Source organism: Cavia porcellus, unplaced genomic scaffold (assembly GCF_034190915.1).
Source record: "Cavia porcellus strain 051 isolate PalLab524CR breed Dunkin Hartley unplaced genomic scaffold, mCavPor4.1 scaffold_1, whole genome shotgun sequence".
NCBI lineage: Eukaryota > Metazoa > Chordata > Mammalia > Rodentia > Caviidae > Cavia > Cavia porcellus.
In genome coordinates this window covers 130,662,266-130,723,213 of record NW_026947484.1, presented here as the reverse complement: position 1 = coordinate 130,723,213, position 60,948 = coordinate 130,662,266, and the positions used below count along the sequence as shown (strand labels likewise).

Sequence of the window (60,948 nt, the reverse complement as noted above, 5' to 3'; positions counted from 1 at the left end):
TGTGCTCCACCCATGCAGCACCCAGCTCTTTTCTCTCTCCTGGTGCTTCTCCTGCTCTGTGGTAAATGGTTGTTCGTAAACCTGTCTAACTTCAGGTGCATTGAGAACTAGCACAGGGTCTTACCTGCTAGTCAACAATTTTCAGTGCATGAATTATGAATGAATGAATCAGTAAGTGAGTGAATGAATCGTGTTTTTCCAGTAAGTTTCAGAAGGCTCTGGACTTCTAATAATACAAAAAAATCCAATTTCTGTGGGGCTTTTGACTTTTACAATCTCCTCCTTCTTGTCCTATTAACCAGAGTCTCAAGGCTAAAGGTATCGAGGTTGTTCTCAAGGTGGTCAATGTATTCATTCCTACATATCACTTATAACACTTTCTTTCTTTCTTCAGCCCAACAGTGACTACGAAGGGCTTGATGAACATGAGGCACAAGGAAGGGAGTTAAGAAGACTTGTTTTTCATACAAAAGATCCATTGCCACCTTTCTTTGCTGAGGTGATGGGAAATCCCTTAAGCTTGCTGATAAAGCATCATTAAACTAGGTCTCCTAAAATCTAAAACTCAGCAAGTACTTACCAAGAAAGAAAGTGCTGAGAGGTGTAAAGAGTAAGCCATCATCCAGTACCAGGCCACAAACCACTTGCAGAAGACTTTTCTGCTGAGTTTTTAGGGAAGTAAGGGGAAAGACATGTTAATAAATAAGAGCATTGGATGTGTGGATATATGTGAGCAGAGCAGGAGGTAAATTGCAGGCTGTTGTTGGGGAATAATAAGAAAAAGAAAGCTGGGGATTTAGCTCAGTGACTTAAATGCCTGCCTTGCAAGCGCGAGGTCATGAGTTTGATCCCTGGTACTGATAAAAAGAAAAGAAGAAAAAAAAGAAAAAGAAAGTGAGCTTAAAGGTCAAAGAGTTCTGAGCCTTCACAAAAAAGTAATATTGGATCTGTAAGAGATGTAGGTGAATGGAAGATGTTCCAGGGAAAGGACCCTATATGCATTGAGGGGCTATCTGGGGGTTGGAATTGGAAAAGAAGGGACTGAATCTCAAAGCATAAATGCAATTCTCAAACACCATAACAAAGCTAGAGGGCCAGGGCCTTTCCCCTACCTTGTCTGTGCTTCAGAGACCCTGCATATAAGGCTTTGATCCTAGCCAGGCTTAGGCAGGACAATCAGAGGGCTTAATATTGCCATCTGGTGGTGGAAGACCAATCTTAGCAGTTCAATGTGACCAACTACAGTAATATTATGAGTGGATAATGAGTTTGCTAGAGCTCTTGAAGGTGGGGTGGGGTGTATTAAATAGGAGAAGGGTATCAGTGAGATCCCTAAGCCCTTACTCCTTCCAAAACATGTGATTTATTTGCACTTTCAAGTGCAAAATTTGTGCCTTTTTGCCCAGCACCTAATACAGAGCCTGGTACAGAGTAGCCACAATCACAACAATGCAATAAAAACTGTTGAGAGCTGGAGTGATGGCACACAAGACTGATACAGGAGACTTGCTGTGAATTTGAGGCCAGCCTGAGCTACACAGTGAGTTCAAGACTAGCTTGGACTACATAGTGGACCTTGTTTCAAAACACTTTTAAAAAGGAAGAAAAAAAGAAAAAGTTGGTAAATGCCTGCCATGAATTTCCTCATAACAATCTTGAAATAAAGATGATAGTTTTATAAGAATAGGGAACTGAAACCATGATAAATCCACTGAGTCACTTGGTAGATATTTACTGAGCACCCATGAGATGTGATGCTCTGTGAGGCGCTGCCACACATAGATAAATGCCAGGCATAGGATGTGCCCTCTGGAAGCCAATATTTTGAAAGGGGAATGGGACCTTATGAAAATAATATGATAGCAACTGGTTTTAATGGGGGAAACACCCAGAAAGGAAAAAAGAATACAATAGTAAAAGTTATTAATTAACTTTTCAATCCATTGGATTAAAAAAGGAAAGAAAAACACATGGTTCTTCTGGATTAACTCACCCACCACCACATTATGTGAATGTAAATGAATCTTTTTCTCTTTTTTTTCTTCTTCCTCCGATTTGACTGCCCTGATTTTAATTTTATCTCCTCATGGAATCTATTTTCCCCTTTCTTAACTCCTCTTTTCTATCAATGCTATACTTTGCTATCACAACCATAACTTGCTGAATGAATGAGTGAACTTATGGACATATCTGGCTCATTCACTGTGGCTCAGACTCAGTGAGATTATAGAAATATAGTTTCTGCCCTGTGGCTGCTCATAATCAAAGGGAAAAGAATGTGACAATAAATAATTAAAATACTGCATAGAAATGAAAACAATGATGGTGCTGAGGATGAGGTACCCATCTGAGTTTATATCTAATGGAGCATACATAAAGATTGGATCATCAACAAGCTCCAGGTCTTTTACTCTTGACAAATGTTCTGGGGGTGTACCTTCATTTGAAAGTGTCACATAGATGACCCCAAAGACTCCATTAAAAGACTACAAGGTTTAATAAACAAATTCAGTTGCATAGCTGGATACAAAGTCAACATCAAAAATCAATAGTATTCCTGTAGATGAATAACAAATTCACTATGAGAGAAATTAAGGAAACCACACCTTTCACAATAGCATTTGAGAAAATGAAATATGTAGGAGTCAATCTGATGAAGGGAGTAAAAGACCTCTACATTGAAAACTACAATACTTTGAAAAAGAAATTGAAGAGGATATCAGAAAATGGAAAGATATGCCTTGCTCTTGGGATAGGAAGAACCAGTATATTGAAAATGGTCATACTTCTAAAACTATTATACAGATTTAATGAAATTCTGATCAAAACTCCAACAGTTTAATTCTCTCACAGAATTAAAGAAAACAATCCTAAAATTCACTTGGAACTGGAAGCAAAGGCAATTTTGAGCAACAAAGTCAAGGCAGAGAGCATCACAATCCCCAACTTGAAATTATGCCATAAAGCTACTATGATAACATGACACTGGCAAAAAAAAAAAACAGACAGACCTAAAGATCAGTGGAACAGATTAAAAGATACAGAAACAGCTCTAGATATACTTAGCCACCTTACTTTGATAAAGGTGCCGAACACATTCTTTGGAATAAAGGTAGCCTCTTTAATTAATGGTGCTTGAAAAACATGCCAAAGATTACAATTGGACACATCTTTCACCACGCACTAAGCTAAAAGTTAAAATGAATCAAAGAGATGTGTTAAAACAGAAGCAATAAATCTTCTGGGAGACAGAAAAGGTAAAACTCATGAAGACCCTGGTGTAGGCAAATATTACATGAATAAACCCCAAATACAAAGGAACTATCACAAAGGATCAACAACTGGAATCTCATTTTATTAAAAAGCTTTTGTACAGCAAGAGAAACCACCAACAGAGTAAAGAGACAACCCACAGTGTGGGAAAAAGTGTTTTTCAGCTCTTCTGCAGACAAAGGATTACTCTCAAATATATAAAGTTAGGGCCAGGAATTTAGCTCAGTGGCATAAGCGCCTGCCTTGCAAGCGCATGGTTGTGTGTTCAATTCCTGGTAACAAAAAAAGAAAAAGAAAAAAATAAACAATGTGTAAAGTACTCAGAAAAATCAGGCCTCCAAACATTAAAGACCCAGTCCCAAAATGGACATCTGAGATGAATACATTCTTCTCAAATGAAGAAACATAAACAGCAAATAAACACATGGTAAAATGTTCAATATCACTGTTAATTTGAGAGATACAAATCAAAATGACACTGAGATTCCATTCCACCCCAGAAAGTTTGACTATTATCAAGAAATCAACCAATAACAAGTGCTGGAAGGGTGTGGGGGGAAATGAAGTTTTCCATCATTGGTGGTAGTGTAGAAAGGTGCAACCACTCTGAAAATCAGTATGAAAGTTTCTCAAAAAACTTGGACTAAAAGTTCCACTTGACCCAGTTCATCCATCTCCTAACTATCTTCCCAAAAGAATTAAAAGCATCATACCACCATGACATATACACACCTGTTTATAGTTGCACAGTTTGGAATAGTCAAATCTTGCAAACAACCCAAATGTCCATCAACGGGTGAATAAAAAAGAAGATATGGGGCTTTTATACAATAGAGTACTACTATCACCCCAACAGTTTCCAAGCTTGGCTATCCATTAAGGGTAAGCTTCCATGATGACCTTGGGACCACTGAGGAATTAAAAGTCACCAATTGGGGATCAACTGGAGTTTTGGAATCATTAATATCACTGGGGATCATTGGGGGTCTTTAAAATCACTGCTGTACAATTCTCACTCCCCAAAATCCTAACTTCATCAGAAATGTGATTTGGTATCAAGAATTTAAAATCTCTACTAGGAAATTATAAAGAGGAACCATTCCTGGAAGTCACTCTTGAAAATCCTACTGGACCTGGCCTGACCTGGGAATCGGATGGAATCAAATGCAAGTTTGAAGAGAGCATGTCAGGTCCCACTGTAGAGGACTTGTTCTGAGTTTGAAGAATATTCCAAAAAATATCACTTCTGCTGATCTAAAACAATGTGTGGAATTTCAGAGGGTAAATGTGGAGGAGGGTGAGATTTTATTCCCTGATCTACTTTTCTAGACACTTTTTCATTAATCCAGCTTTCTTTAAATTCATGGATCAAAACTAGAAACAAAATTTCAATCAGGTGATGTCCAGTATAATACAGAGTGAGGGACTGCTTTGGGCCCTTTGCGTGCAGTGGTCTTTTAATCTCAATTCATCTATATCTTATTGAATTCAAGGAAAACGAGAACTCAGTGTTATGCAAGTAAAGATAAATCTTTCCCTCATCACATTGCACAACTTTCAATACTGCTTCTCCACGTCCTGTCCTTGCTATTTCACTTCCTGTCTGCTTCATAGGAATAGGTGGTACCTCTCTCATTTCCTCCTCAACCCAAGTCTAGCCCTTATATTTTCTATAGGTAAATTAGCTCTTAGATTTACATTAGTATTCTTCATTTTTCTTCATCATTCCTTTTCTTCAGATTTATTTAATCTGTAAACATGTATTGAACATAGTGAGTGCCAAGTCTGAGGAGCATGCAGAGAAGCATAGGAGTTAGTCCTGGCCCTGCACAGCTTTGCGATCTAATTGGAAAAAAGATAGCAAGACTCCTTATGGTAGCTATTGTTCATTTCCTATTACCTTTTTTTGAAGTCTTGTATTGATTTCATTGTTTTGTTTTGATTCTGTTCTGTTCATTTGATTTTATTATGTCTATGGTATGGGAAGCTATTTTGAAAATAACAAGAGGCATTACGGTAGCTATTGTTGATTTTCTGTCTTCTTCTTTTGAAGTCTTGTATCATTTTCACTATTTTGTTTTGATTGATTTTATTCTGTTTTATTTTATTTGGTTTTATTCTCTTCAAAATAAAAAAATTTAAATGAATGACAGGTCAAAATGACTCCAAGGTATCTTGACTAGTAGACCTGTTGATTTTCTCACTTTCTGATAGCCCTGAAGCCTGGAAAGAACTTCCAAAATAAGAACACCTTCTCTATCAGACCTTTCTACAATCTCAACCTTCACCTCCAAGACTTAATACTCTTTAATTGTATAAATTAATCCTTAATTCACTTTATTTAAATTTTGTTTTTCATTTTAAATGTAGAAGAGATTACTGATGTAGCAAATAAAGAAAAATCTGTAATAAAAAACAATAAAGTTATTTAAAGTTTTTTATATATTATATATAAATATAATTATAAATATATATTACATATTTTCTTCATTTTTTGCTGAACATAAATAATAGTATCTTGTTATTATGTAGCTTTAACACCTTCATTAAAGTATAATTTTTAAAATATACTCATTTGCAGCCTAAAATTCAATGAGATTTTAGTATATGTGTAGAGTTACAAGCTAGCTCCTCCTAAAGTTCTCTCCTGCCTGTTTTCAATCAGTGCCCACCCCATCTAAATCCCAGTCGATCATTGTTTGGCTCTATTTCTCTACTAGTGTGCTTTCTCTGGAAATTTCATATGGATATAATCATATGCAGTTTTTGTGTCTACTTTCACTTCGTGTAATGTTTTGAGATCCATTCACCTTGTAAAATGAATCATTAGTTCGTTCCTCTTTCACTGAGTAGTACTCCATTTATGGATATACCACATTTATAGCAGTTGTTGAACATCTGGATTATTTCCAATTTGTGAGTATTATGAACCATTCTGCTACAAACATTCTCATACAAATCTGTGGACATGGGTTTTCATTTTTCTTGGATAGATACTAGAAATAATGCTATTCCAGTAAGTATATGCTTAATTTTTAAAAGAAACTATATTTATTCACCAAGTACTACATTAAATATCATTTCACATTCTAATAAAAAATGTATAAATGTTATCCTCACCTTCACCAGCAGTTTGGTATTCCCAGTTATTTTTACCACAGTTGGTAGTGAGTAGTGGTATCTGACTATACTTTTAATATGCATTTCCTGATAACTAATGATGTAAGCAACTTTCTATGTACTTATGAGTTATTTGCATATGTTCCAAGTAAGATGGCTATTCAAATATATTGTCAATTTTAAATTGTTTTTCTTCAATTTTATTGAGAAATAGAAATTCTTTAGATTTTCAATATATGGGTCCTTTGACAGACACCAGATACAGAATCTGAAGATATTCTCTTTCAGCCTAGATCTGTCTTTCCATTGTGTTAATAGTCTTTGATGAGTAAACATTGTTTTACTTTGGTAAGCTCTAATTTATCAGTTAGCTATTTTTTCATTAAGCCATTATTATCTATTGTATATTTTGGATCTTATTTAATCTTTCAGCTTTTCACACTAGGAAAACAATATGATTTTTACATATATGAGTCTGATTTATTTTACTTACCAGTATGGAATCTCACTGTTGTTTTAATTTATGCCTCTTGAACACTTTTTCATATATTTATTTATTTGCCATTTGTATATCCTTCATCTGAGAAATGTATGTTTACTTTGGATGCCCATTTTTGCACTGGGTCTTTGAATCTGGGGACTCTGATTTTTTCAATTCGTGTGTGTGTGTCAGGGATCAAACTCAGGACCTCACACTTGCCCATCAGGTGCAGTGCCCCTGAGCTATATTCCTTGACCCTTCAGTTCTTTATAGGTTTTAGATATAAGTCCTTCATCTGAGGGACAGCTGGTTATAATTTTTTCTGACTTTGTCAGTTGTCTTTTCACTCTGTTGGTGATGTCTTTCACTGTGCAAAAGCTTTTTAATAAGGTGAGATGCCATATGTTTATTCTTTGTTGTGTTTCCCATGTGGTCTGAGTTTTATTCATGAAGTGCCTGCATACACATAAGTCTTCAGGATTTCTACCTATTTTCTCCTCCAGTAAATTTAATGGGTTTTTTAATATTTAGATCATTGATCCATTTTGACTTTAGCATGGTGACAGACAGTTTTAGTCTTTGGCAGTGGAAAACCAGTTTTTCGATCACCATTTATTAAAGAGGCTATCTTTCCTCCAGTGTACATGTTTGGCCCCTTTCTCAAAAACAAAGTAGCTGAATGTGTTGAGAGTCATGTCTGCATCTTCTATTCTGATCCACTGATCCTCTCATCTGTTTTATTTGCCAATACCATGCTGATTTTATTTTAAAGACAGTAAAATACAACCAAACAAGACAGAACAAAGCCAATCAAAACAATGCAGCAAAACAGGTACAGAACTTCAAAGCAGGATGCTGGAAAACAATAATAGCTACCATAGTATAACTTGCTATCTTCACAATAGTTGTCAATTCTATCAGGTATAGCAAAATCAAACCAAAAACAAAACAGCATAACACCAATCAAAACAGAATATTGAGTAAAGCAAAACAATCAGAACAAAGCAAAACAGTGAAACAGCGAAAACAATATTGGCCTTCAAAGACAAGACAAAAGGAAATCCCTCATATTTGCTGTATTGCATACTGTCATCCTCCCAAGAGATGCTCAGACTGCTGGCCCCAGGTCTGCATAATCAACCAAACTATACAAACATTTAGTCGCTTTATGTACCTCAGGCTTTCCTTGGAACCATCTGGTCACTAACAGAGGTTGGGGGAGTTGATTCTCAACCCACATGCTTGTAGGCTCACAGGAAATGCTGACTTTTCTCTCCCTGGAACGTTGGCCACTTGTGCTGCTTACCAGGAAGACTGGATACTTAATTTCTTGGTTGGTCCCCCAAGTCCCAGCTACCATGCTGATTTTCTCAGGTAGCTTTGTAGTATAATTTCAAGTCAGGAACTATGATGCGCCCTGACTTGACTTTGTTTTCTAGAATTTCTTTTGCTATTCTAGGTCTCTTCTGGTTCCAGATGAATTTTAGGATTATTTTATCTAATTCTGTGAGATATGCTAATGGTATTTTGATTGGAATTGCATTAAATCTTTGTAACAATTTCAGGAATATGGGGATTTTCACTCTGTTGGTTCTTCCTATCCATGAGAAAGGAATATCTTTCAATTGTCTGATATTCCTTTTGATCTTTTTTTTCAAGTTACTGGAATTTTCAATATATAGATCTTCTACTGCTCTTGTCAAATTGATTCCTAAGTCTGTCTGTCTGTCTGTCTTTCTTCTTTTCTTTTTGGATGACATTGTGAAGAGTACGATTTCTCTAATTTCTCTCTGAGTTTCTTGCTTATGTAAAGGAGTGCCATTGATTTTTGAGTGTTGACTTTCTATATTTGCCTTTATTTTTAAAATATCACTTACTGAATATAAATATTTACTTGGAGCTTTTTCTCCTAGTGCTTTCTAGTCATTCCACCGCCTTGTAACTTTCATTAGTTTTCAGAAGGAAGTTATTCATCTTACCACTGTTCACCTTTATATGATGGATCATTTTTCTCTTCCTTTGGTGAAGTGGATGTCTTGGACTGCATTTTGTTTAAGTGTCTTCTCATTTTTATTTTATTTTCTTTGCTTCTCTTTTTTTAGTTTAATTCCTGGGATTATGCTTGTAAATTGCCTATGATGGGTAGCTTTATTGTTAGTATCTAGGATCCTTAGGTGGGGAATACTTCTCTGAGATATCAACCTGGTGTAGCTAGTTTTTGGGTCCTGAGTCTGTTGGAACAGCTTATCTCTTCAATTTGTTGGAGATGACAAGTTGTTTGGTTGGTCCAGTCCCTGGTTGTTTGGCATTGTGCCACAGTATTTTCTGTGACCCTTAGTCTCAGTCATAGAATACCAGGACAAAAAGCTGTTTAGAACAAATATCTTAATTTTGGCTATAGTGATAACAATAACATCAACCACAGCCTAGAAAATGACAAATTGAGCTAACACTTAATTTGCCACTTTTAACTATATGAACTAGATTTGTGGTGATATAACAAAATCTAAAACAAACCAGAAAATTATGTTCAGTATACAGTGACATGTCAATTGATATGTCAATTTTGCCCTTGGGGGTTAAATTTTAAAACAGTTTAAGGAGAAAATAGAGAATTGGAAGATGAAGAGATTAGAAGTAATGATTCCAAGGGGAATCATGCTACCTTTGGAAAACTAGTGTAGAAAACTGGAGGCAAAGAGTGAAGGAAAGGACAAAAATAACAGGACAGAACAACAGAGAAGCTAAAATCCATGTTCAAATTTATAAAATGACAAGATCAGACAATGGAGGAGAAAGAAAGAAAAGAAAAAACTAAAACTCAAAAAACAAACATGAGAGAGAGGAGGGATAAGACAGAAAAAGAAATAAAAGGAAAAAAAAGTCCACTTCCAGATTTGTCCCTGCTTTCACTGGCAGACAACCTGTGGAGACAGAGTCATCATCCATGTCAATCTATCCCGACAAGCCAGCAGTAGCTTTTCAGGAGGGTAGTGGGTAATCTCAGTAAGCCTGCACTTTCTGGTGAAGACCAGCCAGTCACATTTGGCTCACTGCCTTCCAAGAGCCTTCCGTGGATCTGAGCCCTGCTGGTAGCCACCAGATGGAGCCAGCTGCAGTTCTGAGTTCTGATCTCAGGCTGCTCTTCTCCGAGATGGTTCCAGGCCAGCTGCTGTCTCCCAAGGCAAGATTGAGACTCTTGCACTCACTACCAGTCAGTGCAGTCCTTCCTATTTGCTGCTCCACTCCGGGTCCACCGCTCCTGTCTACTGTAGCATCTCTCTGAAGAAGCTTCTGGAGTCACCAGCTGTCACCATCACTGTGACCATGTGTCCACAGGTTTGAATCACTGAGTCCCATCTCAAGGAGAAGGTGCCTTTGGCTACCACCTTCTTCACTGAAGTTTCTCTCTTCACTCTCTCCACAGACTTCACTTCACACTTCAGATTCTTCCTGGGTCCAGAGCATCTACTTTCCTCCTGCTTGTCCTCCTCACACTGCTATATTCCAGCATCTGAATGGTGACTCTGAGAGGCACTTTCTCTGCTGCTTACCACTCCACCATCTTCAATTTACATTCAAGATTGAATAACTGATAGGTTAAGGCTGAATTGCTTTAGTGATTTTAGAATTTTGAAAACCTAAAGAAAAATCACACTATTACTTGTGACAAAGCCACCAGACAAAACAGAATGTCAAGTGAACTTACTTTGGGCTGAATCCTCACACTTCTGTGAGGCACTCCAATCAAAGTGGCCAACAGCTATAAAAGTCAAGTGTCCAACAATAGATACAGTCATCATTACATAACAAAAGCAGTTTGGCTCTTCAGGCAAAATGATCCAAAAGGGCACCTAGAGGGCAAGGAAATATTTTAAAAGGAACTTTCAGAATAAGAATGAGGGAAAAGCTGAAGTTGTATGAAAGATGGAAGGATCCCCAGCACACTAACATTCACTCACCTCAGGCTTGACACACTGCTAGTTAGACCAACAGTTCACTGCAAAGGCACAATGCTGCCCCTGAGAAGGGTAAAGGGGAAAACAGGCAAGACCTTGGGAGTCAGGATTTTCTTACCGTGGGAGGGAGACAATCTCAGCAATCACAGTGGTCCAAAACACAGCATGAGGAGCTGGGAAGGGTTAGGATAGTGAGTAGTGAGTATCTGGACATGCCCCGAAATATTTGAGGTGATCTCCAATATATTGCCCAACACTGAGGGTTTGCAAGACTGCCTGCTCAGGGTTCCCAAAGGAGGAGGAAGAGGGAAGGCCTGAAGAGAGATGCAATGTGTAAGGACAGGTGTGGGAACAGAGATGTCAGGATGTCTGATTTGATCTAGAAGTTGTCTGGTAAATATACCCCAATTTAGACTTAGTGCTTAATTCATTCTCATTCTCTCTCTCTCTCTCTCTCTCTCTCTCTCTCTCTCTCTCTCTCTCTCTCTTACACACACACACACACACACACACACACACACACACACACACACACACACAAACACACATACTAAGCCACACTCTGCTCCCAAGAAGCTCACAGTCAGAGCTGGTATAGGGGATATGTATATTGATCTCTGGCTTCTACATTAGGTCTGAGTTAGCCTAGAGAGGCTAGGAATGCTGTTCCTGAAAGGACTTCAGGACGAGACATTTGTCAGGCAGATACATTACTTTGCCTCACTAAAGTGTCAGTTTCTAGATTCTGCACTTTTAGAACAGGGAAGTGGAGTATTGTTAAGAGATGTGACCTCAGGTGACTTACAGGTGCTAGAGTTTGGGACCCGACAAATAGGTGGGAAAATTCACCCAAAGTCTCAAAATCTCACAAAAGTTCCAGAGCCTGGTTCTGTTGATATGCAGGGATCCAGATGCTGTAGGCTCAGAACACCTGGCAGTGGTTTTGCAGTGATCACCATTTGTCAACTGCAAGTGTGGAGGGCTTTGGCCACCCTAGGCTGCTGCCGCTGAATCCTGAGCTGCCAGCTTCTGGGGCCAGTTGTAGCACACACATCTGGCCTCTTTCACAACCTTTGCAACTTTGAAATTCGGGACAGATTCTTTGAGACAAGAAAGTAGCGATCAGACTATTATGCCAGCCAGCTATTAAGTGTTTCTGACATTCATTCCCTTGACACGTGCCAGGCATCTCCTAGGAAAAAAATGTGTAAAGAAGAGACCTGGTAGAGGAGGGAGAGGTCATTAAGGTGAGGCCTCCTAGGGAGTGAAGACGGCCAGCACACAAGCAGTGAGTGGGTGATGCATTTGCTGGGTTTGGAGACCAGCAAGGAGGCAGCTGGCTCAAGGCTGTGGAAGGAAGGAGGGTGGTTGAAAATGAGGTCAGAAAGGTATCCAGGGACAGATGGTAGAGAGCCATCTAGGCCACAGATGGACTCTGGCTGTAGTTCTTAGGATATGAACAGCCATTTAATTTTGAACAAAGGCATGACATGATCTGATTTTGTTTGCTTGTTTTTAATTGCCCTTGGTTTCTGCAAGGGGTCTGTGTAGGGGCAAGGAGGTCTCTGAAAAGTTCAAAAAGAGGAAGGAGGTATCCTGATACCAGGCTTGTTTCACTGAAGGAAATAAGACATCCAGACAAGCAACAACAGGAGTTTGAAGTAGAGACAGCAGGAATAGCTGACTGGTTTGGTTAGTCAAAGGAGTGAGGGGCTGGGCAACAGAGTAAGGAGTGTACCCCACTGAGAGCAACGAGGGAAGCCCAGGCTTGGGGGCATGGGAAGGAAAACAGAATTTGGTTTTGAATGTGTCAGATTGCAAAGGCAGTACTGATGCTGAGTACAGATGAGCAGGGTCCTCTGCCCCCTTCACCTTGCACTGTTTCTTTCATAGCTCTTCTAGTCTTGTCTGAGATTCACACCTTCCCTATCATTCCCCAAAAGAGAAGCCCACTTAGAGCAACCATTCCAATTAGAAAGAACAGGAGGAGCCAGTAGCTATCCAAGGTCACATGCCATTTAAATGTCAAAATAGGAAGGAATTAAGATTCAAGGCTTCTCAGAGTCTTCAGGAAGAAATTAGAGTGGGGGGAACTCTTCTCACTAGCTGACAGGACACTCCCATGTGACACTGGACACAACCCCTGTGGGGTAATGTGGCCCTGGGCACTCTGTCAGCAAGCAGGCATGGCTCCATTATGCAGAGTAGAGAGTCTAGAGTCCCCCTGGCACTTGCTCCACCTCAGCTGCCCAACAAAGTGAGTCAGACTATCATAGCATGTTAACACCCATCACTTGATACCTGCCGGTCCATCTCCTCACCAGTCAGCAGCTTCTTAAGGGACAATGGCCACCTCATTTTCCTCCTCTCCCGGACTTCTGCCAGGTCAGAGGTCTTTAGACGTCCCAAACCCATTCAACATGCCCTCCAACCTCCCTTCTCCAGACCAGGTCTGGAGATGAGGCCTCCTCCTTAGACCAAGTACTCTCTGTCAGATAGATGAATGGCAAAAACAGGCTACTTTGGGTAAAACTCCAGTGAGACTTGGTCACATTTTTAAAGCATTATTTTCAACTTTAATATACTAGTGATAAATTATTCCTGCCTCAAAAAAAGTCCTGTGCCCAATGTAGTACAATATTGACCCTAAGCAGGGACACTGATCTCCAGCCTTGCTGCATACTTCAGTGCCAAAAAGATACAGAGCCACCTCTCCTCACCCCTCATTCCCCCATAATGCTTCTAAAGCCTTCCATCCCAGACTCTCTTCCCTCCTCACTCCATCTGTGCTGCCACCCTTGAGGGTCTCATTCCCTCTTGTGGCTTCAAGTACCCCTCCATGATGTCCTCCCAAACCCAACCTCCCTTCTCAACATCAGGCCAGCATTGGCACATGTTATTTGACAGTGACCAGGCCTATTTTAGTGGCCTCCACAATCTACCAGAACCACCTCACACTGTGAGCTGCATCCCTTACACATACACAATCACACACATATATGTGCACATATACCACCCTTCTGAACCTCTTCTTTGGCCCCTCACATGCAACCCGTTCCCGTGTCACAGATCACTGAATCCTCAGTACCTTCCTATTCATCCTTTTTTCTTTACCTACACTGCCCTTCTCCTTTACTTTGTTTATTTATTGAACAAATAGTCTGAGATCACACCCTTGACATATCAGGAGAAGCAACCTCCTCTTGTTCTCTCTCTCTCTCTCTCTCTCTCTCTCTCTCTCTCTCTCTCTCTCTCATCCATTCATTATACATTTTCTTTATAAATGATATTGCCTTTCCTAAGTTATCATTCTGAAGCATGATTTGAATCCTGTCACTCTCCTGGACCAAATTTTCATTGGTTCCTTGTTGCTTACACGACAATGGAAACTCCTCAGCATGACTTCAGAGGCCTTTCCCAATGTCTACCCAGACTGTCTCACTATGTCCTCTCATGCTATGCCCTCCACTCTTGCTGTGTGGCAAGGGACAGCAAGGCTGCTCTTATGCTTTGTCCTGTTGACCCATTATGCTGGAATTGACTCATTCATTTTGCATTTATTTTGCAAATATGAATTGAGCACCCATAGTACTCTCGGCACTGAAATACAAAAGAAAAACCCTCAAAATCCCTCCTAATGGGATTTATATACTAGAACTAGGTAAATATCACATAAACAAGTAAGTGCATAACAAATGGACAGGTAGAGTCACAAGACATGAAGAAAGTGCAGCATGATGAGGTCTGAAGTGATGCGTGCTCTCGAGCAGGCTATGCCTGAGAGTTTTCTGCAGCAGCAAGTGAAGACATACGTGGAGCAGGGATGAGGCATGCAAAATGCCCATCAGAGGCCCAAGCCCATGCACCAATGCCATCCTACTCTGCCTTAGCACTTTTCAAGTGTGATTCTTTTGTAAAGGTTTTCCTTTTCCTATGCATTTAATTTCCCAATTTAAGGCAATTGTGCCTGAGCTTAGAGCCAAATGTTGATACTTCTGCTCCCCTCCTTATCCTTCTCAGGAAGGATCTACAAATTCACGAAGTCCATATAGAGTCTCCCTATATGCCAGGCTCTGTGCGCCCATAGTGTTGGACTCAGTGCCCACCTTAGAGCCAATGCTGATAAGCTGCTCAGACTATTGTCAGACATCTGTCTGTTGTGCCTGATTACTGGCTACTTGGCCAAGATGAGGTACTTTAGCTTCAGTGTCTTTACCTGTCCAGTGGCAATGAAAACAGTATCTACCTCGTTTACGTATCATCCATCTCAGACATCCTAGAGAGAAGTATTTCACAGATCTTTGTTCCCCGGCACCATTGTGTTTTTCTTAGGAACCACGCCACCTTCTTTATGATATTTTTCAGAGTCCCACCTGTCTTAGAGAAAGAATGTATTTCCTGAAAGGTCACAGACCTCAGTTTGTAGTCCACTGCAAAGTGACTCCACTGTCTCACTTCCAGCAAGCTCCACCGCTACCACAGTGACCTCACTCTCTGACAGTTACGACCTTGACAAAGACCCGCTGAATGGGAAGAATGCCAGGTGGCAGCTACTTGCTCAGCCTTCATCATTCCAGGACGTGAAGTCTAACAAGGGGCTCCAGGCATACCGCCTCTTCAGGAGACTTGGGAATCTGCAGAGGAGGGAAAGCCGGGGTTACCTCCCACTGGCCAGAGTTTAGAAGAGAAAGGAGCTCCTTGGGGTTTTAAAGATTGTTAAAGCCCAAAGACCCATGCTAAGTCTCTCAACACATCCCTAAGACGCGAAGAAATTAAAGTTTCTCCTTTTCTATGTTGTTTGGGCTCTTTCCCTCTTCTGCGTTTAATTTGCTTCTTTGAGCATATCTCTGCACCTCTCACATATGTCCACTAGGTGGCACTGTGAGATGATCCTGGAATTTCCAGTGAAAAACCGGCAATCTAAGACTTCTTGATGGGAGTGGAAGGAGCAGAGGAAACCACAGGGCTCTCTACCAAGTGCCTCTGTATCTCCTGTTCCCCTCCTCACTGACTGTCCACTGGGTCTCTTCTATTCTTAAATCATCTGCCCTCTGCTTTTCCAGTTGTAGCTTGGCTCTGCAATACAAGGAAAGATGCCCAGATGCCTCAGCTCCTCCTCGATCCTCTGCTTTTCTCTCTTCCTCCTTCAAAAAAATTCTTGGTCAAGAAAGCTGAGTCACTCTAGAATCCTAGAGCTGACTTTCCTGGATAAATGCTACTGCCTTGCCACAGAAAGGTCTCTTTCAATCAGCAAGTGTGTGCTTATCATCTGGTGCTTCTCTGCCTAGCCCTTCACTCAGCTCATTCTATTTCTTCCACCTCCTGCAACGGTCACATCCAAAAGCAGAGTTGCAGTCAGGGCCCTGCCTTCAGAGGTTCCTGTGGGTGCTTAGTCTACTGGGCGCACGTAAAATGCAGCTGCTTTCCTCAGACCTAACCAAACCCCTCTGTGCTGTAAGTCTATTTTCTCCTCTTGAGGCCTCAGAACTGAAGCTCCAGAGCTTCCCTTGTAGCAAAGTTTCTTGGACTCAGAGAATAAAATTAAGATGCACTGAGCATCAGGTTTGTACTGTTCTGAATTTTGGTAGGATCATTTTCAAAGTGACCTGGCATTTCCAAAACTCCTTCTTGCCTTTTAAAACCACCAACATGGGGTCAGAGCAGCCAGGGTTCAAATACCAACTCTACCACTTACTAGAGCTATGTGATCTCAAGCAGGTCACATGGCTTCTCTGAGCCTCAGTCTCTCTCAGTAAAACTTTATACTAGAATAAAAGATGCTGGCAAAGATTGAGTATAACCATTGCCTGCCAGGGGCTCCCATTCCTTAACCAATAAAGCTAAAAACTAGTCACTAAACTACAAGAAGAAGATATATAGATCTAGTGACTCCACTTCTCATGTTATTGGTGAAGAAACTGAGGCCCCAAAAGAGGTGATTTTCCCAAGTCATATATTGCCATTTCACCTAGATAGTAGCAGGGTTGGGGCTACAACTGGTAGTCCAGGACTCTTTCATGATCTCAAGTGGTTTCTCACTTGTCCACTCTTTTGCCTTCTTTGTCAGTCACAGGCAGAGCAGTGAAAGATCACAGAGGGTTAATGTAACAGGCTCAGATCAGCCAGCATATGACCTGGATCCTAAGGAGCCAGTAGGTGTCAGGCTGTGCTCAGAGGGCAGAGTAGCAATAGTGCCTGTTCCTAGGCTGACTGGGTCACACTTCGATCCAAGAATTCTCTTCTGGGACTTCAGTGTGCCACATACTCAGAAGCTAGAGTGGGCTCAAAGAATAGCCAAGATGAAGTGAGGCCATTGGCCACACCTTATGAGGAAGTGCCTATAAAGAATTGAGGTCTGGAGATGATGATGTCAAGGAAGAGAAGCCACAGGCTGCTGGTCGCTCACTCCAGCTTTGTATAGTGTTGATCTGTGCCTGATGGGGTAATAAGGGCAGAATCATTCTACACAGATAAATTAGCACCCTCCTCTCCCAAGAGAAAGCTTCCAGAAAGATGATTCCAGGTCCAAAGAGGCATGTCTAAAACTGGAATGACTCATGGTGACTGGCAACAGTGCTTTTCCCTGAAGGCCTGTGAGCAGAAACTGGAGCCCACTGACTGAAAGTCCTTAGGACTGACAACACAGAGTGGCAGGTAGAAAGATCCACCCAAATACTGTATGAAAGTGGTACTTCAAAGAGGGTAAGACCAGGACTCTGCAGGCAAAGGGTATGAAGTAACACCATACCTCTGCCTGTAATGCCTCTAGACTAGATGCATTACACTGAGAAAAGTACTTAACTTCTCTGTGGAAAACAGAGGGATCCACCCTCTCCAACGAACCAGTCTCATGGCTTTGCCATCTTTGACATAAAGGCTACCTGGTTGTAGGGCTGGCCTTCCTGACTGACCCCCTTAGAACTGTAGGCAAGATTGAGAAACAGCCCTGGATGACTTTGTGGGAATGCAAGATTCCTCAGAAACTGGCACCTTCTGGAAACACCAAATCTAGGGGCTATAAATCAAAGGTGGTAGCTAAGCTCTGGGAGGGTGCCACAGATTCTATGCATCTTCTGGAGTTTTCTGGTTCACAGACACTGCCAAGGAATGCTTTGTGCCCAGCCACAGGCTGCAAAGCCACAAGAGAACTGGCTTTGTCCTTGGACTATTCCCCACATATTAGAAGGGGACAGATGCATGTTCCTCAAGACTTGGTGTGGTGGGCTTGTATCCCAGGCATACAATTAGTGCATAGAAACCTGGGAGAGGTCCAGAAAGGTTTCCTGAAATATGTACAATGGGTCGAGTATCACAGTCATTGGATAATGGGAAGGAGGAAGGAGGTTTCTGGCTAAATCAGATGCTGGAGCCAAAGCAGAAAGACTTGAAGCCATCTGGAAACACATTTCTTGAGTCCTTCTTGCAAGTCACTGTGATAAACGCTCTATGCATATTTTCTCTCTTAGTCCTTGGAGCAAGAATTAGGCAGAATTATTCCCATTTGACAACTTAGGACCTGAGATGCAGGAGAGAAAATTTCCCCACTTGTGGTCATGTAAGTGGCAAGCAAAACAGGTAGGAATCCATCTGAGGCCTGCCTCACTTCAGTAATTAGCCTAATTTGTCTAGTTTAAGTCAATTAGAGCCTTCATGGCAGTTTTGTGTGCTGCCTGTGCAGACTTCTAGCATGAGATTGGGATTGGGCATGCAAAGGTCCAGCAGATAGGGGGCTTTACTTGCCTTTTAGGAATTGCCTTTTAGGAATTGCAGCAATAGGGATCTAAAGAGGAATTAAAGAAGTGATGCATTTGTACTGGGATAGCTTGATTTGTGCTGTAGAAGAATTATAGCAACTATAGGAAGAAGAAACCAGAAAAGGGTTAGTCTGATTGGAGGGGACCAATAAGGGTTCCAGGTCCCAAACCATGCCTAAGTGGCTAAGTGGCCTAAGCCAGAGCAGCAGAGGAGAGAGTGAGTGAATCAGAGAGAGGGCACAGATACCAAAGCAAACTGGTTGGCTAGATGTGAAGGGTCAGGTGGAGGAGGAAGACAAGCACTGACAAGGACTCTCAAGTGTCTGGTTTGAGCAGCCAGGGAGTAGTATACCTGTTGCAGCACAGGGAATGTGAAGGACAGGTAGTCCTGAGAAGTAGAACCCATGGGAGAACTAGGCAGAAGACAGAGTGCCCCCGGGAGCCAGCATGGACAAGACCAGGAGCTTCCTCAGCTACCTGGTGCACAGACCCAAAGAATGGTCAGGCAACTGTTGTAGTCAGGGGTTGTGCAGAGAACAATTAAAAATAGGACTTGGAGTTTATAGTATTGTTTTATGATGCTCACCCAGAGTTAGCACAAGAAAATGCAGGAAATCTATCCACAACACCAATGACAGAATATTCAGCCAAGGGCCTGAATCCCACAGCAATGTCCCACATGAGTCCATATGAAAACCCAGAGCCCATGACAATTCCTCCCATAAGTCCAGCTGGAGGTCCAGAGCCCACAAGAAGGACCCTTGCCAGTGTCTTTTATAGATCCATGCTGGAAAGGCCCAAAGGTCAGCAGTGGAAGCCAAAAGTCTATGCCAGCGGGGTGAAGAAGCTGTGTTGGTGGGTTGAGGGTTCTGCACTGGAGGCAAGAAGTCACACTCACAACAAAGACCAGGGCTATCCTGAAAAGCACCATAGCTATCCTCAGCGACAAGGAGGCCCTGAGCTCCGTGATGACAAGTACAGTTGAGTACCTGCCAGGAAGCCAGTGTGAGGAGTTCATCCTGGAGACCAAGAGGCACACATCTTCCTCTTCAGAGCCAGGAAGCAATGCTCAATATGAGGACCAAAGCTTCCCCAGGAGAACCTAATGGCTCAAACAACAACACAGAGTAAAATCCACAATACCTCAACTCAACGCATTAACACTTCAATGCCTCTCTTTCTCCTTCTTCATGTCTCCATTTATGCTGCCAACCTTCCTCAGGTGAAACATCTATGCTCAGCAGCATGGTGATTCAATTCTGCTGGCATTAAGTTGACCACCAGTTTTTAATCCATAACAGGCAACCTTTGCTGTTGACTGCCCTGTACCAGATTCATCCCAGCCTCACCACTAGGAGCCACCGGAACTCCACACTAATGGGAGCCATCAAAGAGCCCACTGTAGCTCACAAATTGTCTTAGGGATAGGAAAGCCCTTAGCGTGGTCTCCTCCATACCCTGCCACCCTGAGCAGCTAATGTAGGTCACCACAGCCTCAGAAAGAGCACTGAATCAGAAGAGCTGTGACTGAGCTGTGACTGGGCTGGCTCAGGCATTGTCTTCCACAGGCAGCTGAAATCATAGCCAGCCCAAAAGAAAGCATCCACAACACAAAAGAAAATGCCATAAGAGGCTGTCCTAAGCCCCTATATCCATTTGCAACAGTGAAGATGAGAGATGCACCTGAGAGGATAACTCCACTAGTGGCTGACACATGGTGTGTGTACGGGACATGCACTAGTCTAACTGGTTTACCCTCCAGCCACACAATAAAAAGGTATCATTGAGGGAACTGAGTCACAGAGCTAAGAAACACCAAGCCTGGGATTAGGCCTTAGATCTGCTGGCACAGTGTTGTGCTTTGACCACCCAGGGTATCACAAATAGAGCCCTGACCTAAGACAACCTGACACAATGCTTATAATCAGCAGCAGTCCAGCATGCATGTGGGGTGGGGGTGAGGCTTTTTTCAACAATTCCTTAACGTTCAGCCAGTATTTGCAGTCCAGTGGGATGAGCATGGAACAAGCAGCTCAGGGAAGGGCAGGAGCCAAGGCTCAGCCTCCACACCAGAGCCCCTTGGAGGCAGCCATGGTGAATCTAGAATGCTTTCTTCGGGATGCTAACTTTGACTTCTGGGTCTGATACTGCAGACTTCTGGTCACAATAGGGAGCTGGATGGATCTTTATTCCACTCCCAAGAAAAGTTCTCCAGTTGTAGGCATGGTACATACTAGAAGATATAATCATAGTGGCAGCAACAGCAATAACATCTGTGGTGCATTCATCCATACTGGCCAGCACGATCATGTGTGTATCCTCTGTAATCCTGGCAAAAGAATGGCAAATGACATTAATAGTGAAAGTCTCTTTCCCCCTTCCTCTATTCTCAGAGCTTGCTCAATTGTCAGTACTGGGAACCTGCTCTGTGCTTTTTTTTTCCATTTCATTATCATTTTTTCCACTGCCAAACTAAGATATCAACAGAGGTGCCTTTCAGGACACAAGACTAAAATATCCCAAAACTGTTGTTGATTCCTTCTTCTCCCCCTCCCCCTTTCCCTCCACCTCCTTCTTTTCCTTCTTCAGATAATGTCTTTTTTATATTTATTCACACTTAGATCAGACTTTAAAATGTAGAGGAAGGATGACATACCCCTGAGGTCAAATAAGAAGACAGTAGCAGAGGTCAGAGGAAGAACCCAGAGAGAGGAATGAAATTCTAGGGCTGCTCATGCACATGTCCATACTGATATGGGGGGTAAGGCTACAAGCCCTTTGGAGTCAACAAAGACTTGATTTCAACCCTAGAGCCACCACTTACTGACCTTGGGCAGGTTACTTCCCCTGTCTCTATTTTTTCTGGTGCTAATGTAGAGCCACCTCTTACAGCTGTGAGGATTAAATGCTACTGGATTAAAAGTGCTTAGTATAATATCTGACACACAGTAAGCACATGCCACCATTTAGAACAATTATTAATTCTCCCTCAAGGACCATTTTCTGTCTGCATTCTGTTTTAACAAAGAAAGCAAAATATCCATATAAACAGGGATAAGACCACGGTGATGGCATGCCACATTTAGAACAATTATTAATTCTTCCCAAACTCCACAGAACTCCACCAAGCCTGGACCTCATGGACTCTCAGAGCTTCTGGCATGAGGCACCTGCCTACAGAGAGGATCTCTAGAGCAGGGAGGCCCCAGCAGGAGCCTTCTGTACAAGAGAGCCCTTCTAAACCGGTAGCTGTGTGTCAGCTTGGGTCTGATTTCAAGGAGTCACTGTTTGGAACACAGGTCTGGGAGATTCTGACAGACAGCTGAAGAATAGAACTAGCAAGGACCTGGAGCTGTCATATGGCTTCCAAAGCAACCTGGGCACCTGGGATCCAACATCTAACGCAAGGGCATGACGGATTGCTTACACACAGTCTCCCAAACCCAAAGGCATCCTCCTCTGCTCAGCCTGGGATGTTGTGAGCTGCAGTCTCAAGCAGTTTAGAGCCTCACGGGACAACCAGGCTGGCGCAAGGACGTTTTGTGAGTAGCTGGCCCTTCTTCCCAAGGGCAGTGTCCCTGGCCTTCCCTGGCCAGGCCCAGGAGTGGGGGTGGGGGTTAGAAACAGAGAGGGCCGGCCCTGTGATTCTGCTGTTCCTGTGGCTCCTTCGGGTGGGGGCAAACACGGAGGCCAGTTTCTGCCCCGCTGCTGCCTGGCCCGCACCTGCTGCACTGCCCTGAAAAGCCCCGTGAATCATTGCTAGGTAAGAGCCAGGTGGGAAGCAGAGTTGGATGAGGGCACATCAGCTTGAGAGAGGGCAGGAAAGAGTCTGGGGTCTACAGAGCCTGTCTGACAGCATCATAATAATACAGCACACCTCTCACGGGCTGGATTCTGCCTCTAGCCTGGGAGAGCTGCTATTTGATTGTTTCCTTCATGTTGGCTGGAGCCTCTCCTGAGAGCTCAACTTCTGCCCCTTCTGCCTCTGGTAGCTCCCAGCTGAGCTCGGAGCCGCTCTGGTTAGTAATCTAGGCTCGCCAAAGAATGGAACGGTTTCCTCATAGGGTGGGGGCTGAGACCCTGGGCGCCAAGTGGACGACCCTCGGTGGTGGAAGCGAGAGGAGCGCCTCGCCAGCTCAGGCACACCCCCCCCCCCCGGCCCTTTAATTTGAGTTCGCAGCGGGGCCAGGTGCGGCGCTGCGTGGCGCGGTGCGGCTGCGGGCGGCGGCCGGGCGCTCCTTACGTGCCGCCCGCGGGACTGCAGAGCCGGCTCCCGGCTGACCACCTGCACCCCGCCGACGCCGACGCCCGTTGCTGGGGCTCCGGGGACGCTGGCCGTCACCCAGAAACATGGAGGTTCCGGGTGCCGTCTGGAAGGGTAAATCTGTGTGTCGGGGCGTTGGGCTGCGCGTGCTGCCTCTTCTGCTCCGGCTGCGGTGCTCAGAGGAGCTGCAGGACACCCAGCGGCGCAGCCTGCAACACGGCGGGCTCGGCTGAGTCTGGGGAGGGCGAGCCTGCGCGGACCTCTGCGGTCTGCCCGGCCAGCGGAGCTTGCTCCTGCAGAAGGGGATGCACGGAGTGGGCGCAGGGACACTCCGGGGTGTGCGTGGCGCGGGGCGGAGGGCTCAGAAAGGAGCTGGCTGCTGATGGGAAAGACAGCTGACAGCCTAACCGTGTCGGGTAAATAGCGCGGGCTGGTGGAACCGGAATCACTTGATCTGCCCGGCCGGATTCGTTACTCTGCAATGAATAAAATCGGCTTTACTGCAGAAAGGGTTATTCCCCTTAGCCTGGGTGGTGGGCAGCCGCGGAGCCTCCAAGCTTAGGAGGATGCTGAGATCTGGGGCGGCATCGTGGAGCAACCTATTCCCCACCTGCAGCGTTCAGGCTCCTATTTTTTCGTGTAGAGATGGAACCTCAACGGTTCCTTAGCTGGACCCGGCGGTCAAAAACTCAAGCTGCACTCGGGCCCGTAGCGGGAGCCGACTGCGGTGGGATGGAAGGGGTTAAGGTGGCGCCCTAGCCGGCCGCCAGCTGGAGGGTCGGCCTGCAGCTCGCAGCCAAGCGCCCAGCGCCCTGAGCGATCCCGGCCAGATCCCCAGGCGATGGGGAGAGGGCTCAGACCCCTCCCGCCCTGCGGCCAGCTGGATTGGGTCGGCAGGGGGCCAGCCCGGAAGCCAGCTTCCTCCTGGCTCTCCCTTTCGCCGCTGCCAAGCCGCCCTGCAGCCAAGCAGGCTGAGCGTTTGTTCTGCGCTCCCCGCCGCGGAGATGTAAGGGGGTTTCTCTGGAGGAGAAATCAGTGGTCCAGAGCCTGCCTGGCTCAAATGCCACCCAGGTTAGAGGAAGGCCTGCAGCCCAAGGATTCCGGAGGGAGAGTAAGTTCAGCGATCCCACATCCTGCTTGAGTACAGAGACTCGACCTCGCTGTGTGTGGGGTCCCTGAAGGAGAGTGTGTGTGTGTGTGTGTGTGTGTGTGTGTGTGTGTGTGTGTGTGCGCGCTAGGGGAATGGGGGAGGTGCTTCTTCTACCAGGACTCCGCTGAGGTCAGAGCTTGTAGTCAGGCTGCAGAAAGCCAAACCCTCCCTCCCACTGGGAGATGTTTGTCCTAAAACAGGGGGGCTGAGGGGAGCTTTGCCCAGAGTCTCTCTGGTAGCAGCTGAGGAGGACCATTCTGGATCAGACCAGGGAGGCCTCTTGAGACAGCACAGCCAAGCCCAAGGGCTTGTTCCCTGTGTAAAAACACTTCAAGCTGATGAGAAGGACCCCTGCCTGGAAGAGGCTGGAAGGCTGAGGGATAGTTCTCAGGCACCGTGCGGAAATGGAGGGTGGGCACGGGGTCTTACCACCTGCAGTGAAGGGAGCTGCCAGAGTCTTCCTAAATCTTGGCACCAGCGTCTCCAAAACCGTGATTCCACCTTGCTGTTATGTTTTCCAGGCAACGTCACACCTCCTGAGGACAGCCTGGAGGACTCTGGCATTTGCTGAGCTGTGCATCTTGCCTCCATCCTCTAAAGTCTCCGGACCCAGGCATCACTATTCTGGAGTCCTGCATGCTCCTAGCCAGACACCTCGCTGCCCCTGCAGCCGAACTCAGCCCTAGAGCTCACCTCCAGGACCTGGATTTCCCCTCCTGCTCAGAATGACTCACCATTATTTCTAGCTCAAGTGAGAAGACACGATGGGGAATTAGGCTGCCTGTTTGTGCATCTAGGATTCCCACCATCTGATCAGTTCTGTGAGGAAGAAAGCCTCAGGTTTCTGCCTGGCCAGGTAAAGCAATCTATGATTTAATAACAGCTATGCATAGAGGGATTGGGTGAGGTCAGTGAGGAAGACCCAGGTCTAAGTCCCTGAGATGTTAGTGCCCTGCTTGGGAGAAGACTCCTATCTAGCCTCCTAGAATGAGTCCTAGGATGCTGTACTAGTCATCTGTATACAGTACAGGAAATTCCAGAGCTTCCTTCTGAGATTGTTGCCTGCTCCCCACTGACCCCCAGACAGTTTACAAGGTGAAAGTAAATTGTACTTTTTGGTGGTGGAAGTGTAATGATAATCATGTTTTTGAACTCTTGACTGAAAGCTGGGAGGCAGTAAGCATCCTCCCAGGTTGGGCTGCCAGTGCTGGGTGGTCTCATGTCCTTAATTGCCTGTCTTTCAGCCAAAGGAGGCTGTCTCTCCAGCTGTCAGAGAGCTGTGGCGCTCTCCTGCAGGAGCTCAGGTCAATGCTTCTGTGTTTCCTGGGCCATTAGCAGCACCCTGAGCCCGCTGCCACCAGGCAGCTGGAAGGCATAGTGTGAAGCTCTCCTCTCAGTCCCAATTATGACAGTGGCCACCGGAGACCCAGCAGATGAGGCTGCTGCCCTCCCTGGACACCCACAGGACACCTATGACCCAGAGGCAGACCATGAGTGCTGTGAGAGGGTGGTGATCAACATCTCAGGGCTGCGGTTTGAAACCCAGCTTAAGACCTTAGCCCAGTTTCCAGAGACCCTCTTAGGGGATCCCAAGAAGCGGATGAGGTACTTTGATCCCCTCCGGAATGAGTACTTTTTCGATCGCAACCGCCCTAGCTTTGATGCCATTTTGTACTACTATCAATCTGGTGGCCGGCTGAGGCGACCTGTGAATGTGCCCTTAGATATATTCTCTGAAGAAATCCGGTTTTATGAGCTGGGAGAAGAAGCTATGGAGATGTTTCGGGAGGATGAAGGCTATATCAAGGAGGAAGAGCGTCCTTTGCCTGAAAACGAGTTTCAGAGACAGGTGTGGCTTCTCTTTGAATATCCAGAGAGCTCAGGGCCTGCCAGGATTATAGCCATTGTATCTGTCATGGTGATTCTGATCTCAATTGTCAGCTTCTGTCTGGAAACATTGCCCATCTTCCGGGATGAAAATGAAGACATGCATGGTAGTGGGGTGACCTTCCATACCTACTCCAACAGCACCATGGGGTACCAGCAGTCCACTTCCTTCACTGACCCTTTCTTCATTGTAGAGACTCTCTGCATCATCTGGTTCTCTTTTGAGTTTTTGGTGAGATTCTTTGCCTGTCCCAGCAAAGCAGGCTTCTTCACCAACATCATGAACATCATTGACATTGTGGCCATTATCCCCTACTTCATCACCCTGGGAACAGAGTTGGCTGAGAAGCCAGAGGACGCCCAGCAAGGCCAGCAGGCAATGTCACTGGCCATCCTTCGTGTCATCCGGTTGGTAAGAGTCTTTAGGATTTTCAAGTTGTCCAGACATTCCAAAGGTCTCCAGATTCTAGGTCAGACCCTCAAAGCCAGCATGAGAGAATTGGGCCTCCTGATATTCTTCCTTTTCATTGGGGTCATCCTTTTCTCTAGTGCTGTCTATTTTGCAGAAGCCGATGAGCGAGATTCCCAGTTCCCCAGCATCCCAGATGCCTTCTGGTGGGCAGTCGTTTCCATGACAACTGTAGGCTATGGAGACATGGTGCCAACCACCATTGGGGGAAAGATAGTGGGTTCCCTGTGTGCAATTGCAGGTGTATTAACCATTGCCTTACCAGTCCCTGTCATAGTGTCTAATTTCAACTACTTCTACCACCGAGAGACAGAGGGAGAGGAGCAGGCCCAGTACTTACAAGTGACAAGCTGTCCAAAGATCCCTTCCTCCCCTGACCTGAAGAAAAGTAGAAGTGCCTCTACTATTAGTAAGTCTGATTACATGGAGATCCAGGAGGGAGTAAACAACAGTAACGAGGACTTTAGAGAGGAAAACTTGAAAACAGCCAACTGCACTTTGGCTAACACAAACTATGTGAATATTACCAAAATGTTAACTGATGTCTGATGGAAGCCTATTAACATAATAACAGCTCAATGGAACTAATGCAGATGTTGCATAATAGCCTGCATTGTAGTCAGTGTGTTCTACAGTGTGCATCTGGTTCTGCATGGAAAGCAGTAGTCGTGCAAGTGACTTTTGATCTTTTGATTTTTGATTTAGAACACAGAATATCTATCATGGCTTTCATGCAAATCTTTATATTCAACTTATGGGTTTCCAAAGATGAGAGTTATCTATGGAGCCAGGATGTCAGAGACACATTGAAGCCACTTCATATCCAATACAGAATTTACTATATCAGCACCACCTTTTCTTTCGGAATAAATGCACACAACACCTCCCCCCTCACTACCACCCCACTTGAGCCCACCTGCCCTTGCACAGGGACACCATCATGGCTTAGTTTCAAAGCTCTGGTGATTACTTAAAAGGTCATTTCCATTTTTGCATTGAAAAGAACACACAGTCCTGTGTGTTGGAATTACTTTTTTATGTTACAGGCTGGGGTTTGTGAATTGCAGTTGCCAAGTAGATGCTCTGGAGGCTTGTGTTTCATAACTGAAAATGCTGCATTCTGCTTTTTCTCTGCAGTGTCGATGTGAGGGAAGCCTGGGGGAGGGACAGTTAGTATGACCAAAAATGAGTTGTCAAGTTTCACATTTGTTCCCTTAAGGCCTGCAAGTATAAACTATCCAACCAAGGGACTGCTCAGCTTCAGATTTTACTGTCTTCAGGGTCATAAAAATATGTCTGATTTCTTTATTTACACTGGAGTTTGCAGGCATCTGCTTTCCTAATGATGTGGCCCAGCAACACTGACACTGCAGTGAAATTTGCCAGTGATGCAACTCAGCTGCATGGGTATTCATTGCATGAATCTCAATATTTAAACACAGGAGATAATCTATTTTCCTAGTAGCCTATACAGTATTCATATTTAGAGTATTAATAGCCTTGGGATGTCATTGAACTAGAGGGTTTTCCCATCACAAGGCAAAAGCCTTCCATCAGGAGAAAAAGTAGACTGTTTGCAATGGGAACCAAAACTTCTGGACTTCCAGCCCACCCATTTCTGTTCTTTCAGTGAAAGCACAGACCCCAAGACAGTAGAATGAGCAGGAAAACCAGAATCTCAATACTCACATGACTGCATCTTGGGAATTAACCTAGTCATGGGCATGACTGCACAGCTGACCAGGGGATCTGTCTTGAGAAAAGGCAGGTCTGTGTATCAAGTGTATATAAACATGTATCAGATCTCTCTGTCTGTGTCCATATCTCTCTCTCTCTCTCTATCTATCTATCTATCTATCTTTCTCTCTCTTTCTCTCTCTCTCTCTCTCTCTCTGTCTCTCTCTCTCTCTCTCTCTGTCTCTCTTTGTCTCTTTCTCATGTTCCCCTACCTAGATAACTACAGAAAAAATTGCATCTGAACATTGTATAAGCTTATGCAATATTTATGACACAGGGCAATTTATGCATGTGTTTAACTATGTACACTAAAATATATATATGTGTGTGTGTATATATATACATATGTATATGTGTGTATATGTGTAAATATACACACATTCATTGGAGTTCAGATTCAGGAGCAAACCCATTGCTCTATGAGTTGGTTGTGTAAGAAGCCAAACGGGTCTCATTGGTAACCCCACTGGGCCTGGGTTTGCTGCTCTTGCCTCAGACACTCCAGTCTTCACAGATTCCTAGACGTTAGAATTGTCTTTCTGCCCTCCATGTGCTGCAGCTTCAGTTTCCATGACTGAAGCTTGTCTTACTGAGTGCACAAGGGTCCTATGGCCTTCACAGCTCCAGCTGTCCTGGGCCAGACCCACCCCAGGCCTCCTCTCTAAAGTTCATCCTGTTGCTCATCTCCATTCTCATCCTTTCTCACCCTGTTTTATTTTTGGTATTATTAGGCTTTGCATCTTCGTTTTCAAGAACCTGTCCCTAGAGAACCAGAATGGATCCCCTGCTTTGAAACCAAGAAATAGGGCTCCCTGGGACCAAGTTCCACTGATCTAGAGTTAAAAGGGAGCCTCCTCTATGTGGAAATTTCTAAAGTCCAGGACTAAGTGATGGAGTCCTGAGATGACTCCACTCTTTCCCCATTAAACTGGTAATCAGAGATGCTCTTTAAAAGGCACCTGCAAAAATGTCTAAAGAATTTTCCTCCACCCTCCACAATAGGTAAAGAATGAATGAGTACTGCACAGCCTAGACAGGTTGGTCCTGGGTGGTTGGGGGTACAGTTGTTTGCCTTTTAAATAGTGGCTTAAATTTCCCAAGCACAGAAAATCATGGCAATCAGGCTGTCCAGTGATGGTAACAGCACGGGCCTTACTATTGGCTAGTTAGCACTTAACAGTTGTCCAGGGGTTGGGCCTCAGCTCAGGGTGCTAAGCCCAGGTTGCTTATTAGTTCCTGGTCACCCATATCCCCAGGTGTGTCTGCAGGGCATCCCATGCCCAGCACAAAGCCTCTGTGCTTCTCTTCCTCTCTTTCATGGGAGGTGGTGCTGAATCTCAAGACATGGGGTAGACACAGACATTTGCAAATAAAGCAACCTGTACTTGAGGCCTTGGTCAAGACCTGACATCACAGCATCCTTGGCCTGAGACTATAAAACATTCATATACATGCAAGCACATCCACCACAAAGTAGATGGAATTGTTCCACACACAAGTACAAAACATGCACCATACTTGCCAAATATGGCTAAATTAATATAAAAGGTTAACAAAGAAAATATATGCTGATAACTACATACAAAATATAGAGAACGTACTTACCAACAGAACATCCATCCACATAAGACATGCATACCCCATATATAAATACACAACTCGGATGCAAAATAAATAAAACTACATGGACACAATAGATATACACAAATTGTTTTCAACACACAAACTCAGCATATACATACAATATACATACTTATGCTAGGCATACAAAACAGAGCACACATGTCTAAGAACATGCAATATACACAAAATGCAGACATATAATCAGGTACATTGCTTTGCTTCCAGATCTATAAATTAGTGGACATAAAAAGGATCACATTTAGTCGCCAGTGATGGTGAACCTTTTAGAGCTTTCAATAATACAAACAGCATACTTTGGCACACATGCCAAACGTTTGCCACCACTACCCCAGCCCAAATCAGTATTCTTTAAGGAAGCATTTCCTCTTGTCTCTTATTTTATCTCCTGACTTCAGTCCTGAGAAGTAACCCCTGAGAGTTCAAGCAAAAAGATGGGCCACTACCTCCAGGATAGGAATTTCATGAGATTTTTCCTACTTATACAGGTACAAAATGTAGAAGGATCTGGGACAACTAGGTAACCTAATAGGGACCTATTCACCATGCCCTTTCTTTCAAAGAGTCCACACAGACAACTGACTAGCCCAGGCTCCCCAGCTCCCAGCATCTGGGATTCTCCAGATTCTCTTAAAAGCCGTGATTACAAAAGAAACTGCATGATTCTGGACCCAAAATCAAGATATAGATACTCCCATCAAAGATTTGATAGCCTAAGTCCCTGATATCCCTGATATAAGTGTTCATATTGTCGCCCTATATAGAGAGGGCTTCAGGACTAGTTCTGTCTACTCTCTATCTCTCATTTTGGCCAACTTCCTCATGGTTGGCCATAAAGTATCAGTGTTAACTCATGTTGAAGGAAGTCATTACTTTCTGAAAGCCTCAAGCTTAGAGTTCGTTGTTTCCTGCATTAGTGAAAAAGAGATCGAGGCTGGCCTCCCACAAAGGGAACTTTAGGACAGTGTACAAACTTCAAATGAAGGTGGTACTAACTACAACTCCACTACCACCACTATTACCCCTGGCAGAAAAAGCAGCACAGTGCTTTGACTTTTTTACCCAGGATAGAGCATGAAGGGTGATGAGCCTTGCTCCGCAGGGCTCCTGTGAGGCCCACTGTCATACCAGCCTGTGTGTGACTGATGGCTGACTTGTCTGACGGAGCTGTAAAATCTAGATTGCTCCTTGGTTGCACAATGGAGATTCCCCCCTGCCTTGATGTCCAATTGGAAATTTTGAACTCATACTCTTGACCTCATTAACATCATTAGCCACTTGAGTCAACAAGCAGGGGTCGGAAGCTGGGGGCTGTCTCAGTAGCTATTGTGGCTGTTACTGTATCATTAGGCTTGGCCATGTTGAGTCAAGCCGTGTTCCCCTATGGCACAGCAAGCAGGGACAGGTGAGGCAGGGGATTCCGAATAAACTGGGGATGTGTGTTCCTAAAAGTAATTTGTCTTTTCCTTCTTTTTGCATCCCTTCCCACCAAAACTCAGCTCCATCTCTCATAGTCCGTGTTTATTTTTTAAAAAAGAAAAGTGCAATAAAATCAATAGTGACTGTTTTCTTTAGCAATAGCTCTTTCAAAATCTTGCTCTCAGGACTGAAAAGTGATAGACAGTACTTGGATTGCTGAATGATGTCCTTGACTTCTGGGTGTTCATTCATAGTCTCTCTCATTCCGTCCTCTTACATGTTCACATGACTCCTATCCCCTGAGGTCTGACCCCTTCTGGAATGGATACATATGCGGATGGCAGGTGCCTATACAAGGAAGGCCCGCAATAAGGTGTTCTTGGTGGTTCTGTCACTTTCTTGTGTGCACCTTTCTGTCTCTGTGTGTCTCCATTCCCCTCTCCTTCCCCTTTCTGTCCACTCTCACACATCATCCTTGAAACCTCAAGGTACTGAAACCTTGAGATCGAGTGACCTCATGCCAGCCCATCTGGTCAACTTTGTGTCAATCTGGCAGGGTGTAATGGAAGCCTGCAGGAAAGCACTTGCCAATAGATAAGAATAAAGCACCCTGAGCCATTACAGATCATTTCCATACACTAAAAGCCATTAGTTGATCCTTTTGCAGCCTCTCTTCCCCCCCCCCCAGAGACATAGATACTGAGGGAATGTGGTTGGGAGGTTTGCACTTGGGATCCATAGTAGCCTGGAGTGACTTGGAAATTGCCCTCTGACTCTCCTTCACAATAAGCTGACTTGTTCAACACAGGGACTTGGTGAGAACTGTAGAGGGACGCACGTCCTTGTGGGTTTGGGTAGAGGTATATACAAGTATAGAAGTTTGGGTGGTTAAAGCATGACATTTGTAAAATAAAGCCCCATCACCCACTGCAGTTTGCAGCTGCACAAACATTTCCACACATCACCAGGGACTTCTGAAGAATCCTCTTTCCTGAAATATCTGTGATGTTAAACATTAAGGCTGGACAATCAGGGAAGGCCTGCAAGAACAGGATCCCATTCCATTCCTTTTCAGTCTACCTTGCTGTATACACATATCTACAGCCAAACCTCATTTATCCCATAGGGAAACCTCAGGGAAGGGAACGTTTTGGCTGCTTTACTATTCTGGTTATTTGAGTGAGAATGGAAAAAATGTGTGGTTCAGCCTTCGTTCATTATTGAAAAGTAGTATTTGCTAAGTGGGTTAGTATAGACTCTCCTGCCTTAGCAAGTAGAGTGTTTGAAGATTACATAAGACCTTGCTTTGCTCAGGGTCAACCTTCTAAACCTCAGTGTTCAGTGTACAGAAATGGAGATGAAGCAGACCAAAGAGACAGGCTGAATGATGCTGGCTTCACGTTAGACCTGGAAGTGGTAGTTGGGCACATCCTGGCTTATCAGATAATGCCCTCGCTGTCATGTGCCTCTTTCTACTGAAAGTATAGTAATAATGAATAATTCTTGTTTTGATTATTTGGTCCTGAGTTATTGGAGGTTTTCCATATATACATATATCTGTGTGTATATATGTATAATATATGTATATATGTATGCCATTATTTTTTTAAAAATTACACAAATACACATTTTTCCATTTCCTTAGTTTCACTAATGTGAAATAAATTTGACAATCTAAGAAATAAGCTGCATTTATTTGAAGTTTTAAAAATGACCTTCCTTTGCATTTTCCAGCTTTCCAATTTTGCTCTTTTTCTTTTTAGGGAACTCTCTAGTAGGTGGCTCTTTCATAACAAAAGAATAGGCTCCAGGATCACCTCTTTCCTTTTCCTCCCAGGTGGCAACCTGACTGGGGAAAAAAGGGAAGTGTGCTCTAAGGGCCAGGTGCTTTATCTTTTATTCTGTCTGCCCTGGTTGGCTGTAACCTCATCACTGAGGACCAGAAAAGTTATGCCAAAATGTAGCTCTGGGAAAGTGAAAACCTCAAGACCTAGCAAAGAACTGATCTACTTGGCTTTCTCTTTGGTAGTCATGGTGCCCTAAGTTTGCATTGTGCCAGTTCTGAAAATAACACTTTAAGTGAAGAACTAAAGGTCATGTCTGACCCATGGAAGGTGAGATTTGTGGCAAACTGGAACAAACAAAAAAAACTGTATTGTTGATTCTTGAGAAATCTAAGCAGAGTGTGCATTAGAGCAACTGCGATTCAGTTGCCTCTTTGGGGCTAAGCTGTGTATGTCATTCAAGAAATAGCTAGGCTCAAGTGGAAACCTGCCCTCCTTCTCCATCTTGCCTGGCAGCGTATTAGACTCATGTGCAATCATTTCTTTCACCCTCACCTCCTGCATTTGACTGGATGACAATAAGAGGGATTCCTCACTGGTATCTGAGGCAATTGACGTGATACAGAAGTGTCTCCCATCAACCCACACTTCCATAAGCCCTCTGAACTGGTCAGGTTAGCCACATTAGGTAGTAGAAGACTACCCCAGACTTAGCATGACCAATTGGTAAGCTAAGGCAGTTGAGGCAGCCTACCTAGTTGGCCACTTTTTATACTGCATGAGCCTCAGCATGGAAACTAATATAACTTCCTGTGCTCCTAAAATAGTCAGATATGTTCCAGATGAGTTTGCAGCTGAGAAGTCCCTGCATCATTCCACTGACGGATGCGCAGGGCAGGTGTGAGTGATTACATAATAATGTGGACAGCTGCTGTAATATCTAGATAATTGGGGGCAGTGTAGTTGTGAGTGTGTGCTAGGACCTTTGATAGCTACCCAGAGGACTAAGTTGTATGTCTGTTAGTCCTTGTGAGAGGTCTCCAAGCCTCATTTCTCCTTGCAAATGACTCCCTAGACACTGATGGCTTGTTTGTATGAGTACATAAGCATTCTAAACTGTCAGAGAACATGAGAGAAGTTACCGAGAGAAAGAATATTCAGGGGCTCATTTTGGTACCAGACAGCTTGCATTGTCACCTGCTGATATTTCTGCCTTTGAGCTTAATGGAGTGTAGGGCAAAGATTTTCACCTGTCGGGTAGGGCTAGAAAGGAACAAACCTGATACAGGCAAAGACCTGGATGGAAAAGCAAGGGAGGCCTGGCTTTGGCAAGGGTGAGTCTCAGCTCCTGAGGGTTTGAACATCCTCTGTGCTTGCCCCAGTTCTGCCTTCACGTGGGATCTAGCGACCCAGTTTCCTTTTGTTGTTGTGCTTCAATGGTTCCTTCATTCGAAGGGCCCCAGGAAGCTGGAAAGTCCCATGACTGAGCTCCAGCCTGCTGAGCAAACAATACCCCAGCCAAATTGGCCTCTTATTGGGTTTCTGAATCTGTGCAACCCTCTCCCCACTGAGGATAACCTTGAAACAGTGGGGATTAAGGGTGCCGGCAGTTAAGGAGGATTCTCTAGTTTCCATTAGGGACATAGCTATAAAGCTCATGAGTGGGGGATGCTGTTTCCTTTTCCAGACATGTGTACATATGTGCTTATATAGGTTAGCTCTTGAGATTTTATATATAGACATATATATCTATATATAAAATGTGGAAATGGTCGCTCACTTAGGCTCACGCAGCACAGCCTAATTAGGGTTTTTACTGGCTTCCTAGCTGCTCATGCATGACTCTGCAGCTGCCTTCCCATGTCCTGTCTCTAATAATTGCTGAAAACACAAAGAGGATGACGCAAATAAATAAGCCTCCTTGGGATCAATTGGGGAAGAAACTCCAAGGCCGATGGCAAAGCTTCATAAGGATGATGCTGAAAGGGAACTAGGGTCTCCATGGCGATAAGAGGCTAAGGACCAATGGGAGCTGCAGGCAGAACAGGACTTGTGGGGAGGACTCATGGGAGTTGGGAGTCATTTAACTATTTGTTTGCTTCATGAAAATTTAGACACCAGCTGTAACTGGATTGCACAGGATGTATAGATATTATCATTCTTGCTGACATATTCTGGAAGCTTTCAGCCCCACCAACACTGCCCCACCCAGGACTTCTGCAGCTGAGAGTTCCTGTGTCAGTAGGTTCTTATATTTGTACATAGATTATACATATATGTGTACATATGTGCCTCAATGAACATTTCCTGTCCACCTGATCATGGGTGTACATAGACTTCATAGAGCTCCACAGTCTTTTGTAAATATTAACACAAGTAAATAAGTATATAAATATATATTATTGAAGATTTATTTTAACATCATTCTGTGTGAGATGAAAAAAATAAAATTTTTGACAGACACTGATGGTTTCTACCCTCTTTTCTTGCCTGCTTGGGTTACTGTCCCTATAAAATGTAAGTGTGCTGGTCCAATCCCCTACTCTGCTTGCTGCAGCCATGAGGAACTAGTCAGAGACCAAGATGGGGATGCATCAACTTGGCCATGTGCCTGAGAACCCTTGCAGACAAAACCAGACGTGGATGGGAGGGTGTGTGTGTGTGTGTGTGTGTGTGTGTAGGGGCGAGATCTCTTCCCACATTGCATCAGCATTTCCTGTGTCTTCCATGGAGCTCAGGAATGTGTGAGGGAAGGGTACCTGGTATGAAAACCAAAGGTCGCCTGGGAGTTAAGTCTGGCTGCACCCACCCTTAAAGATCTTCTCATCTTCATGCCCCTCCTTCTGTCCATTAGTGCCACTTCTGGTAACCAAGTGTCTAGACCAACCAGGCTCTCAGCTCTCAGTTGCAAATGTTTATCTTCCCCTCCGAAGAAGAAGGATAGTTCTTCAGGTATGCAAACCACATCTCTCTTTCTCTCTCTCTCTCTCTCTCTCTCTCTCTCTCTCTCTCTCTCTCTCTCTCACACACACACACACACACACACACACACACAGAGCTGAGTCACATCTGCATGATTTTCTCTAAGGACTAAACTTGTGACTCTCGGATGGCTCAGAAGTAGCTGTGGTGTGAAGTATGACCACAGGGATGTCCTTGCCTTTAGCCACCAGCAAGTGAGTCCACCCCATCTGCCATCCATCTACCCTATGCCTAAGTCTCTCATTCCAGATCTCCTGTTTTTCCCCCTTGATAGTCTGCCATCCTCTGTCCCCTGGAAAGTGAGCAAGCAAAGCATCATGTCCTCCAAACCTGAACTTACCTTCAGAAAGATGCATATTTGAAGGGGAATCAGGTCCTGGAGTAATGAGAGACAGGAAAAAAAGAACCATTTGGGAAAAGCACTGCTGCAGGCATTTCTTCCACTGTGGAATTACCTGGAAGACCTCTGAATTTCACAGGACAGTCCCAGGCCAACTAATGCAGTGAGGATCCTTGCCCTAAAGAGATGAAAAATGGAGTCAGGCTCCTAAGCCTGAGTGGCTGGTTTCTCCTGCTGGACTTTGCATCCAAGAAGCTGAGGGGTAGGAACTAGGAGAGTTTTGTCTGCCCTTGACTGTTTATACCTTGTTAGGGAAAAGCAAAAGGGAAAGGGAGGAAAAAGAGAAGGTATATGAAGAAGCTGAATCAAGGTCTTTATTGTTTTCTCTACTTTGAAGAGGGAGAGCTCAGTTAGTTCAAGTGTATATCTTCCAAATCATTTCAGTATACTGGACCTTTCTCTGCCTAGCCCAAAGCACATCTCCAGTGCTGCTACCATAAATACTGAGCCCCTGAGCTATTCTCAAGCCAGGAGCTCCCTGTTTCAGATAGCACCCCCTCACAGAATGGAGAAGGAACAGGAAAGGCTACCTAACCCAAGGGCAAATGTAGTGGATAGGAGAGGAATACTGGGTTGGCCCAACTAAGAAGCAAAAATAATCCTAAAGGAAGAGACCAGCTCCAGTGCCAGAGGCCAGAGTTGAATCTCAGCTCTATTGTTCACCAGCTCTGTGACCCTGAGGTATACCCTCACACTCTTTAAGCCTCAGTCCTTTCACTGCAATTAGAGGCATAATGATGCCTGCACTTTCTTATAAAGACAAAATGAGCAACTGGCACAATAGTGAGAGTTCAATAAAAATATGTAAATGTATCTTCATTCTTGGATTACCTTTTTCAAAAGATCTACACAGAGTGGGATACCAGCAATCCTAGATGTAAAAGTTGAAGGATTTTCCAACCTTTGGATCAAGAGGTGCAAAGGTTGACTCAAGAAGATCTAGAAACCTCTTAAAATCATATGTGACAAGTGGTAGCATGGTCATATTTCTGTGGAAAGTATTCACAGCCCCCAAAGTTAAAAGTATTGGTCAAATTCAGATCCCTCATCGTCTCTCCAATATCCAGGGAAGAAAAATGATTTGCCGAGTTATCTTCATTGTTAAAAAGTATTTTTATACTTGGTTCTTAGGATACTCTTCCATTGTGGTTCTTTCAGCAAGGAGGGAAAGAAAAATTTCCATGTGAATTAGCTGCTGACAGAGTCAGACCAAGCTCCTGCCCCCACCCCTCCAGGTTTCTCTCTCCATTCACCAGCCCCTGTGTGGTAGCTGTGCCTGGGCCACAGGACCCAGAGTTTGGATTTGAACTCTCCCTAGGCTTGCATAGCACAACAGTGGGAGAAGACCACCATATTTGGTGTAAATATAATGATACTTAAATGGTGTGGAAATGTAGGTCTACAATTCTTTGACCCATTTTCAACCTGTCAGCACTGATTATGTGCTCCATTTTGTTCCCAAAGGCCACTTCTTTCTTCACATCACCTCATGTAGATCAGTAAATACACCCATGATCATTGGCTTGTCAAGAAAAGATCAAGGCTCTTTGGCCTTGTATGTATTCTAGCCTGAACACTAGCCAGAGCTCTCAGTGCCTAACAGTTTGTATGAAGTTAAAAGGAAAATCTCCATCTGCACTGCTGCATATACCAAAGAAAATCTGCCTCTCTTCAGGTCTGCTGTAATGGAAGATTTACACTCTCTGTTTCACTGATCATTTGGGCGGCCACCAACACCCATGTGAGAAGTAAAACTAGAGCCGTTCTGTTGCTATGACTTGTGGTGCCTTCTCTTCCAGCCTAAACTAAGCATCATAAATGTCTTGTTAATCTCTGAGTCCCCAACATGCAGTACTATGCCAGGCACAATAAATATACACTGAATAAATGAATATCTGTATCACATAGTTACAGTGATGGTAAAGCTATCCATGGCTTTGGGACTGTGAAATAGACGCATGTTGTAGAACCCCTGTATCCCTGGCCCTCTAATCTCCACTTCTGGGGTCAGATTGGGTGCAGCTGGTATGAACCAATTGAATTAAATCACTCATCAAACTGCTACGCCTCCTCGTGCCTAACCCAAAAACCACAGAAAATCCACCTGCCAGAGCCTGCCCAACCTACAACAACCCCAGGGTCCAAACTTTTTCATATCCCAAGGAACTAAAGCTCTAAAAGCTTCTAACCAAACTTCCAAAATTTTTATATATTTTCACTATGGAGTCCAGGCTGGCCTTGAACTTACTATGTACCCAATTCTAGCTCAAACTTCTAGCAATCCACCTGCTTTCGCCTCCCAAGTGCTGGGATTACAGGCACTTGGCCCGGCTACCTTCTCACATTCTAAGGCTGGGAAGATCTAGTTGCATTAAGAAACATTCACCCTTAGAGTCAGGTTTGGATTTCATTCCCACCTCTACTGAATAGTACTTTTGTGGCCTTAAAAAGAAGTGAACATATCACAGGGTCAGTTTGAAACAGACAGGGGCCCTGCATGTGTCAAGCACCTACTTTATGCCAGATGTTCTGCAAGGTGCTTGACATACATTATCTTATTTACTTATTGTGACAATCCTATGAGATGAGTGTTATACCCTACATTTTATTTATTAAGAAACTGAACCTAAGTTTATATGTAGCCCAGAATCACACAGCTACATAACTGACAAAGCCTTTGTGAGATCAAAGCCCATTCTTAATGAATATTGTAATCAATAGGTATTAATCCTTCTGCCACCACCACCTTCTTCCCCATGTGATTGAAGACATGAGGGGAAGTCTTAAAAGTCAACAATTAGAAAACCTTTTCTTCTTCTTCTGCGAGGAACCTTAATATAGTAAAATTGTCTACCTAGGCTAGGTGAGCAAGAATGGAAATGATCTTAATATTGGTTCTCAGTCCTGGGAAATGGCACCAAAGATCTGAAGAGAGGAAAAGGCATCAGCCTAAGGAAGGAGCATCTCATTCCTTTTGTAGCAGAGGGAGCCAGACCAGACAGGAAGCTAGGATACAGAGCAACTTTTAATTTCATCTCAGTGATGTTAAGTGAGCAGTCTTCTGCCAAATTCCCACCATCAAAACAAGATTAGAACTACACTGAGTTCCATTTAGAGCCCCACTTAAGCCCCCAATCATCTAAGAATCCAAGATAGCAAGTAACAGGCACCTTGCCTCCACATTCCACAGTGCATTCATCCAGGCTTGCCATGCTCAGCTTCCTTGTGTTTTGGGAAACCAGAACTCCTAGTAATACTGTCTCACCTCCTCAGTTCCTTATCCACTAATTCCTAGAACCACTTCCAACCCAAGATGCTATAAGAGGTGACTGTGGCTCATTGGAGGTGCTCTCTTCCTTCTCAGTCAAAGGTGAATAAGATGACCTTGAAATGGGTACACATATGAACACACACAGATAAACACACACTCACAGTTGGAAAAATATTCACAAAATTCTGGATGACCTTTGGGAGCTATCAAGCCAAAAAAAATGCAGATGGAACAAATGATTTAAATTTCACTAAGTCGTAAGGAACACTAACCATGTGGAGGCACAATACTGGGCAGTTTGTCTGTGTTACCTCATTTAACTATTACTACTCTGTAAGGTTGTTGTCACAATCTTAACTTTTAGGTATAGAAATTGAGACTCAGGGAAGCAATGGAATTGTCCACACACAGCTAAAGAGAGGAAAATCTAAGAATCGGATTCAAGTCTTTGACACGTCCTCATATGAAATCATAAACATCTTGTCAGGGTAAATGCTCAACTGATAGTGATGTCCTAGCCAAAAAAACACCAACTCACCAAATCCATGCTGCTAAACCTTGTGATGTCTAGGAGCCTCCAGGAAAATATGAGAATGAGGTATCTTGGGGAAAAGTCAGGAAGTGTGAGGAGTACAAGGTGCAATGGAATTGGATCACCCTCTTTGAATATTTTTGTCATGAGGCTGAAAGGTGTGAATGAACAATTGCTATATTAAAAGTTCCTGAAAAAGCTTTCCTCCTTGAGCCTTAATTCCTGAGAAAGAGAAGAGAAATAAGGTGGGAAGGTTCTGAGTCCTTTCTTTAGCCCCTCCACTTCATTCTGCACTTTCTGGACCTAGGAAATCAGTGAAAGGATTGCCTATACCAGTACTCTTACTCCTCCCTCTGGCAGCCTGACCCATCTCCTTATTTATTGCCAGGGAGATGGAAGCTGCAAAAGATATTCTCATAGTTCATCCTTGAAGATGAATCAGATTCCCAAGTTATACGAAAAGAAGCTTGACATGCAATAAGTGCTCAATAAAAGGTGCCTGCTGTTTTAAGTGAGGAAACCTACCCCCCTAATCCCCCCACCCCACCAATCAAGGATCCCCAGCTCTGGATCCTGGATCTGCATTGAATCCAACCATAGTTTTTATGTCTAGGAAATTGTGCTTGCTGAATCCCAACTGCCTTGCCCGTAAAGTGGAGTAACACCACTCATCTCCCTGAGTTGTGGAGATAAGGTCCTCATATGAAACACCTCTCAGGGAGCTGACAAGGAATGGACATTTAACGAGTGCTTTAGGTACCTGCTTCTCTTTCCTGCTGAAAGATCACTGAGTTACCCTGTGGACATTAGAGGAGTCCCTGGAAGTGTGCTAGAACCTATGAATGCAAGGAAAACAAGATACCATACTTGTGTCAAAAATCTCACATATAAAGCCACTCTTCCGCTTGGAAGAGAAAGGTGGAGAAACAGGTCAACAGAGGAAGGAGAAACAGTCATTGATTGACTGACTGGTTGATTTTCGTAGGGATTCAACTCAGGATATCCTGAATCCTAGGCAAGCACTCTACCACTGAAGTTACACCCCAGTTCTTTTTAAATTGCTATTTTGAGAGAGACTGTTACCAAGTTGTTCAGACTGGCCTCAAACTTGTAATCCTCCCACCTTAGCTTCTCAAACAGCTGGCTTAAAAAAGCTTTTAGAAAATAATTGCAGGCCAGTGGTACCTCATGCCTGTAATCAACAGCACTCAGGAGACTTAAATAGGATGATCACTGTGAATGCAAGGCCATTTTGGCTACAAAGTGAGTTCAAAGCCAGCCTGAATTACATAGTGAGACCCTGTCTCTTAAAAAATAAAAAATAATTGCAGAATTAATGAGTGATTGTGAATGACTAGTAAAAGGAAATTCTTATGTGGCACAGAAAACCAGTCTGCCCTGATCAGTCCCTACCAGGTGCCACTTATAGGGAACCTACTCCAGTCAGGTCCCTACTCAGGTGAAACCTTGTAGGTAATCAATCTGCTAGTTTGTCTCCAATGGCCATCTGACGGATAAACAAGGATAAAAGACAAAAAGACAGGGTTGGTTTATGATGCAGGGGCACGGGCTGTTGACTCTAGTAGACAGAGAACCCTGAGAACCTGGCTCACCTTGCTTTTTATTTACCTAAACACAGGTACAAGCAATTAGTAGATGATTCATCTGCCTCCCATTATCTATTGTCCATGTTTGGGTGAATAATTGGATCTCAGCTGTGTTGACTTTTCTCTAGAACCTGCAGTGAGCCATCACACAGGCACCTCGCCTTTGTGCTCACAAAGAAGCTCATTTGGACCTCATTCTCATTATCTGGTCTCCCACAATATGGTGCATACTTTGTGCCAGGTCCTACACAGTTTACTTAGGTTGATATCCTGTGGCTACCCTGTGTGGAAGGCACTTATCCCCATAGTATACTCGGGGACTCTTAGACATAGCATGGCTTACATAACTTCAGTTCCAGAATCTGAACTCAGGCCATTCAGCTGCAGAACCATGATGTTAACTGTCCTTCGTGTCCACTGCAGCTTATAGTGCATCTGTGTGACAGCCCTCAATCAGGGGAAGTCTTCATATCCTCACTTTACAGACAATGAGACCACGGCACTCAGACAATGGTAACTTACCAAGAGCACACATCTGGAAACCTTTGGCAAGAAATCGTAGAGACTTCACAGCAAAAGAGAGCCTTGATTGTATACATCACCCCAGCTACTAGGTGCAGAATAGACTTTGGGTTAAGGATGGAAACAAGGATGAGTGAAGCTGTTGCAATAATGTAGGCAACAGAGCCCAGTGTCCTGGATGGGGGTGAGAAAGAGGTTGGTGAGAAGTAGATGTATTTTGGCTACATGTCAAAGGTGTAGTCAACTGAACTTGCTGTTAGGCTGACTGTGCAGCTTAAACAAAACAAAAGGTGCTCAAGATAACTACAGGATTTTGGCCTCACCACCTGGTAAATGGCCATCCTTCCTTGTGATGAAGAAATTCATGGTAGCATACAACCAAAAGTTCACTTACTCAAGATATTCATGTAAGGATTTTTATACTCTAGCCTCTCTGTCATCCTAACTGTAGACAACAGAGCACTGCTAAGCGGGGGGGGGGGGGGGGGGGCATTTCTTAGCCACAGACTGAATGAAGATAGCCCATTTCATGACATCCCACACTCTCCTAACACCACCCAACCACAAAGCTCTGCCTTCCTGGAGGTAACCCTAGCCCATCCTGGGAACAAAGGGCCAGAGCCAAAGTAGGGTTAGAAGCCAGACAATCAGCCAGGTCTGGCCCTGATTTAATTATAGGATCAATCTGACCAGCTTCCCTGCCAACAGGAGTATCCCTGGGCCTCAACTTGGCCAGTCCCTAGGTTGTAGTTCCTGTGCTTGTCAGAGTGAGTTAGGCTCATATGCTGTACCCTGGGTCCTATCCAGAAGGCCTAGCAGGACTTGCCAATGACCACTTCAAGCCTAAGAAGGTTCCAGTCCACAGCTGATCTAAGTCATTGAACTTGGGTGCTAAATCTTTCTTGGATTTGAAAATCTAAGGCTCCTAGGAAAGGAGAAGGACTGTAAATAGTGGAGCTGGTATCTCAGATGCTAATAAGGTGCAAGTTTATGGTGGAATAACATTAAGTGCTCTAAAAACTCAAGTATATACCCATTTCCAGACCAGGGAAACAGAGCACACAATGCAGGGAAGGATGCATTTCTGAGTACTCAGGCTCACCCTATCATGGCTGGAATGATATGACATGACATTTCACACTTGGCTCAGGGTTCTAGGAAAGGTTGAGCATGCATTGAAGAAGCTCAACATTTTCTCCAAGAATTAATGTGGGAAGAGGAAAGCTGATGACTTCAGTCTTCATGATGAAGCATCTGCCTTGGGTTTTCCCCTGAGATCCCCCTCACTGTTCTCCAAACAAGCTTACTGAAATATGGCATATTTCCACAGCTCTGAAATAGGGATGCACACAGACCATAGCCTCCTCCCCAGGAATGTAAGATTTTCTAGCCACAACCTCCCCACCAGGTCCATAGCCAACTCCCCACAAGACTCTCCTCCCAAAACAATTTATATTGCTTGTTTCTGTTCAGTTGTATAACTACTCTTGGTGAGCTGCCTCAGCTATTAAGGAACAGTACATCAAGAGCAGAGCTTTTCTATCTCATTATATAGGTGAGAAGCCTGAGGCCAAAATTGGAAAGAGACTTTTCTAAGAGCCTAGAGTAGGTGATGAAGGCATGATCCCAGGATCCTGGACTCCCAGTTCAGTGTTACTGGTATTGTCCATATTTATCAACAGAGTCACAGATTCTCCTGCTCCTTGGAGCTGCTTCTCCAGTTCCAAAATCAGTTCTGACCAGTAGCAGCCCCCTGCCAATGATTCCCTCCAATCTAGCTTGATGTTCTCTTCTCTTTCTCCATCACTGTAACAAAATACCTGAGGAAATAAACTTCAAGGAAGGAACGGTTTATTTTGGCTCATGATTTCAGAAATGTCTGTCCACAGTTGCTTAGCCCAGTTGCTTCTGGCCTGTGATGCTATAGCACATCACAGTGAAATCACAAAGCAGAGGAAACTCCTCATGTTATGGTGACTGGAAAACCAAGAAAAGGAGGATGGGGTCAGAGACTACAGTACACCTTCAAAGGTACACCCTCAATGGCCCAACTCCCTTCCACTAGGCCCCACCTTCTAAAAGTTTCACTGCCTCCCAACAGTCCCAAACCTAGTGACCAACTCTTTAGTTTTTCCACTCACATGGTTAACAGAGAGAGCTAGGCATTGTGAACGAGTACTACTCTGCTCTCTCAGATATCAGTTGTAATCTTCTTGCTCCAGGATATTCTTCTGATGTAGTTAAAATGTGTCAGAATCTTTCAAATATGCATCCCATTTAACCAAAATCCATCCTAACAATAAAGGAAAGTACCTAGATTAGAGACCTTCTTCTAACAGATAGGGAAACTGAGATTCAAAGTGTATTCATCCCACGAGAAAATGTTGCATCCAGCTTTGGAGCCCGACTGCATGACTTATGTTTTCTCTGATACATCATACTCACATGGATGGTTTCAGATGTGACAGGAGGTTAGTTCCACCAGCAAGACCCAAATCTTCTTTTGTAAAATGAAGAAATTTGACTTAGACAGGTAATTTCTATAGTGCCAAAGTACAGATCCTTAGGGAATTCCACGGAAAGTAGTGAGAGTGTAGTATGCATAGGGGACAGTCTACAGAGGGGCTCAATGGCCTTCTGGACCCCTTCTTCTCTCATTCTAAACAAACATTCACTTTCTTGCCAAATGATGTATTTTTCCAAAATATTTCATAAGAGCTGGTGGCACCTGTAGTCCCAACTACTCAGAAGCCGAAGGCAGAAGGATTGCTTGATCTTAGGAGTTTGAGATCAACTTTGGCAAGATGGTGAGACCTCGTAGCAAAGAGAAAAATTTCTTAGCTCCTCTCAAAATATTTTTTTAAAACTCAGTATAAGTTTCAGGCCTGTAAAACCAAGATCCACCTTAGAAAGTCATTTGGACCTAGATTCAAACTCATTTATGAGCTGTGTGATACTAATATAATCACTTAACCTCTCTGAAACTGAGCCAGCCTGTCTATGAAACCCTGGTGTGAAGCTCATTAATACAGAGCAGAGTCCTCGAAACTGCTAATCTCCCTCCATTCTATCCAGCTCTACAGAGACAGGTTATACTCTAAACCCAAGCCCACATTTCTGCCATATGAATGTCCTGGAACACTGATTTTCACAAGAGTCACTTGGCACCTTTGGAGAAGCAGATTATGATAGTGGGTTCCTGCCCTCACTCCAGAAGGTTCTAACCTTAGTCCACGGCCAGAGGGTCTTCTCTGGGATCCCCAGCATTTTCCCACTGGCCATAAGAAAACGAGCAGCTCTATACCACTTCCACTCTGGCAGGAAGTGGGAAGGGGACAATCAGGCCCAGGAAAGGAGACTTTGATTTTTATCTTCTTTCAGCATTTGGAGTGATGTCACATTCTCTAACTCCTCCAAGCCTCATGCTAGTGAAGAAGTGATTTACTCGCATCCTGTTTGGCAGATGACAAAACTGGAGCCTGGAAACACACACACACACACACACACACACACACACACACACACACACACTGGCTAAGGCCAGTACCTAGTTTGAATGGAAATTCTTATCTAAGCAGAGCTTCCAAAGCATTGTTGAGCTCTGAGAGGTACAGCAATACTGGGAGGCAGGAGTGACCAACTGGAGGGAAATCACCATGTCTTAACCACATTCTTGTCAATGGGAACAATATCCAAAATCCACAGTTTGAAAGAAGACAGTTTTATTTTGGCTTACAGTTTCAGTCCATGATGAGCTACCTCTAAGGCAGAAAATGGTGGAAGGATCTAGGCAAAGGAAAGCTGCTCATGTCATGGTAGCTAGGAAGCAGAGAGAGAAGCAAGGATCCAGACGGGAGATACACACTTCCAGGTCACACCCTGCCTCCCTAACCGCACATTCAGCTCTGAACTCATTGATGGGTTAATCCCCTAATGAGTACAGTGTCCCCATGACCCAAGCACCTTCCAAAAGCCTAGCCTCCAAACACATGAGCTTTTTGGGTAACATTCTAAATCTAAACCACAGCACCCTAGGTGTTCCAACACCTGCCAAGGTCTGTGAGAAGCAGGTAGAAAAGCCAAGAGGGAAGCCAGCACCCTGATTCCTGATCTGACACCCGAATCTTTCCTACTGGACTTAGTAGTCTTTAGAGTTGGACATAGAGGGATCTGATCAATCATGCAGCTTTGTGGTCAAAGGTAATGCAAGCCGCGGGCCTGGGTCAGAAAGTAGCAACAATAGCAGTAGTAGTGGACATCTTCAGTGTGCCAGGTGCTACACTGGATGCTTTGTATACACTGTTGACAATCCTCACAGCCACACTCTCGAAGGAGATACTCCCCTATTTCACAGATGAAGAGACCAAAACACAGAACACGTGAATGAGTGGTTCAAGGTAGGTTAGTTAGGAGGTGCTGAGTAGGAAGAGCTGCCAGTTTAATCCTTCTCATCAACATCCTTGAGTTCTCAGCTTTAATATCACCATCTTAGCCAGGCCCTATCTAAGTTGCTCTCATTTAAGCAGGACTCAGTGTTGTGGGCTTCTGTACTCTGTTTTCTTCTGAGCACTTATCTCAATACATAGTTTGCTTCCTATATTTATTTGCCTGTTTATTTTCTAACTCTCTCACCAGGATATAAACTCTGAGAGGACCAAGATGGTGTCCTTCTTAGTTTCTGCAGAGTCCCTAGAACAAAGGCTAGCAGACAAGAATCACTCTCCACATATTCACTGAATGAACAAAGACACTTAGCATTGATCAACAAGATTCTGGAAAGAGAGCAGTGCATCTGGCTGAGTTTGGGTGTGTAGAGAAGAAACTCTGCTGGCTTGGTATGGCTAGGAAAGCATAGATTATGGAATCACCCAGACCTGTGATCTGACCTCAAAGTGACTAGCTTTGTGGCCTTGGGCTAGTGGTCACCCTTCACTTGCTTGTTAATTAAATGTAACACTTTAGACTTACTTTCAAAGACAATTTTGCTGACTAAATAAGACATAAGAGAAAGAGAACAAGCACCTAAAATGTATACCAGGGTATCCTGGCTCCTAAACAAAAGTAGCTTTCTCTTCTCTACTAGCAACGAGTTTTAGAGCTGCAGGCTTGGAAAGATCTGAGGCCCCCACTTGCATTAGAGATGGCTGCTGCAGCGCAGCGTAGAGCCTGTCACTGCACTCTCACCCTGTGCATGCAGCAGTCCATTTCGAGCTATGTAAATATGCTGGGCTGCCTCCTCAGCAAGGGAACAGCTATACTTAGTGCAATTTGCATGTATTTTAAGCTGACTTGTTCTAGGCAAAGCAGCCGATTCATGAATTTAATAACATTCACAGATTCCCAGGATGTCAGCATTGGAAGAGATGTCAGACACCATCTAGCCTAGCCTCCCACTTGGCAGAAGAGGATTCTGGGGGCAGTGGTATGTCCAAGGTCATGCAGCTAGGAGGGAAGAGGCTGAATAGACCCTTGGCTTCTGGCTCCAAGTTTGGAGTTCTTTTCTGAACTGTTCCTTTTTCACTCTATCTTCTCCTGATAGCCATTTAAGCAGGATATGAATTTTCAGCCTAAGGCCTTCATGTTGCCTTCAATCAAAGGGAGAAATATGGCTCTAAAGATGCTGAAAGATGAGAATGCTGGAGAGGTCTGGGGGCCAGTTGGATAGTAACTATGTGCAAAGGACAAGGAGACTAATAAGGACATAGTTCATGAATCATTCCCTGCCTAGGTACCAAGTGACCAATACAATAAAATCTTGTGGGCATCCTCGCCTTTCCTTAGCAGCCCATTAATATGATACATTAGGTCATGCAGGGATTTACTTAGCCATATTTTTAACTTCAGTTGACAGCTTTTGCATATGCCTGCTCAGAGAGCCTTCTCCCTTCTGGTAACTGCACATTTTACTTTATGGGAACAGTCCTCCTCCATGGATTCCATAGTTGTCAATCAAAAGGCCCTAAGGGTCTTGACACAGGGTTGGTCTTATGACCCAGATCCAATCTAGCCAGTGGTCCAGGAGTAGTCATGTGACCCAAATATCCCTTTTAGAGGAGTGAGATGCATGCAAGGGAAAGATATTGCTCTTTTCTCCGTGGTGGCTGGCTTTGCTGCCACAAAAAGAAAGCCTGCCTGAGAAAGCTGTCAGCGTAGTGGAAGGGAGCCCAAGACCACGATGCAGAAACAGTATGCTGAGGCCATCATTCAAATGCCTGGATCCCTCTGTTCCCAATGCCCAGAGAGACTCCCCTGGGCTTCCCTATTTTCTTGAGATGGTTTGATTGGATTTCTTTACTTGCAGCTGAACTCCTCCTGACTGACGTACTAACCCACATCATCTCCTGCGGTAATAAATCCTTGAAGTGACTTCCTGCCACAGAAGAGTACACTTCTTTGCAGGAAAGAGCCTAATTGACTTCTAAGCTTTACAAAGTTCTCCTTGTTGTAATTCAGCATGCCAGGTGGTAAACAATCATTTTGTAGTGCCAATGATTTTCTGAAAAGTATTATTATTTTGTTAGTATTCTTGGTAACCGTAGTATAGTGAATAGAAACTGAGGCTCATAATGGTCCTGTACCTTCTCTATGGTCAGAAGTTATAACCATTCCATGTAGGAGATGTTATCAATGTGGATATTGTCCTCCAAATGCCCTAACAAAATATAAAATAATGATGATGATTGTTACTACAATTATTAAGCATGTATTGTGTACCAGACACTATGCTAATCACTTCTCATATGTTGACTACTCTCCCTGACAACCTCAAAACTTGATAGTAGAGGAAATTGAGGCTCAGAGTATTTAGACAACTCAGCTAATTGAGCAGAGGGAGTAGCACCGTCTCAGCACTTCAACCTCTCACTCCAGGAGAGTGAATTTGAGGAGTGAATTTGAGTCCATGTTCCTTAGACTTTGCCTGAATGTACTGACTGAACCTAATTTCCTCTTCTCTCAGCTTTTATCACTCTGAACTGAGAGATCAATTAGTGTTGGCACCAATTTCTCAGTTGAAGATTAAAGATTGGAAGATTCGAGCTGAAGATGAGAGTGAACCTATCTGTCTGCGGAGGCCATGCTGGCCAACCTCACTTTGTCTGTCACCTGAGTCTCCGTTCTCGAACTGAGGACTCAGTGCCAAAGCTGCTTCTGAGACTCAGGTGCCTTGAATCATTGTTCTCGATGAGGATCTAACAAAAACTGAACAAAAGTGACAAAATCCTGTCTGGACCTAACCAGAGCTGAGCCAACAGTGACGTCAGATTTCCCATCTCTCCAGACCTCTTAGTTCTGCCTTACCTCTCCAGGAGCCCTTCCTGGAGGCACACTGGGCTATGAGCCCCAAGGGGTACCAGCTAAGGCCCTATTGCATTTATTTACAGAATGAAAATAGTGCCCTCCTGGAACAGTGGCACACTGCCTACCTTCCAGGAATAGCTTGGTGACCTAGGCCAAAGAGTTCCCTTATTTGGCAGAGGGAAGAAAGCCTTCAGGCATAACAGTAAAATGGTCCAAAAGTGCTGTCTTGTGTCAGGGCCACATCTCCTCAGACTCTAAACTCCACTCTCCCAGGATATACACTTTTGGCCCCTCCTCAGTCCCCTAGATATTGCTCAGGGTGATGGTCATTGAAAAGGCATGTTCTAAGCTGACTGTACCACACTTGGGATGCCAAAGAGAAATGCTGGTACTCTCTTGCCAAGCAGGAATTTGGTCTTTGGTTTCCTCATCAGCCAAACAGCTTCTCAGCCTGGGACCGGCCTAAAAATGTCAAGCAGCCTTGGAAGGAGACATCAAGGAGAGTAGGCACAGATGGCTCCATCAGGACTACTTCGATGAGATCCTTCCTTGGTGGCTACCAGGTTCATTCTGTCCAGTCCTCAGCCTCCACTTCAGCCATGAGTGGGAAGCTTTAAGCTCTATTTCATAAAGCACCAAAGAAAAACCATGTTCTGCTTTTACTTAGACTCCAGTCAACTATCCTTTGGCCTCATTAGAATCTGGCTTTGATCAAGCTTTAGCTTTCCTCCCTCCTTCCCTTTGTCCACCTCCGACCAGTAGGTCTTGAGCCCTGAGTAATAGGAGGCAACTTACTGGAGTAGACAGAACACCAGGATTAATGTCCTGCCTGTGTTAGAATCAATAGATTCAATAAAGTGTGACCTTGAGGTTATAATTTAACCTCTCTGAGCTTTGGTTCTCTCATCTATTGAAAAAGGATACCTCCCCTTGACAAGTGATTATAAAGATTAGAAAAAAATTATATATATATAAATTATATCTAAATATTTTTATTATATAAACATATATATGATATATATATATGTCAGGTATAATTACTGAGTAAAATCCAACATCACTTTTAGTGTTCTTTTTAAAATTTTATCCTTCAAAACTTCCAGGTTTTCATCAGATCAGATCTCATACCCATTGTTACTTCCCCAGAGAAACACTTAGCCCTGCCCTCTTCTTAGGCCCAGACCAAGCCCTCATTTCTTGAACTTCCTAAAGACAGTGTCACAGTCCCAGATGCTATATCCTCTCTCTTGGCCTAAGTGGTGGCACACACCTGTTATCCCAGTATCTGGGAGATTGAGCCAGGAAAATTGCAAGTTTGAGGCCAGCCTGGCCAACTTAGTGACTTAGTGAGAACATATCTCAAAATAAGTGTGAGCCAGGAATGTAGTTCACTGCAAATGTCCTGGGTTCAATCTGCAGTACCAGAAAAGAAAAAGAAAAGAAGAAATCCTCAAAACTCAACACTAACAAAACAAACAACCCCATCTCCAAAAAGCAGAATTATTTGACACTTTCTTTCAAAAGATATATGAATGGAAAAGAAGCATATAGAAAGCGTTCAATCAATTGATTTATTAAAGAAATGATAATTAAAGCCACACTGAGATATCACTACACATCTATTTGAATGGCAAAGATTTTAAAACTCCTAACAATAGCAAATGCTAGTAAGAATTGGTCTAAATAGACCCTCATACCTTACTGGTTTCAAATTTCTATAGCCACTTAGGAAAATGGTTTAGCAGTTTCCTAGAAAGCAAAGCATCAACTTATACATAACTTAGTAATCCCTCTCTTACACATTTACCCAAGAGAAATGAAAATGAATGCTTATATAAAACCACTATGCAAATGTTGATAGTAACTTTATTTATAATCACTAAAAAACTGGGAACAATTTCGATGTCTTTAAACCAGTTAGCGAATAAATATACAATTGCATACCAATTCAGCAATGAAATAAAATGACCTATGCAAACAATGACATCCATGTGTTTAAAATGCATTTTGCTAAACAAAAGAAAGTGAATCTCCAAAGCCATGTAATACACTCTTTTATTTCTATAATTTTCTGGAAAAAGGCAAAAGTATTGGGTTGGGAAATACATCAGTGGTTTTCAGGGATTAGAACTGGAAGAGGGAAGGAACTAACTCCAACAGATAACATGAAAGAATTATTCAAAGTAACTGAACATTTCAGTGTCTCAGTGACTATAGAGGCTATATACCTCTGAATTGGCCAAAATTCACAACCAAAAGTAGATTTTCCTCATAGTACAAGGGAAAATTGTGACAACAGATGCCTGGATAGAATCAATGGAGGAAATGTGAAGTGGTCAGAATCCGGAAGACATATGTTTTGAAGCCAGAGTCATTTTCACCGAAGAGCTAGAAGTAAGTTGTGAGAGAAAGGATAACTTTAAGGAAATGGCCTGGACACCTGGGTTAACTTATGTTCTTGGAAAAAAAACTAGTGGGGGATAGTTTGGGGGAATTCAGTTTTCTGTCATGTTATCATTACACAAACACAGGCTTCTCCTTTGCAGCTAGCACTCAGTGTCAAGGAAAGGGAAACAATACTCACAACATTCTGAGAAAAGAACTGTGTTAAGTCAATAGGCAGGTATCACCATGCATCCAAACTCAGGAATCTTCCTCAAAAAAGAAAAAAAAAAGAGCTAAGTGACAGTAAATTCACACAAATAGTCAAAATAATTCAAAGAGCAACATTCTGGTTAAAACTCCAACAGCTAATGATGAGCAATTCATAGTAGTTCACAGTACATAGATTAAACAATTAGAAATGATAGCCATTGAACAAAAAGTAAATATTAAATTAATGTGAAAGCAATGAACTTACTAAATGTCTTATATTGTGGAAAGGGAGAGGGGAAAAGAGCACACTAATTTTCATTAGTTTCACTATGCTAATTTTACTAATTTCTCCCTGCTAATTTCACTAGAGATAGTCTACAATTGGAATTTTCTTATGATTTATTTTACTCTCTTAATATTTATATTTTCTCATAACATGAAAGCTGTTTTAGAAACTAATATTTCCTGTGGCAAAAAAAAATTTATCTGATGTTTAGAAGTTCCTTCTGTTATCCTTGAGTCTCTTATTCTTTTAAAACTTCTAGTTAAATTAAATTTTATTGAAAATGCCATATATATCTTGATTCTACATGGCAATATTATTTTCCTATTTCTCAGTGTACCCATCTAGCCAACTCTTTCCTATGAATACCCACATAGAGAACAAAACATGCCCAAAATGCTCAGCACAGATTTTGTGTGTGTGTGTATGTGTGCATGAGTGTATGTATGTGTGTGTGTGTGTGTGTGTGTGTGTGTGTGTGTGCACGCACACCAGGAATCAAACTCAGGACCTTGCACTTGCCAGGGCAGCGCAGATTTTTAAAGGTAATTCTTTAGGGGGTATTATGAATAGGATAATTTTTTCCAAACAAAAATTTTTTACAACCATTTGTAAACAAAAAAGATGATTGATTTGAGTAGCAAGGACAAATTCTTCTGGGTGAGTAAAAAACAAACATGTGAAGACTCCTGGAGAAAATGAATGGAACAGCTTCCTTGAACATTACCTGAGTTCCATATGGAAGGCTAGTGCTCCAAGACATGAGTGAGTCCTGGGGGACTCAGGGCTTCCCATACTAGAGGAGTCTGATAGTCTGGGTTTGAGGCAGAGACCAGCATATGGCCAGGCCATATGGCCACTCCCACTAGGTAGTGGAAGGTGAGGGAGAGAAGGAAGAGTATTTTATTATCTATTTTTAAACTTGCCATGGACAATCTCTACTTCCTGTACTCAGTTACAATGTACATGAGTTTTTAGACAAATAAGGAAGTGGAATAAAAGTATAATCTCTGAAAATGATACCAGCCAGATAGCAAGGGGTTTTTTGTTTGTTTGTTTTGTTTTGTTTTATTTTTGCGATGAGCCAGAACAATCAGTATGTCCTGACATTAGGAAGGTATTCATCAGAGCCCCTCACAAAGTCTGGTGGCTGACTTAGCAAAGTCTCCGGGGAGGCATCATCAGGAAGGGTGCTTTATCCCCAGTCATAGCCCTACCCTGATCAGCAGTTCCCTGACTATTTGATTGAGGAAATGTACAATGCACTGAACAATCTCAGATGGCATTAAGCAGAAGATGTCAGAGTCTATCTTTTAAAAATCCAATAGACTAAGATGATGCTGCAAAGCAACAAGTTATGCTAAATAACTTCAGAAAAAGAAATATCTAGCTTGGGAGCATTTCTTCAGGCAATGACTTCAGAGCTTCAGTTGACTTGTCTCCTTACAAATCAATTGTGAGATATTGCCAAAAAAACACCTTACTTGCAGATTTCCAAACACATTGTTCTCACTTGGGCATTCGAGAACATGCTGTTCCTTCTGCCTAGATACTTTTCACTTTCTTTATCAAGATACACCTTACTCAAGGCTCAAATGTTAGTCAACAATCCCAGAAGACCCTCTACTACCCTTCCATGCTACCTAAATCATTATTCTAAGCCTAGCTAACTTTTAACAAAGTATTCTTGCTTGTATTTGCAGTTAAACTCTAACATTCTTTGCCCTTTGTATTCCCACCACAGAATACAGCAGCTGTTCATAATGACGAGTAAATAAATGCTTGAAAAATGAATAAATGGAAGAATGAATGAGTAATAATGGAGCAGTAAGACCTTACAACAAAACACCCAAGTTCTGTGACCCATTCTCCCTAGACCACAATCTCCTGGTATTCACCAGCCTCAGTACTAATTCCAAACTTGGAGAATGATTCTTGGGATTATTGGTGCTTCTGAACTTTCTAAGCAGAGCTGAAGCTCATAAGCATAGTTTTCTCGCAGGTAAAGTGAATCAACTGGTTTGACAGTGTAGCCAGGGACAGCTTTATGGGTATATAGAGCAAATGCACAGGGCTCCATCCTGAGAGGAGCCTACACTCGACTTAAAACTCTGCCATTGCTGTCTTGAGAGTCTTAATTTTTTTTTTTAGTAAAGTCCTTGCATTTTGATTTTGCACTAGGCCCTGGAAATTATGTAGCTGATTCTACTTACATGTAAATACAAAAGAAGTCATTTTCTTTTTACTTTAATCTTAAACCATTTGATGAATATTAAAATCTAGCCAACTTGAATCTCATCTTTGTCAGTTTATTGAACAAACACAATTCTATATGTTGCATAGTTGAAATCAGAAAATACATACTACTTAGCTCTTTTCCACTTATCGTTTTACATGTACATACTTGTTCATGCTTGCATAGTTTACATATTTGTTATTTTTAGTAGTTATATCATATTCTGGAATGTAAATACATTATGAGTTTTAAGCCAAATTCCAATGTCTGAGCATTTGGATTGCTTCCAGTTTTTATAAATAGCATTTCTAAAAGCAAGTAAATACAAATTACTTTCTTTTTTCTCTTTTGGTCTATGTCCTTGGAGTACATTCTCCAAGGTCAAAATGCAGCAATAATTTTATAGCCCTTAAATATTACTGGATTGTTCTCTTGAAAAACTGGACAATTTATGAAGCCCATGGCACTATATACATTTAACTACTTCTAAAAATCTGAAATAATTATTTTTAACTAGTACAATGAAAACGGTTTAACTTTAACAGACAAGGAATAAGTTTTTAAAACATGGTAAAACTGTGTCCTTTTCATAATTGGTCAGTAAAAGTCAGTTCTTGAAGACAATAAAATCTGACCTGGCTCATGGTCAGTTCTCTGTCCCCAGTCTCAGTTACTTTGGGCTCCACCAGTGATCTGAAGTATGGATCTCCCTGAGAGCTGAAGGTCTTTGCCCCTAGATCTGCACTACAGAGGCAGACAGGACAGGCAAGGGTCCTGGCATTCCCTCTCCAAGCTGCATATCTCTTTGGCCCTCTGGTTTTTACCTGAAAGCCAAGAAAAATAACCTCAAATTGCCTCCCAGGGTTGAGAGAGGATACTATAAACTAAATCTAATGCAAGAAGCAGGTTTTCTTAAAGCCTCTCTCCAAATTAATTGCTACATTGTTTTCTGGGAAACAGTTGGCTGAGCAGAGTCACTAATCAACACTAATTAGACTGTGAAATCTCAGTCGTACTCAGAGATTAAAAGCAACTGTGAAGCCCTACTAAATGCCGTAAATTGTGTGCCTCCAATCTAGTACCCAGTCTTCCCTCCTCTAAATCTAACAGTAATACCAATACCTATTTATCCAGCACATGTTGAGAAAGAACTTGCTATGCATTGGGCACTCCCTCAACTATTTAAGCAAATTAACCCATTTAATCATCCTATCAGTGCTGTGAGGTAGAACATATCCCCACTGTACAGCTGAGGAAACAGAGGCCACAGAGATTGAAAAACTTGCTATTCAGTCACCCAGAAGGCTAAGCATGGAGTCAGGATTCAAGCCTGTAACCCACAGGAGGCAAAATAAACCCAGGGCATCATCTACCCCTAATCCTTCATTTCTGAAATAAGGGAACTAAAAACTCATCACAGAAGATAATTCTCCCTTCCTGTGAAAGGACATAGCATGCAGTGGTTGAGCCAGATAGAAACCAGGCCTCTCACTCCTGAAGTAGATCCCTATATCATGTCTCACAATGGCCCATCCTCTGCCCTTAGGTCCATGAGAAGACCGACTAATTCTACAGGTTTCTATGGATGACCCTTACGACCTCCAGTCAGGACCCAAGCAGAGAACTGAACAATGTTGATGCTGATGCAAAATCAGACTGGACAGGCCTGAAAAATTCAAACTGAGACTAGTGCTTTCTGGAGAAACACCAAACTCATTATCAGCTCTGGCCAATAGAGCAGTTTCTTTCAGATTATTTCTGTCCAGAGGAGCCTAGAGCTGGACAAGAGAGACAGCTAAATCATATTTCCCTTAAAGGATCAAAAGCAGAGGGACAGAGGAGGGAGGATTCTCCAAGGCCCGTTTCATCAACCCAGGAGAGGACCTTTCCACCAGGACTGGTGCCAGATTGGGTGCTCCTGTTCTGCTCCCACAAGGGTCACATTGCCCCTCCCCAGCCTTCCCAGGGCTAGTTTTCCTGCCTGAGGACCCCTTCTCAGAGGAGTTATGTTGCTTCTTCTCCCTCCTCCACCTCTGCTGATATGTACCTTCTTTGAGCTTCTGTGGTTATAAATAAATGATGTCTGGATTGATTAGAGGATTGGCTTTTCCTCTAGCAACAACATTGACCTCTTGTTTCTGAAATCTTGCTGCCCAGTAGCATCACTCAAATTTCACTTTGCTTTGGGACATTAGTGGAAAGAGTTCTCACCTGGGGATGCAAGATCACTAAACCTGGAGTCAAGAAATGAGGCTGGAGTCTTGGTTCTGCCTTGGCCTCTCTGTGTCCTTGATAAAGTCAATCAGCACTATGAGCTTCACTTTACTCCATGAAACAGGATAGTAATTGCTACCTTCCTTATACAACTTTGGAAGTAATGCATGACATAACTGTGAAAAAACAGTTAACTGTAATTCCCTGCAGAAAAGCTGTGCAATGCAGCTGATCAGCTCAGTGCCTCAAAGAAAGTCCTGTTGATTGCTCTGTTTCAATTTCTACTTCCACATTAGAGAGAGTCACTCTTGTTCTCTCCCAATGTCCCCTAATATTGTTTTGGGTACAAAATAACATACACACAAAGATACTTTTAAACAATAAAATGTCCTTCCCCTATAATAGTACACAGTGATTTTAAATGATCCTTGTGGAGAGTTTTAAGTGAAAATTTCAGAATACAAAGTCATATATATATATATATATGGAAAAGCACACAGAAGAGACTAAAAGAAAAGATGGCAAAATGGTAATAGTATGTATCTTAGATGATTAGGATTCTTAATAAGTTTTATGAACTTTCATTTTCTACAGTAATCATGTATTATAACTAACAGAAAGGAGCAAATAAAAATTTTTTAAAGTTGTTTAAAGTCTTATTCTCCATTTGCTCAGATAAACACACTATGACATCCACATCAATGTTGATAAAGGGGATGTGCACAGCAGAGGGGGATCACAAGGGACCCAGCAAAGAGAAGGGGTGCTTACCAGACAAACAGCCAGCTTGGAGCAACAGAAACACATATGTGAGATTCACACGCCCCTTACAAGACAGTAAGGCTAGAAGAGAGCTCAGAAATTCCTTTCCACTCACATCCTTTCATTCCCACTTTCCAGATTAAAATTCTGAGGCAAAGGTAAGGAAAGTGACTTGTCTGAAACCCTAGGTCTCTCATCTCCTGCGTTCAGCCCTTGTGTCCTTTCTGGGTACTGTGATCTGTTTGCACCGCAGACTGGTGCTCATTTTCTGATACTCACCCGTACGTCTCAGTTCTCTGGCCAGTCTATCCTCAGGGAATGAGAATCACCAACAAGGATTTGGGCATAATAAAAATCAGGCTGTAAATCTGTTATATTCTTGTTCAAAAGATAAAGCCAATTCAGGTACAGTAGCTGAATAATAAAAATTTTATAATTTTAGAGATTTTAAAAAGTCAAAAATGAGTTACCAGTGGCTGCGTCGAGTAAAAAGTTCAGATTTGCCTGGTGGCCTAATGTTTCTGGCAATTTGTAGCATCTTTGCATTTGATAATAGGTCAAAATGCATATCTTTGCAAAAACTCTAATGGGCAAGACCATCACCCTGGAGGTGGAGACCAGTGATACCACTGGTAATATGAAGGCCAAGATCTAGGATAAAGAAGTCATTCTCCCTGAGTAGCAGAGGCTCATCTTCATTGGCAAGCAACTGGAAGATTGTGGCACTCTTTCTAACTGCAACATCCAGAGTTCATTCTGTACCTGGTCCTCCATCTGAGGGGTGGCTGCTAGTTCTTCAGCATCCCATGATGGTAGTACTTGCACTATAGCCATTTGCTCCAATTTAAGTTTAGAATTACTAGCTTAAATAATAGCTGAACCTTTTCAAAATGTTGTTAAAAGTTTTGTTGCATGGTTTAAAAGAATGTCCAAAGTAACAGCTCCATTTCAAAGATGGAAATATCAAAAACCAAGAACACTGACATACACACAAGATACACAACTAGTCTGTGCACATGTCAATCCACAAATCCTGTTCTTTTTAACCTGTTTAGTGCTCTTTTCCATAGACTGTGTGGCTCCTCAAAACTGAGTTAATAAAACATAAAATTTATAGTACTGTAATTTAACAGAAAATTATTATAGATCAGAATCTCTAAAATATTTGGAACACATAAAATAGCTAAAGACTTGATGTCTTAATATATGTTGTGGTTTAAATGTAAAATGATCCCCCAAAAGCCCATCTGTTCAGAGGTGGGGCTTTTAGAAGTTGATTGAATTAAGGGGGTTGTGTAGCTGACTTGCTGTTAGGAAGGTAAGCCTAGTCAAAGGTAAGTTGCTGGGGTTATGATGTTAAAGGATATACCTCCATCTTCAGCTCTTCCCTCCTCTTTCTTCTTTCTGGCCACTATGATATGAGAAGCTTTTCCACTGCCCAGTCCCTTCCACTGCTATTTTTGTCTCAGAGCCAGCCAACCATGGATTATAAATGTGAGCCAAAATTAACCTCTCTCCTTTAACATTCGGGTGTTGGCTATTCTGTCCCAGCAACAAGAAAGTGATGGAGACAGATTTTGTTATCAGAGTAGGTTCATTGCTGTGATTACCAGACCATGTGGTTTAGAAACTATAGAAACTGGTGTGTGGGAGGAGCATGGAAAGATTTGGACTATAGAAGACCTAGAATGTTATAAATCAACCTTGGTGGAAGATTCTTGTTAGAGCTCAGAACAGAATTCTTATAAAAATGCAGACAGTAAAGACCAAACTTATAAGGTTTCAGTTGGGAAGATTTTATTGGTATTTGGACTCTAGGTCATGTGTGTTATCCACTGCCAGAAAATTTGTCTACATTTTGTTCATATCCTAAGAATTTTCAGGAGACTTAAGTAAAGGCATCTTATTAATTAACCTGGTGGAGGAGATTTAACATAGTCCCATGTTCAAGTGATTTTTAGCTAAGTTTATACTGATAATGATGAGCAAAAAGCCCACTTGAGAAGTTTTCAGTTTCACCATAAAGGAAATACCTGCAGAGTTGGACCAAAGAAAGGTTGCTGAAAAGACTAGCATTAAAGACTAGCCTATCCCTTTGCATCTGGAAAATATGAAAGATACCTTGAGGGAATCTCAGGAGTCAGTAAGGCCTCATTTTTTGGCAGGCTCATGAGTACCAAAGTAGAAAGCTTTCATTTGAGAAGAAATCATTCAAAAAGGGATGCCTAGGAAGTTTGTTTCCTGGAATTCAGTTTACAGTGCTAATACCTCCACATACTCAGTGGCCTCTGCAGCCATGATCTAAAGGAGAACAGCTACTGTTCAAGCTAGTGATGGATGTGTATGCCATCCACCTGGTGTTGGTTTTGCAGATATTCAGAATGCAGGAGTTGTGGGGTCAGAGTCAGAAGAAGGCCTGGAAGACCAGGCAGTGTGCCCTGAGAAAACAGTAAACAAAGCTGTGAAAGTGAAGCCAAAAATGCAGTGTAGGTCCCAGGAAGTTGGGGAGCCTGTGAACATGTGTGAAACCCCTGAGGAAAGCTAATGCAGGTAGTGAGCTGAGGCAACCCAAGAGAGAGGCTATGAGGGCTGAAACTGGTAATGCTTTTGAGGCAAGGCCATCCAACCATTTCAGAATTAACAATTGATCATAACTTTCCCTGGATGTTGGGTATAGAGCTATGGGATTTAATGTTTTCCCTACTGGGTTTAAGTCTTACTTTTGTCTGAATCACTTTTATTCTTCTCTTTCACACTTTTGGAATAAAAAAGTTTACCCTGTACCATTGTATGTTGACAGTGTTTAACTTTATTTTGATTTTTACTGGAGCTCATAAGATGAATACTGGTTGTGGGAGGAGTCTCAGAGGAGACTTTGGAATTGGGCTTGCAGAAATTTAGAAACTGTTAAAGCATTAGCACCTCTTAGAGATGAACTAAATGCATTTTGCACAAAGAGAAGCATATGAGTTTCTTGAAGATCAGGAGCACAATGTCTCTCAAAGACTATATATGTTCAGAGGTGGGGCTTTTAGAAGGTGATTGGATCATGGGGTGCTATAGCAGACTTGCTGTTAGGACATGGGGCCTGGTTAGAGACAAGTCACTGAGGGTGTAACCTGGAGGGGAATGTCTCCCTTCCCAGATTTTCCCTTCTCTCTCTACTTCTTGGCCACCTGGATGATATGAGTAGACTTTCCTTCAGTCAGGACTTTCTACCATGTTTCTGCCTTGTAGCTAGAAGACCACAGACTGCAACTATCAGCCAAAATAGACCTTTTTTCCTATCACTTGTGAGTGTTGACCA

At 43.1% G+C, this 60,948-nt stretch overlaps 1 protein-coding gene across 5 annotated transcripts; it reads left to right on the top strand.

Moving 5' to 3' along the window:
- Positions 1–22,110: 22,110 nt before the first annotated feature.
- Kcna2 (potassium voltage-gated channel subfamily A member 2) lies at positions 22,111–28,303 on the top strand. Of its 5 annotated transcripts, none has more exons than XM_063255612.1 (3): positions 22,111–22,129; positions 24,523–24,857; positions 25,246–28,303. In XM_063255612.1, exon 3 carries the CDS (start codon positions 25,407–25,409, stop codon positions 26,904–26,906), a length of 1,500 nt encoding a protein of 499 aa, XP_063111682.1. In that variant the 5' UTR covers positions 22,111–22,129; positions 24,523–24,857; positions 25,246–25,406; the 3' UTR covers positions 26,907–28,303. The 5 variants fall into 5 exon arrangements, with proteins under 5 accessions (XP_063111682.1, XP_012998474.1, XP_012998473.1 ...); XM_013143020.3 differs by lacking the exon at positions 22,111–22,129 and adding an exon at positions 22,208–22,350; XM_013143019.3 differs by lacking the exon at positions 22,111–22,129 and adding an exon at positions 22,827–22,965.
- The last annotated feature ends 32,645 nt before the right edge of the window (positions 28,304–60,948 follow it).

Bases quoted from the DNA above. Each gene is read 5' to 3' on its own strand.
- Kcna2 (XM_063255612.1), top strand. From the start codon at position 25,407: ATGACAGTGGCCACCGGAGACCCAGCAGATGAGGCTGCTGCCCTCCCT.